General features: G+C 31.8%; 2 protein-coding genes across 2 annotated transcripts; both read left to right on the forward strand.

The window, feature by feature from the left end:
• The first annotated feature begins 4,206 nt into the window (after positions 1-4,206).
• On the forward strand, positions 4,207-28,250 carry LOC100266905 (uncharacterized). The gene is made up of 6 exons (XM_010649808.3): positions 4,207-4,853; positions 11,199-11,775; positions 13,704-13,904; positions 14,546-14,585; positions 20,388-20,922; positions 27,368-28,250. Exons 2-6 carry the CDS (start codon positions 11,247-11,249, stop codon positions 28,124-28,126), a joined length of 2,064 nt encoding a protein of 687 aa, XP_010648110.1. The 5' UTR covers positions 4,207-4,853; positions 11,199-11,246; the 3' UTR covers positions 28,127-28,250.
• On the forward strand, positions 5,242-6,761 carry LOC132253475 (uncharacterized). The gene is made up of 2 exons (XM_059735619.1): positions 5,242-5,577; positions 5,719-6,761. Exons 1-2 carry the CDS (start codon positions 5,242-5,244, stop codon positions 6,277-6,279), a joined length of 897 nt encoding a protein of 298 aa, XP_059591602.1. The 3' UTR covers positions 6,280-6,761.
• Positions 28,251-72,089: the final 43,839 nt, after the last annotated feature.

Genomic DNA, 72,089 nt, shown 5'->3' on the forward strand with positions numbered 1-72,089 from the left:
AATGAGATAAATATGGAAAGTAGTTAAAAATAAAAGGATAATATAAAATAAAATGATAAATTAAAAATGAATAATTAAAAAATCCCAGTTATAGACAATTTTTTTGACACTGCCCCATCGCCCATGCATGCATTGCCACACGTCCCGACTTATCTCCGATATTTCGCCGATTTATTGGCGAAATTGTAGATTTTCTGTCCATTTTTCTCTCAACCGATTATCGGTGACCGATTTGGCCATAGTCGATAGCTAATTTTTCAAACACCGCATAAAACCAATGTTGGGTTCATTAGGTAATGTTAAATCACATTAAAAGATGCTCCAAATTCAAGTAATTTTTTTTTTAAAATTTATAGCATCAGCATGTAGGTAAACTAAGATGTTTCCAAAATGGTAGAACGCATGGACTCCATGATTTATTCTTTCAAGAAAACATAAGGGATTGTTCCAAGTTCTACACAAATATGAGCTTCAAAAGAATCACAAACAAAGAGAAGAAAGAAAATCTAAGGTGTTTTATATAATTACTTAAAAAATAAATATAATACAAATAGAGTTTAAACAAGTTTACAATCAAAGGAAATAAAAAGAAATGATTAATTTATCTTTATTCCTAAAAAGAAAGATAATAATTTTAATATAAAAAATAAATAACTCTTAACAAATAAATAACTCTAACATCCTCTTACAAATTCATGATGCAACTACAAGAAATAACAAGAGTTTGCCAACCAAAACTTAGAATGTGGAAGTGGCGTGTAACTTGGTAAGCAAGTTGGTAATCTATAGGGAAGACAGAACAAAAAGCAAAGTAAGAGTGTCATGATAAAGGAGATGACAAGTAAGGTGACAAACAATCTCAATATGTTTGGTCCCTTTATAAAAAACAAAGTTGTGTGCAATCTGAACAATACTCTTGTTGTCACAGTAAATAGGAGTGAGACAAGGAAGAGAAACACTCATATCAGTAAGTAACTGACATAACCAAACTATCTCACAAGTGGCAGATGTCAGAACACAATATTCAACTTTTGTGGAAGATCAAAAAATGATAGTCTATTTCTTGCTCTACTAAGAAATAAGAGAATCTCTAAAAAAGAAAAAAAACATACAAAATCTAATGGTAGACTTGCAATCTTCGAGATCATTGGCCCCAATCAGTGTTAAAATGTGCATACAGCTCCAAAAAGGAAGTGGATGGAAGGGAAATACTCTAAAATAGAGTGCCCCAAATATACAATAGAATAGGAAGAACAACAACCCAATAAAATGTGGTAGGAGAAGTAACAAACTAACTAACAATATAAACAACATAAGTAATGCTCGTACGTATAATGGTGAGATAGACTAAGCTGCTAACAATAGTATGATATACTGTAGGGTCTGATAAGGGGTTATCATAAGAACAAGATTACCGAACATTAACTTGAAGGAGAGTATCAACAGTACTTTTAGTATCAATAAGGTGAGCACGATCAAGAATATCGGTTGTATACTTAGACTACTAGAGAAGATAACCTTTTGGAGAAAAAGTTACTTCTTAAAAACTATCGTAAAGAACCTAAATTCTTTATTTCAAAATTAAAAGCCAAATATGATTTATAAAGAAAGTAGAATACAACCAATGGTAGTGTATTTTATAAAGAATACATGATCATGATGATTGGGATAAAAACCAAGAGAAGTAAACACATAAGAGAACTTTGCAAATCAAGCTTGAAGTCCTTATTTGAGACGATATAAGGCTTTCTTGAGCTTGCAAACTTCTTCAGGGTTAGGAGAAAGATAAAAAGAGGGTACCATGTAGAATTCTTCTTAAAGATCATGATTCAAGAAGGTATTTTTAAAATCCATATGAGATATATGTCACTAACAAAAAGCAGAAACTGCTATAAGAGTACAAATAGTAGTCATCTTTATAATAAAGGCAAAAGTCTCCTCATAATCCATACCATACTGTTAAGAGAACCCCTTATCAACTAATCAAGTTCTATACTGCTCGATTGAACCATTAGAATTATTTTTAATTTTATACCATACTGTGTAAAGCAGAACTTAGACGTAGTGCACCTGTGTTGTTGCTATAGAGCTGGTATACTTGAGTTATTTCTGTGGGGCTAGTACTGCATCTCTAACAATTGGAATAGAGTGAAATTGATTTCCCGATCAATAAATCTCCTCTTTTCACTATCTTTTCCACAATTTGAACTTCAGCTTTATCCATTAATCTCAATGTTTTGAATTTTATTTATATATTATTTTAGAATGGTATGGAAAAGATGAGAAATAGCTAGGTTGAAAGTTAGCAAGTATTCAATAACTTAATCATTAATTCTTAATGAATTAAAGTACTTAATGCTAAATAAATTAAAACAATTTTAAGTAAAATTAGATTAATTTATTTGAATAAAATTCAATATTTAATTATTATTCTAGTGTTATTTTTTTTAAACCAATTTAAAAAATTTTCCAAACAATTAAATTGATATATTTATCCTAATTGATATTGAATAAAAAGGTTGTAACAAATAAACGATGGAAAAAAGAGACATAATCTATGAAAATAAAGGATATTTGTGCTGTAGAAAAAATAAATTATTTTAACTTTTTATATATTAAGTCATTTTTAATTTTAAATTATAATATTAAATTATTTTACTAAACACCCTCTCAATCTGAAATACCAAAAAGTTAAACTTCATTTGTTCTAATTTTCTCTTCTCTCTACATATGGCTTTTAAAATGCACACTATCATGTCTGTTGGTGCTTCAGTTTAACTTCTACTCTTTGAATGAAGTACTAAATGTTGCCCATTCCTTGTTTTCCCCCTCCTCCATTGGCAAACGCATCACCATGAATTTTGTGTCTTCCTATCTTCTCATTTAAGTATCAATAGTTGAGCAAACAATCTTCATCTTGAATTTTTATATTCATTTTAGGTCCAAGAAAACATTCAAATTATTAGATATCATCTGTCATGGCCCCACTCTCCACTCGATATTGTCTAATTTAAGGCTACAGTAGCATACACACGTCCCACCAATCAGCCCTAATTTTGCTTCTTTATTGGGCCTACGCCCTAAAAAAAAAGTCTTGATAGTATATTATGAAAGCCCTTCATATATGGCTCTCATCATTCACTCCTTGAGCGACGTGGAACATTATAGTCCACCCCCTTGGGGCCCAATGTCTTCGCTAGCATACTTTCGGTTGAAGATTAGGCCTTAATACAATTGTCATAACCCCACTCTTCATCCAATATTGTCTGATTCAAGGTTATAGTGGTACACAGATCCCACCAATCGGCCCCAATTTTATTTCTTTATTAGACCTACATCCTTAATAAAAGGCCTTAATAGTATATTGTGAAAGTCCTTTGTGTATGGCTCTTCGCCATTCACTCCTCAGGTGATGTGGGATACTACATCATTAACCAATCGTTGTTGTTTTAATATCTATTTACTTACAAATTTGAATTGTTAAGTAACATTTTATTCATTTAGATGATAAGATGGGATGTATTATCTAACAACTTAAACTTATAAGAAAATGGATTTTAAATAATGTCTATATTTATTTTTATATTATTTTTAATAATTGAGGTATTGTATCTTAAATATATGAAACAACTATTTCCTCATCTTGAATTTTTAAATTCATCTTAGGTTAGCGAAAATATTGAATTTCTTAAATATCATTTGCCAATTGTTTGTGTTTTAAAATCTATTTACTTAATAAAATGAGTTGTTCGATAAAGTCTTATTCTTTTGGAGGGTGAGATCGGATGCATTACCTAACCATTTAAATTTATAAACAAATAGATTTTAAAGAATATGTATCCATTATTTTTAATTACTAAGTTACTGTATTTTAAACATATGAAACAATAATTTTGTTATCTCAAATTTATATACACATATTAGATCAAACGTTGAATTTCTTAGATATCATCAATCAATTATTTACGTTTTAAAATCTATTTTTTTACAAATTGGAGTTGCTAGGTAACATTTTATTCATTTGGAGGATGATGAGATGTATTATTTAACAACTTAAATTTATAAGCAAATAGATTTTAAATAATATGTATATTTATTTTTATATTATTTTTAATTTCAAGGTACTAAATTTTATCTATACGAAATAGCAATTTCATTATCTCAAATTTTTATATTCGTCTTAAATTAGAGAAAATATTAATCATTCTTTTCTACTTTTCTTTGGATCTGTGAGGTTTTGGGATCTGGAGGATGAAAAAGGGAGAAGATTTTGTCAAGATATTATTATTCTTTTCTACTTTTCTTTGGAGCAATTATTATTCTTTTCTACTTTTCTTTGGAGCAGGTGAGGTTTTGGGGTCTGGAGGATGAAATCTTTTCTACTTTTCTTTGGAGCAGGTGAGGTTTTGGGGTCTGGAGGATGAAATCTTTTCTACTTTTCTTTGGAGCAGGTGAGGTTTTGGGATCTGGAGGATGAAAAAAGGAGGAGAGTTTTTCAAGATATTATTATTCTTTTCTACTTTTCTTTGGAGCAATTATTATTCTTTTCTACTTTTCTTTGGAGCAGGTGAGGTTTTGGGATCTGGAGGATGAAAAAAGGAGGAGAGTTTTTCAAGATATTATTATTCTTTTCTACTTTTCTTTGGGATATGTGAGGTTTTGGGATCTGGAGGATGAAAAAAGAGGGGATTTTTTCAAGATGGGACGGGAGAGAGACGTGTCCTTCTTTGGAGCAGAGGGCATTCTCCAGTTTGACGGGGAGAGTGGGATACACAGAAAAAGAGAGAATTTATCGTGGGCTTCGGGGTGAATTATAGGTGTAGAAAACATTGCGTGTAAGGGAGATTTCTCAGGTATGATTATCCCAGCTCTCAGATTATTTATGCATATCACTATCTTCACTCTGTTCTTGAGTTTCTGGCATTCTATTTGTTGCTTATGTGTGGGTGTTATTAGTTGGTTATGTATGGATATCCAAAGTTGTATGGTGATTGCTGAATCTGGAGATTATTCCTACCATTACCTTTGACTTTTTTCGTGTCTTTTGTTTCAGAAGTATGTTTCATTCTCTTTCCGAATTCTCTTTTGGTCTCTTCATTTACTCTTAAAGCTCATTGAGAATGCATGATTTGGAGCTTTGTTCACTACGACTATCAGAGTCTGGCCTATTTTTACTGTCATTCCTTTTTTCCTGTTTTCTTTCTTTTTCTGTATTTCCTCCTTGTTTTGTGCACTCCCCGTATGTGCCTCCCCTGTGTGTGGGTTCACATTGATTTCAAGTGTCACTCTGTTGAGGAATTGGGTCTGAGAGCAGAAACCCCTATTGGAACTTCATTTACCGATGCTCATGCTGGCAATGTAAAGTTCAATTTCTTGAATGGTTCGGATCCCTACCGTGCATACCTCCAACACCGCCTGTTTGAACTTCGCTCTCAGAATCAGTCCTCTGCACAGCAGATTCCTTCACGACTTGCAGATTCTTTTGCTCCTGAATCTACCCCATCTGCTCCACCTGCCGACAATAGTGAGACATTGATGAAGCATGAGCCCTCGTCCCAGTTTAAACCATTCCGCAAGGTTCTTGAGCCCCCCAGAGACTGAGCAATGCGCTGTTCGTCTTCCAGAAGGGATTACAGGGGAAGAGTTGGATGTTATTAATCTCACAGCTCAATTTGTGACTCGAATTGGGAAGTCTTTCTGGACAGAACTGACCGGCAGGGAGGTGAACACGCCCACGGTTCCATTTTTGAAGCTCTCCATGGATGGCTCTCCAAGTTCGTAGTCCCTGAGGTTGAATTCTGCTCACGAGGCAGAAGCTCAGCTCCGCCATGCCGAGCCGATGGGCCACCGCTGCTCATAACCTGCCATGATTGGCTATTTTTCTTACAGAAGTTGCCGGACGAGACTGTTTCCCGGGCCATGAAAAGCCTTGGGAAGGATATAAAAGCTTTGTGGATTCATCAAGGGGAGGAACGACAACAAAAGAGGAAGGGGGACGGTCTTGCGAAAGAGCTTGACAGGAGGATTCTAGCCTTCCAGAAGGCAGAGAACAGAGTCCTAGAGTTCAAGCTTTCAGAACATAAATCTGAGCCAATCGCGCAGCTAGAGATGGGTATATACCTGAGCACCCCAAAAACTGAGAAGTTATCTGAGGATGGTGAGAATGGCAGGGTTAGATATGGTTCATCATCCATGCAAGGATGGCGCGCAACCATGGAAGATGCTCATGCTGCATACCCTGATCTGGATGCTTCCACTTCGTTTTTTTGGTGTTTGTGATGGCTATGGAGGTAAGGTAGTTGCAAAGTTTTGTGCCAAGTATCTTCAACGACAGGTGCTCAAGAATGAAGCATATACAGCTGGAGACTTGGGAACTTCTGTTCAAAAATTCTTTTTCGGAATGGATAAGTTGAACGCGGGGAAAGCAAAGATGAGAAAGGAAGCTTGGAAAGGATTTCAGGGTTGCCGCCTTTGGGAGGTGGAACGAGGCCCTGCATGGTGACTTAGGTGCTGCCAGGTGTAAATAGGCAGCAAGTTGGTGCATTTCATGGAGAAGTGGGGCTTCATTACTTCACCTACAGAAGCTGGTAGCGCACTAATGACATAAGGCGGTGTAAGCAAACGGTGAATGACAAGTCAAGGGTGGCATGGGAATTTTCATAAGTGGCAGGGCACTTCAAGTTTTCTGAATAAATAAGTGGCAGTGAAATGGTGCAGTTGTGGTCTCATTAAGTGGCAGTGAAATGGTGCAGTTGTGGTCTCATGGTGGAACTTTTTTTTTTTTTTCCACGTGTCCAAGTTTGATTTCCGTAAATTTTTTGTTTTAAATGATTATTAAAATCCCGATTTCTCGAAAAATCTCATTTTTATTCCAATTTTTAAATGATTGCTAAAAATTCAATTCTTAAATAATTTTTTAAAATTTCAATTTTTAAATTTAATTTTTAAAACTTCGTTTTTTAATAAATTCTTCAAAATTCCAATTTTTATATTTAATTTTTAATTTCCAAAATTTTAATTTTCATATTTATTTATTTTATCATTATTATTTTTGTAATCATTATTATTTTATTTATTTATTTATTTTTAAATTTTCATCTTTAAATAATTTTTTAAAATTTCCATTTCCAAATTTAATTTTTAATTTCTAAAATTTCAATTTTCACATTTATTTATTTTATCATTATTATTTTTGTCATTATTATTTTATTTTATTTATTTATTTTTAAAATGTCATATTTAAATAATTCTTCAAAATTTCGATTTCCAAATTTAAATTTCCAAAATTCCAATTTTCATATTTATTTATTTAATCATTATATTTTTGTTATTATTATTATTCTATTTGTTTATTTTTAAAATTCATTTTTTAAATAATTCTTCAAAATTTTAATTTTTGAATTTAATTTTTAATTTCTAAAATTTCAAATTTTAAATTTGTTTATTATTATTATTATTTATTTATTTATAAAATTATACCTTCGAATAATTTCCAAGATTCCAATTTTCATAATTTAATTTTCAAAATTCCAATTCTCAATTAATTTTTAAAACTCCAATTTCTTTCAAATTTAAATTTTAAAACCTTAATTTTTAAATTTAATTTTCAAAACTCCCATTTTCAAATAATATTTCAAAATTCCAATTTTCAAATTAATTTTGAAATAATTTTCAAATTTTCAATTTTCAAATAAATTTCAAAACTCTAGTTTTCTTTTGAATAATTTTAATTCCACTCCAGTTTTAAATATTTTTTTAATTCTACAACTTTTCATCCTTTATTAAGGTTTTAGGTTGCGAAAAATCTTGATTTTAATAAGTCTGTTGTCATTCTCATTTTGGTATGCGCTTGTATAAATTTTCTTTGATTTTAAAATAATTTTCCGTTTTCCTTGATTTTTAATAAGTATGAAGATCATTTTCATAATTCCAAAACAATGGAATTTGTGAGATTGATTTATGCAAAATCAATTGGGCTTTAGTGAGGGTCCTATATATGAGTTTTTCTCTTCTGATTGTCGACTGTTATGCTTAAAGGACATTGTTTGATGTTTGGATTGCTTTTTGATGTGCATGTGATAATTTTGTACTTGAACTAACCTTGTTTCTATGATAACGCACTATTACTTGCTATTAAGGTACGATTTCACTCTCACTTTGCTTGTTCTTATGCATGGTTCGTTTTACTATTTGATAATTTCATTGGTATCAATTACTTTCCTTATTAATTGCCACATTTGCTTCATTTTATTTAGTAGATATTCATTTTTAGGGACTTAGAGGGGTGTTACGGTCTTTACTGTACCTTTCTAATAACCTGACTTTCAAACCTAAACTCGATTTTTCGTAGATTTGTTTTTCCTTCAGGAGTCACATTTAGGTTTTTTTTTTTTTTTTTTAATTTTAAATTTTTTTTTCCTTAAAAAATAAAACAAGAATAAGTGGTGACTCCAAGTATTTTTCTAAAAATCATAATTTTTCACCAAATAAAATAAAAAAGCGAGTTTTGTCATCAAGTGAGAACGCATCGAGCGAAATGTAGGGTCCACAAATGCGTATATTCACTTTTTATATTATTTTAATTAGTAAGGTACTATATTTTAAATATATTAAACAATGATTTCATCATCTCAAGTTTTTATATTCATGTTAGGTTAGAGAAAATGAGTTTTGGGCCAAAATAGCCCCATTATGGGAAAAAAATTAAGTTTAACCATTCTGTCAAACTTATGTTCAAAGTGACCATTTTATTACCATCTAGAAATAATATATATATATATATATATATATATATATATATATATATATATATATATAATTTAAGTTAAGGTTTTATTTAGCAATTGAGGGTTTAGTTAGAAAAATGAAGTTTTAATTGTTAATTATGACTTCATTTTTTAATTTGAAACCTCAATTACCAATTAAGACTTCAGTTAAAAAATGCAATCTCAATTTTTAATCGAAGTATCAATTGGTAATTGCAACTTCATTTTTTAATTGAAATCTTAATTGTCAATTGCAGCTATATTTTTATGGGAGAATGATGTGAGACTCATGTGATTGAAAAGATATCACATTGGATATAAGTTTTAAAAGGGGTCATTTTGACCAAAAATTCATAAAAAAAAACATTGAATTTCTTAGAAATTGTATTTTTATATTATTAAGACACCGTATTTTAAATATATGAAACATCATATAATCTTTCTTAAATATAATTCAATTTTTGAAGTTTTACATAATTTTTTTTTTTACTTTTTAATTTTTATAATAGAAAAAAAAAGTTTTTTTAAAACTACAAAGCAGCTTTTCATCTTATTGTTGTAAGTGTCATGACCTTGTTTTAATAAACTATCTCTAATTATATGCATGCTGAGATTTGGGAAGCCTATAATTATATCCTTGCTTATTAGTCTCATATGGATAGATAATGAGAATTATAGTCAAGAATTTTTAAGCTTTGTTTGATAGGACAAAAACATTTATTTTGCTTCAAAACATTAGCATGTGCATGCACCATTTCATAAATGTATTGATGGACTTCCTAAAAGCCCAGAATTGTGTTTGCAACTCGTCTAATGCCAAAAATTCCAAGACCAAATTTGGTATAAAATACTAAAGATAATTAGATATAGTAAACATGTACATTAGTTAAAAACAAAGATTATTCATTTATTAAAAAAATTAATATACTTCTTTTTACTATTCATTTTAAATAAAATATTATTAATCCATGTTTTTTTTACAAAAACTTATTATTAATTTTTAATAAAAAAATATAACTTATTTTTTTATATTAAAATATTAACATCCATATTTCATATTTGAGTCTCACTACAATGTTGAATTGCTACATATCAAAAAATGTGAATCAAATTGCACTACATATGAATAGGTCCCATTATTTTGATTGATTTATTATTTTATACATTGATCTCATTATTGTACATAGTTCTATTCTTTTATACTTGGGTCTGATTATTTGTACATTTATTCAATGGTTTAGATTTTACTATACACTTTCATTGATGTAGATTATATGTTCCATAGGTGCTAATTCAATACCCTAATTTTCCTTTAAATCTGTTAAAATATTATCATTTTTTCCAACAAAAAATAATATAATTTGTTCTTTATTATAATATTAGTGTTTACATATTATAAAAAAAAAATGATCTCTAATTCATTTATAATTGCAAAAAATATTTTTTATTTTTTCATAAGATTTGTATTAAATTTAATTTAATATTAAAACTTTTTACAAAATTAAAGTAGAAAATTAATTTTTTTTTAAAAATGAAAATTATTTTATTTCCTTGTTTAAAAATTATTTTTACAAAAACATCCCAAACACTCTTATTTAAATAATAATAATAATAATAGTAAAACCATTTCTTTTTATCTTGAATATATTTAGAGATATTGAAAAAAAATGGCCTTAATTAAATTACCATTTTTTTGTTCTTTTAATAACCCCTTATAACCGATGTTTCAAAACCAAACAAGTCATTAAATAGGAAAAGTTATTGATTTATGGTTAAAATTGATAGTTGAACTATGATGAAACTAATAACATCATAAATTTATAATTCATATATTATTAAACTATTTCATCATTTTATTTTTAATATTAGTATATATTAATCATGATAACCATATTATACAAACATATGAATATTTTTTATTAATCAAATAATTTTTTATATTATTCATATATTATTAGTTTTGCATTTTATGATTTTTTATAATTTTGTGTGGTTTATATATTAATTACAAATAATTCATGCCATAAGAAAACACTTTTACTTGATGATTTATATTTAATACATATTAAGGAATGTGCGGGGGGAAAAAAGAAGGGTTGGAACTGCCCTTTGACATTTATGAAACAAGCAATGGGATCAACCATTTAATGGTTTCATAAAAATTAAAAAAATCAAGTGTCGGGCCTCTATTAAAAAATAAAAAATAAAAAATAAAAAATAAAAAATAAAAAATAATAGTTGAAGATGACATCAAAACTTGGTTCGATGGAAAGTCTCTCATTCGAGTCTTCTCTCGGTTTAATTCGTTTTTGAAGCTTGAAGCGGTTCAATTAGCAAATGGAATCCGATAGAAGACCGGTCAACGGTTTGTTTGGCCACTCCCATCCAAGTTTTATAAGATTGCTTATAACCTTATGAATTGGGATTTTGCAGTGACTCTGGAACGCTGTAAGAACCCCATCCCTCTCCAAAGACGCTCTCATGGCCGACACCAACTCTACCGACCAACAGGAACTCCAAGATCAATTGTTCATTCACTTGATCAGCAAAGACGACAAGAAGGTGACCCAACTCTGCAGTTCTCATCGTGAAGGCCCGCTACAGAGAATTAGTGTTTACAATGACACAGTCCTCCACATGGCCTCTCGCTTCAAACGAAGTAAACTGGTGCGCGACTTACTGGAAATGTTGCCTAAAGAACGCAACCATGAACTTGCCGCTACAAAAAACAACGCCGGCAGCAATATACTCCACGAAGTAGCGGCCAGTGATACTATGAAAGATGTGGCGGAGGAGATGTTGAAGAGAGATTCAGAGTTGCTAATTGCGCCTAACGACTTAGGAGAGACGCCTATTTTTTGTGCAGCCCGCTACGGCCAAACTGAAATGTTTAAGTTTCTGGCTGGGAAAATGGGACTAACGGAACTAAATCCAGAAGAGGGTAAACACTATTTGCAGAGGGATGATAGAACAACAGTTCTTCATATTTCCATCTTGACCGAGTGTTTTGGTGAGTTCTTCTCTCAATTCATCTGCAAGTTTTTTCCTATAATATCCATTTCTATTATTAAATATAGAAATTATAGGCTATCCCAAGTGTAGGTTAAGGAAGGCTAAACCCCAACCAATCTAGGTACGTTAGGTGAGGATGTTTCATGTTCTTGCAAGATGTGAAAATAGGAGGATGATGGAAAATATGTTTGAGAAATGGAAAAATAAAAATAAGAAAAAGTCCAAAATAGAAAATTTTGAATAAATATTTATATATATATAAAAAGCTCAACATAATAGATCTTTCTTATATCATTCTCGCAATTTCTTTTTCTTCTTTCTCTCATGTATATATAAACTTTAAATATTTTTCATTCTATTTTATTTTTTTGGAAAAGTGTATTTTCATACATTTAAATAAATAAAAAACCATAAATAAAAACTCAAGTTTATAAAATATAAATTTCAAATAGCTATATAAAAATAATTAATATTTATACATTTTAATAATATAGGTATTACCTTTCATTATCTTAAGTACTATTTTTGACCCTTGAATGCATAAAATTTGAATTATTTTTAGAAGATTTTTATTTTATAATTATTTTTACACGAGTGCATAAAAACTCATTATTTTCTTTTCTTTTTTTCTAATTATTTTTTATTCTATTTTTTTTCATTATTTTCTAGGTAAATTAACTTTTCATTTCTATTTTTATTTTTTCTACTATATTTTACAATCCAAACAAAGCTTTAGATAGCGTTTTCTAATAAACCTAAGTGCTGAAAATTTAAAAGATTAGTACATGTTCTAATTAAAGCCTTGTTTGAAGTAGCTTAACTCCTCCTTAAAGGGACTTCTTAAGAAATATATTTAATTTCTTGAAAATAGATTTATTATTTTCATTTCATTTCTATTTTTAAAATTACAAAATAATAACATATAAAATACCAGAATTTTTTAGATACTTACATTGAAAAGCAATGAATGATTGATAAAAAAAGAAAAAAAAGAAAAAAAAATGGTTTTACAAATTAAGGTATCAAAATATTTAATTTATCTACCTCAAATTGCAAAAATTTTAAAGATATAAGGTTCTAGTTTTTATATAGAATTTATGACTATATTTTACTCTTAAAAAATACTAAAAATGTAGCCGGACGCATGCTTGGTTACCAAATTTAAATGAAGTTATAAATATTGATATAATTTTTTAAATAAACTTTTAAAGAAATATTAGCTTCCCAAAGCCCTTTTTGGCCAACAGTTACTATATTGTAACTTTTGCTACTTTTAAGTCTTAAATATTTTTCTCCAAACAACTTCTTAAATGTAATCAAATATACAGCAAAAGAGTTTTTATTATTCAAAACCTCTTTTTTAGGCCTAAAAATGGTACCCAAAACTATGTTGGTTAAGAAAATTCATAACCCACTTAAAATAATTTAAAAACTTCATATTTAATTGGTTAAGCTTGAAAGGCATGTGATGGGTTAGTACAAAGGGAGTTTATACTTTAAGGGGACATATCATGTCATGTCTTCTTTTCAAAGTTCAAAACATAAATGTTACTAGTAAAAAAAAAAAATATTAAGTTACGTGTTTTACATAATTTGCATATGCCCTTTAGTCTAGGTGCATGCCATGTGGATCTTAGAAATGAAGAAAGTATCAAGGAAAGAAAATAAAGAAAAATCCAAAAAACAAATTAAAAAGTTAATAATAAGTTTAAAATCAATAAGCTTTACTTAAATATCATCTTCAAATTTATTTTTCTTTGTTTTTCTTTGTTTATAAAAATTTATAAATTTTAAATAATTAATCAAATAAGATAATTTATGTATATTTTCTTTTTCAAATATTTTTTGGGATGCAAAGACAACATTAGGTTACTAATCTAACATTTTTGTTTTTTGTGTTATCTCTACAAAATTAACATGAAATAGAATTGGCCCATTTTATTGCGGAGAGCTACTCATATTTAATTGAAGAAAGAGATCCAGATTCAATGACTGCTCTTCAATATCTTGCATGCAATCCAACTGCATTTGAAAAGAAGAAAATAAAAACAAGACGAGGATTCATGGAGGAACTCATGATCTCAACAGTACCAACACAAGGACTCATGGAGATACTCATTAAATCCAGTATAGTACATTTAACTCCTTCCTCATCAATATCTATTCTTCATTTACTCAATTATTCTTGTTTTTTATTTATTTATTTATTTAGATAATAACATTTTTTAGAAATTGGGTATGGGCATTAACATAATTTAGGAATGCTAAATATAGTTTTATACATTTTCTCTCTTTCTCTCTCTTTCTCTCTCTTTGAAAAATATAGTTTGGAAACAAATTAGTTAGCTATCTTATAAAACAATGTGTGGTTAACATCCAAGCTTTCAAGTTAATCCAACTCAATTGAAAATATTTTAATGGATTTAATATTTATTCGCTCAATAAATAGAATAGAACCCATGCATGGTGTAGAATGGAACTTGAGCAAGTAAAATTCGATGTCTATAATTTCTTCCATATTACGAAATGGGGCTCTAATGGATGTATTTTTTTTTTCCTCAAATTTTCCTATCCAATAAAATAAGGATTTGGTTTGATGGATTTGTTTAAGAAAATTTGGTTCCTTTTTATATCCATTCACCACTAATTATTTACCTCAACTTCTTATAATTGTTAAGTAGTGCTTCTTTCCTTTTCTGTTACATTTGTTTTTTTTTTTTCCTAACAAATAGTGGTCTAAACATCTTACAATTGAAGTTCTTTTCCAGAGTGGCCCCCCAAGGATAACAGCAAGACAAGTGATGAGAGGTGAGTTTTGAAAAGTTTTGGTAAGCACCATACTTATTTATTTTGAAGGTTAGTGTTCTTAAAAGCTCTTGCATAAGAAATTTAAAATATAATTAGAAATTTAAATTTTAGTGCTTCATTTGGACATACTTCCTAAGTAAATAAGATTTTGTTTCAATTTAATGCATCTAGCCAAGAGGAGGAAGAATATGATCAATCTTTTGTAAAAATGCCCCACCCATGGTCTGACCAAGAAAACCTCCTTTCTTGATTCTAATCTCAGTTTTAAAAATTATATCTATTGTAACGGTCTCATCCCAATTGTGTAGATATTATTTACTTTGGGCTTAAAGGGACTCTTATAACTTTAAAATGTCTACGAGATTAAGAGGAACTCATATATATATATATATTCCCCTATCCCATGTGAGACATAAATACCCCAGTCCCTCCTCCGTCATATAAATACAATATACTCGTTGTGTCTCACGAGATTGTAGGGTCAAATAGAGAAACACTTCTCATGAAGCCAAAAGAAACCCCCATATAGGAGTCGAGGATCAACTTTGATACATTTGTAATGACTCGCTTTCAATCGTGTAGATATTAACCACTATAGACCTAAAGGGGCTTTCGCGACTTTAAAATGTGTCTACAAGGTTAAAAGAAGTCTATATATATATATATATAACACTAAAAAAATTTTCCCTTATCCAATGTAGGATATCACATTTATTATTTAGTGGCCTTCAAACCACCCACTGTTTCCATTTCCTATATATATAATATGAGACATCTAAATAAAAAGTAAAAACTTTAAAACAAAAGGTAAACATATCTTATGTCTTTAAAAATTACTTTAATAAATTTTATAATTTAAGATAGTAAATTTTTTTATTATCTCAATTTTCAATCAATTTTTAAATCCATAACATTTTCAATATAAACCTCTAAGAAATCCTATATTATATATATAGAAACTATTACTATTTTCTACATTTAAAAATAAAAAATAATAAGTGTCTCCAATAGAAAATAAGGTGTAATTTGGATAAACTTTTTGTTTCTCTTTTCTAAAATAGAAAGTAATCATAATATCTCTATAAAATATAAGAACTCTTTGAAACTTAATTAAAAAAAAATGATTTTTAAATTTTTTAAAAAATATGAGATATTAAAAAAAATATTACTTCAAATTTTAGAAAATTTAAAAGTAATTTTTAAAAATATAATTTAAGTTTATATTTTTAAGAACATAAGTTAAGTTTGTACTTTTTATATAAAAGTTATTGTATTTTATATATTTTATAGAAGTTATTATTATTTTCTACCCTTCAAAATAAAAACCAAGAAGCATATCTAAATGAGCACTAAGGTATCAATTGGATATACTTCTTATTTTTTATTTTTAAAATTAAAACATAGTAGTTATTTACAAAGATTAAAATTTCTAGAAATATAATCAAAATTTCGATATATCATACTAGCCTTAATACAAAAAAAAAAAAAGGTTGAAATCTTTGCTTGCCAAAAATTGGACAAGATTGTCAAATATATTGATAGAATATTGGTCCACCAAGAGAAAGACTAACTGTTGATATTTATGATATTTTGACATCCCATGCAAAAAAAAAAAAAAAAGAAATATTAAAATAAAACCTGATTAAATTAATTAATTTGAATTAAATAAAACCTGAAATATTAAAATTCTTTTTCAAACACAATAAATTTAAACACAAGAAGCACAAATATATATAGATAAGGTTAGATAAAGCAAACTCGGATTTTATAGTGGTTCAACACTTCCTTGCCTAGGTCTACTCTCCTCAAGCTCTTAACCGAGTAAGGGTTCCACTATACTTGAAGCTTCAACCAAGCTTCTAATCACCTTTACACTTGGATTCTGGCTTCAATGGGTTCTTATACAATCTCTTCAAATCTCTACTCACTTGAAGCTTTTAACACTCAAATAATAAGCTTAAATCTCTCATCCTAACTCAACAAGGGCTCAAATACAACTTAAAAGCTAAGAAGAATCACAAGGGTGCACTAAGGAATATGCAAATGAAGGTTTAATGCACCAAAGAAAGAATGAGAGCTTTTGCGATAAGAACAAGTAGGTAAACAAATAAATTCAGGTGTTCTCTTACTCATAAATGAAGTGGAACTCTCAGTTTATAGGTTTCTAGCGTCACGAGCCAAAATGCCAAAAAGTAGTCTTGATTGGTCGAGTTGGGGGTCGATTGGTTCACTAGCTGTTGGGCATTAAATGCATGGTAGGTGGCCATTAGGCCTTGAGTGGACCTCGATTGGGAAGAGATATCCCTCGACCGAGAAAGAAAGGCTATTGGAAGAGAGAGAAGATTTTTTGCATCTCTCGATTGGAAATCGACTAGGAAAGTGTAACTGGTTGATCGGTACCCTAGTTGATTGAGCCCATTGGCCACTACCTCAATCGGTTCATCTTTTTTGGCCCAAAACCTATCTTTTTTTTTTTTTTTTCTCTTCTAACACTTGGCAAGGTCTTTAAGTAAATTAATATGCCAATTTTTAAATGATTTGCCTAAGGTTCATTTGATAAAACTTGGGTTTTTGATGGAAATGTAACTTTAATGCATAAACTCAGTTTTTAAAAATGTATGAAAAGATATGAAAATCCCAAGTGCACCTATGCATTCATCTTACATATGTTTCTTATGATTAAAGGTCTTCCAAATGTCTTGATCTTGCCTCTATTGATTTCTTTGATGAATTTCCAAACTAATACCTGAAATTCTTTATAAATCAAATCAATTAGCCACTTAACCATGATTTACTATCATTAAAACATGATTAGGAGAACCCTTAGGGTAACAATCTCCCCCTTTTTTATGATGAAAAACCTTGGTTATCTAGGAGGAAAAAAATCTTCCCCTTAAACTAATCATGAATTAACAATCAAAATTTAAGAATTGAAAACAAAGATCAAGACATGTTAGAGAGTATTGCAACAACAAACAATACAAGTCATCAAATATATAGGCATATCATACATCATAAGTCAAATGTATTAGTCTGTACATCATATGTCCAATCAAATTAACATAACTAAAGATAAGCAATGTATGATCTAACAAAGATGATATGCATGTATGAGTCTCTTATATCTAGCCTCCTAGATCCTAAAATATCTTCCCCTTTGGCAACATAAAAAAGGAATAAGGGAGTTGTTAAATGAATCAAGGTTGAGGAGGTGGAGGTAGAAACACGGAACGCAAGTAGGCCATAATGTCCTCATGCTAACGCACCATGCAATCCTTAATGCAATTAATCCTCTACTGGAGATACTCAAACTGCGAAGTGAACACAGTCTGATTCTTGTCCATCATATCCTCCATAGAATAAATCATGTGTCACTGACCACTACAAGCTCCACCATACAAGTACCAAGAAAGCTAATTCGAGCAAATAAATCCATTCAAGGAGCATGGTTAGGAGTAGAAGGTACCTGAGGCTGTGGTATCTTAGTATAGGTGGGCTCGGTGTATAATGGTTGAGTAGATGGTTCGTCTATAAAAGCTGGCTAAGTCATCATCGACTTAGAGAAAGTGGACTCAAACTAAACACCCCTGATCTATGAAGGAATCTTTGCTTGAAGTAAGGGAATATCAAGCTCGAGCCCTCTCTGCTAGTAGCCACTCTGAGGGTCTAGTCTACCTTGAGGTTCTACTCCACTCTTCATCTGCTTAATCCTTGCCTCCTTCTCAACTCTAAGGTGTGTTTATTGTTGTCCCCATGGCAATGCTCTCTTTGCTTTTCTGATCCAAAAACCATCTGGAGTCTTCTCAAATTTCATTCGCCCCATGGATTGATCATCATATGTATCATATGTACTGGGATCCTCAAAGTTCGTCTCTCTACTAAGGTTAATGCCAACATCCTTGAATACTTGGGAAAGGAAGCGACCATAGGGAAGTACTTGAGTGATGCTCTCACAGCATGCAATCATATGCATCATATAGAACATCATATAAATATATACTTAGAAAATGGTCAATTTGTTTTACCAAAAATCAAAATTCCCTTGGCATTTGCCATAAAAAATTGGGGAATTCATAAAAAATCCTAAGTGCACCCATGCATTCGTCTTACATATGTTTTTTATGATTAAAGGTCTTCCAAATGTCTTGATCTTGAATCCATTGAGTCATTTGATGAATTTCCAAACTAACACCTGAAATTCTTTATAATTTAAACCAATTAGCTACTTAACCATGGTTTGTTATCATTAAAATGGGATTAGAAGAACCCTTGGGCTAACAAATTTTATTTGTAAATTTCATTGCCTTATCATCCAAAATATAAAAACTATCATAATAATCTTCTTAATGAATATGTTTATATTTTTTTGTGTAATAATTAAATGTCAAAAAACTAAAATTTATAAATAAATTATAAAAAAATTTAAATTAAAAAATTATACATATATCATTATTTCTTTTATATCCTTAAATATATTCAAACTAAATACTTGATAAATTTTATCATACATAATTCCTTAAAGGAAAACAAATTAAAGAAACACACATGGGTAGCTTTTCACTACAATTTGTAACTAGACAAATGTTATTAATAGGTTTTGCAAATTGCTTCTCAAACTACATGAATTCTTTCTTGAACATACAACAATTCTTGATTGACCAACATCTGAAATGCTCAAAAGACTCAATACTCAACCCAAGCCTATTGTTAGGCTCAAAAAGGCTTCAATTTTTCTTTTAGATTTCATAGAAAAAAAATTTAGGATACCGATTTATTATTTTATTGAATTTTGAATTTGAGTCATTAATGTGTATGGGTAAATCTAGACCATTGAATAAAGAAATGAAGAAACATAACTTAGTTATAGAAAGGAATGAGAGTTAAATATGTAAATCATAATAATCAAGTACAAAGTAATGATGTTTTCTAAACCATATGATGCCAATTTCTAATGGATGACAAAAAATCCCTCATAAATCTATATTTAAACTCAAATTTATTAAGTGATTATTGAAAATGGTAATTGAAAATTTTATAAGTTATATATATATATAATTTTTTGTTCAAAAACATTTGGTTCTATAAATTAAGTTATGATAGGTTACATAAGTTGTATAGGAGATTATTAAATAATTTAGGTATATAACTTTCAGCCACGCTATGTGAAATTTTTGGTAGATAAATAATTATATGATTAGGAGTGATCAAAAGGGGAATCCTTCACATGCACATATTCTAGAACCCATTTTTATTTTACTCAAAGTGAAAGAAGGAAAATTTAAAAAATAAATATTTTCATACAAAGATCACACTTTTAAAGAACAACTCTAAGGTATAAACAAATAGATATCATACCAAGGCAATGTTGAATACATTAAATATGAAAAAAATGATATTTCAATACAAATGCAATGTAGAAAAGAAATGAAACTATTTTTCCATGTGACTATTTCTCATTTTTGGCAATTACCCAATTTTTTATAACTTTAAAAGGCCTTTAGAAAATATTAAAAAAAGAGAAAAGGAAAACAAAATCTTCTTTATAGATCCATCTATGCACTACTTGTAAAAGAAATTGTAAAATATTCCTCACCCTTTATAATCGATTAAATTACAAATGTATTATTGAAAGCTATTGTGGTTGGATTAATATGTACTATTAGATTTCAATTACCCTTTTCAATATAATAATATTCCATACCTAAACATCATATAATACTAGATTATTTACTTGTGATACATTTTTGTATTTCAATATATTATGTAAAAGTAATCTAACATGTCTCATATTACTAAAAGCAGATGCTATTCACTTCAAGGACTCGTCAAGCTTTTGGTAAAGAATGATACATCATGGCATCCTAGTGTTAATTCTCAAGAAGTTGGCTTAGGTGAGACTAAGGAGTTGGATATAGAAAAGGAAGAAAAAATATCCCAAGAAAAGAAAGGCCAAAATTTCCAAGAAAATGAAGGGCAAAACTACCAAGAAAGTTCAACCAACTACAAGTACAAGAAGAGCGATGAAGCTCCATTATTTTTGGCAACAATATCAAACATTCAAGACATTGTTGAAGAAATACTGGTTTGTCATCCTCAAGCACTTGAGCATACTAATAAGGAGGGAATGAACATACTACATGTGGCAATCCTTTACCGTCATATTGAAATTTTTGATATAGTATCAAAATCTGAATTGCTTGCAAGAAGTCTATTATCAGCTATAGATAAAAAAGGGAACTCCTTACTACATATGGTTGGCCTAAAAAGAAAAAGTCAAGCTAGTGAAAAGATGCAAAGCCCTGCATCCCAACTACAAAAAGAGTTGCTGTTGTTTAAGGTGCACTTCTACTTACCCATTAATGATAACCATAAACATTGTGCTCATGCATACACTTGTGGCAAGTCATTTGATTATTAATCTTCATTACTAATAATAATAAGTTATTAAGTAATGGATGAAAAATATGTATCCAAGTTAGGAAAATGATAAGGTACTTATTAGGTACTAAATTTCAAATTTGAGTCATTAATGTATTTAATAAAATTTAGATCATTAGATTCCAAATAGAACCAAGGTACTAAGAAATAAAACCTAAATGCAGTAAATAAGTCTTAATTAAATAGTGTTAGGGTTTTAACTATACCAACCTAAGATAATTGCTTAGGGGAGGGTGAATAGGGTGATGGTTGCTTTTAACAAATTTAAATATAAAGAGCAAGTGACAATTGTATGTAATAATATAACAAGTATAATGAAATGCAATTGCATATAAAGTAAAGAAAGTAAAGGAAAAGAGAAATGTAAACTTAAGATTTTATAGTGGTTCAAGCAACCTAGCATATATCCACTCTCTTTAAGATTCAATCCCATGCTTGAGACTCCACTATCCCAAAGCTTCCAAATCAAGCCTTCAAGGTTTACACTTGGATTAATTGGCTTCAGTGGGCACTTATATTTTTCCTTGAGAAATGCCTTACTCTTGAAGATCTCCAAGAGATACCTCACACTTGGCAAAACTTATGTGATACATCACACTTAAATTTTTCCCTCAAGTGATACCCTACAATTGAGCCCAACTCACTAGGTATATAAAATAATATTCGATAAGAATAAAACTTCTAGTTTGCAATTTTTGCATAATGGAATATAAGAAAAATAAGGTTGAACGGTGCACTAAGATGAACTCTTTAAGTACACTTTAAAAACACTCCTTCAAGCTTAAATAATATTTAAGAATCATTTAGAACTCTTTCCCATTAATACAAGAATCTTGGAGCCTTTAAATAAGAGCTAGAAACCTAAACTAGTCATGCTTCTTAAGCATAGTTTAGGTTTAACAAGTTGATGAACCGATCAACAAACTACTAGCCATTGCGTTTATTGTTGGCCAATCGACTCAACTAGTTGAGGCTTAACGTCAATGGTTGAACACATGCTACTAAAAGAAACAAAGTGCAAGTGCACCTCAATTGAACATGTTCTTCCTTGCCTCAACCGATTGCATTGTAAAGTGCATAAAAGACCTAGTTTGAGGCTTGGAACCTCTAACAACTTATATTCAACTTCATAAATCTTTTAAAACAAGTTTAGAAAGAATTAGATTCATAGTTTTAATCAAGAACATGAAATCATTTAGTTTATAAGAGAATAAAATCGATTTAGATACTTAGATGAATTTATGTGCTTCAATTAAAAAAAGTAATGTAATATGAACCTAGTGCACTAACAACTTTACAAAAAGATCCTAGATAATAGGTCTTTATTCCCCTTCTCTTTGAAGTTTTCTCCTTCTTCTTGATTTTCCTTTGACTTGATATTTCTTTTATTGCTTCTTTAGGTATCTTTTTGTCTAAATATACTTAGAATAAATCATTAGTGTCAAACTTTGTTTTATTATCATCAAAACAAAAATTAACCAAACTTTAGTTTCACAATCTCCTCCTTTTTGAGATGACAAAATCAAGTTGCTCAAATACTTCCCCTTAATATATGCTCCTTGATTTTTAGAAAATGTTCAATTTTAAGAATCTTAAGGATTATATTGGTGCTAAAAAATAATATAACCAAAATATTAACAACACAAAGAGCAATTAGCAATTGGTAAGATAACAAATAGGATGCATGCATGTATATAATAATTGAAGTATGAAGCATTAGTATTCAAGATTGCTAAAACAAATATTATCATCCTAGTACTACAATAACTTATTACTAATTTTCCTCCTTTTTGTCATCAACAAAAAGTCTCAATTAAGTATAATAAGAGAATTTATTTATCAATCATAAATGATGTCACAAAAAATAAATAATAAGAATAACATCATTTTTCCTCTTCTTTTTGTTTTTCATTTGAAAATATATTTCAAATAAAAATTTTCTCAATCTTAGAGCATTTTCCAATTTAAAGCATGATTTTCTAAAAATGGTAAGGGAATGAAATATTTTTCATTTAAAGCATATCGTTATTTCCCAACATATGCAATTTAAAAGATGCAACACATAACATGCATAATTTAACATCATTAAAACATGCAAGCATGTGATCATTTTATTTCACCTAAGGTTTTCATAAATGATGACTTCTTCTTAATCCAAACCTTGGGATAGCTGTTATGTCAATTTCATTAAAATGATTTTTCTTTGTATGATCAGAATTCAATACATTTTCAATTGTTCTTTATGAAAAAAATTCAAACCAATAGGATAAGATAGAAAAAACAATTTGAAGCATTTCTAAACTTCTTATGCCAATTTGATAATCCTTTTCATGATGATTGACACTATATCCATTCCTTTAGAAGAGTTTTTGATTCTTTAGAAATGTAAAAATTCATTTAGGAATTTAATTCCGAATCTAATTACATCATGCCATGATTATAAGGATTCTATTCTAGCATATGACATATAGTTTTAGCATTTAATTGGGCATTTTTCTTTTCTTACTCATTTCACTCATGGATTGACTTTGGAATGGATACCTCATTTTCAATTTTAGTTGGAATATTATATCTATTTTGAATGACTTTCCATAAATAAAAATCAATAGACTTTAAAAACCAAGTCATTTTTGTTTTTGAATACCTATAATCATATCTGAAAAAAAATATGATATCTATTTTTGTTTTCAATTTTAGTTGGAATATGACATCTATTTTGAAACTGAAAAAACCTCCCATGAGTAGAGAATTAGGTTGATTTGTTATTCCTTACAGATTATTAAGTCTTAAGCAAAAGGCCTTACTTCGATATCAATTGTTATGATTCTAGTTATACCAACCTAAGGTAATCACCCTAGAAGAGAGAGGGAGGGGAGAGGAGGTTGAATAAGGTGATGATCACTTTTTATAAATTTAAACTTACAAAGCAAGTGACAATTGTAGCAATTGCACATAAAGTAAAGAGAGTAAGGGAAGAAAGAAATGTGAACTTAAGATTTTATAGTGATTTGAAGCAACTTAACCTATATCCATTCTCCTCAAGTTTCAATCCAAGCTTAAGGTTCCACTATATTTATGATTCCAAACCAAGCCTTTATACTTTACTCTTGGATTTACTAGCTCAAATGGGCACTAATAATTTTTCTTAAGTGATACCTCACTCTTTAATAGATGTCTCTAATAGGCACTTATAATTTCTCTTAAGCAATACCTCATTGTTTAAGAGATGTCTCACTCTTAAAGATCCCTAAGTGACATTCCACACTTGGACAACCCTATGTGATACCTCACACTTAAATTTTTCACTAAATTGATTCCTTATACAATTAAGCCTACTCACAAGATGTATAAGAAAAAATTTGATAAGAATAAAACTTCTAGTTTACAATTTTGGTACAATGGAATATACAAAAACTAGAATTGAATGGTGTACTTGTTAGGATTGAGTCCTATAAAGCATGACATAAAGTAACCAATTGAGATTCATTTATAAATTTATTTATCTATGTTTTTTGGTTTCCCATATGCATCAATTGGTTATTTGAGCATACATGCTCACATCACTTGCATTGTATATGACTTGGGTGTATTAGGAGTTGCACAAAAGATCCATGTCATGGGTTCCTTGTAGAGTGATAAGTAGTCCACAATCAGTTCATGGATTTGGGAAATCCATGTGAGTTTGTAGTGCACTATCTCTTAATTGGAGGAATGACTTGTCTTGGTTATCAAGATGGTTTTCCCATAGTGAGTGTACTAGTGTATGCAATGCACACTAGATAAGACTAATGGTGAATCATGATGTAAGACTATTAATTAATTATCATGATTCACCAAGCTACTATATTGCATAGACTCTCAACCTTGAGAAGGTATTGAGTCTTTGACCCATGGGTAAGACCCTAAGGTGGTCACATATTCTTATGGATGGAGTCATTGTTGATGGAGGCTAGTGGTGGTAATAGGTATTCTCAATAGAGGAGCCATAATATCTTATGGGTTTGAGATAGTGTGTCCTTTAGTTGATTTAAAGGGCATGTGATCTAGAAGACTTTGGTCATAGCATTTCCATTAATGGAAACTTGACATATGCTTTTTGAAGGTAGAGTATGTCAATTAATCATATAGTAAGTGAGATATGTAATTCAAGGATTGGAAGGGTAATCTTGATAGGTGATATAACATTAACTTATTAGATTATAGACACCAGTTCTTGGGAGTACTCTACATGCAATGGACAGTAGGTCACAAATCCAAGCTTTGTCTCATTGTTATTTGCATAGGATACTGAAGTGTAGTTGATTCTCTATCGTGGGATGTTGAATCAACTTCAAAAGTGAATTATTATGGAATTAATTCTCTAATGGTTCCAATGGTTCCCGCTCAAGCTCATATACCTTGATGACATTATCTATGAGAGTTGGGTTGGCTCTAGGTTCACTTTTATGCATACAAATATTTTGATAATTACCTAAGATTGCACATGAGTTAGTGAACAAGGTCTCTAAATTGAGTTAATTAATTAATTGGATAGCTGTATTGGGTTAATTAATCAATTAAGAACTTTTTTAGTCTAGATTGAGTGACCCAAGCCCCTAATGGGCTCAAGTCACTTAAGCTTATGGAGAACCTTATAAATGCCCATTTAGGGAGGGTTTCTAAAGACTTGTCTTCCATTTTCAGAGAAAGAGTCATAGCCTCTACCCTTCTTTTCTTCCCATCTGTTGAGTGCCAAGGTTTAAGGAAGAGCCATCGAGCGGAAGACCGTGGGTCTATGAGACTTCCAACAACTTCTTCAAATACTTCACTGCATGGATTTGATTTGAAAATATTCAAATTAAGTTAAATTTTTCTTTTTTGATATCTAAATCTTATTATTGTTTAAAATTGTTTGTTTTCTCTAAATATAGGATTTAGATAAAGCCTAAGAAAGATTTGCATGTACTTAAATTGATCTAGGTATAGGGAACAAAGAAATATGGGTTTTCCTATAGTACTAAGATGAAATACAAGTTTGAAAGCAAGTCACTTTGAAAACACTTTAAAAAGGCTTAAATAATATTTAAGAATGGTTTAAATAGGATTTAGAAACTCAAACTAGTTGTTAAACATAGTCTAGGTTCGACTAATCAATGGGCTACTAGTTATTAGGGTTACTAAATTGAGCATAACTGGCTTAATCGATTCCTTTCTACTTCAACCAATTATATTGTAAAGTGTATAAAAGACCCTAGCTAGTTTGAGGCCTGGAATTCCTGGAAACTTTTATTCAACTTCATAAACCTTTAAAAAAAGCTTAATTAGGAAGGATTAGATTCAAGAAAATAAAATCTATTTAGACATTTGGATGATTTTATGTATTCAATAAAAATGTAATGTGCTATGAACCTAGTACACCAATAGTTTTACAAAGAGATCCTAGGGAATAGGTCTTGACTTTTCTTTTCTATGAGGTATTTTCCTTCTTCTTAATTTTTATTTGATTTAATTCATCTTTTATTGCTTTTTTGAAAATCTTTTTGCCTAAACATACTTAGGATAAATTATTAGTTTTAATTTTTGTTTTATTATTATCAAAACCAAGATTAGTTTCACAAATAGAGATAAATAGAACCTTTTTAACAAATATAAATATAAATAAGATCATTTTTACCACCTATCAATTTTTATTTGACCATCACTTTTGTGTATGATATGAAAATTAGCTTTTCAATGTTGTAAAATGATCCTTTAAGTTATCACTATAGGTTTTTTTAGGCTTACACAAGGTTAAATTAATGCATAGAGAGAATAAACAATACACCAATGAGATTCAAACTCAAGACCAAGCTACTCTTACCATGTTAAAATCCACTAATTGATCATAAAGTTTAAGTTATTAGAAAAATACTAAAGAAAGAAAAAAGTATTAAAAAATAATTTTCTCATTTTTGTTTTAATATATAAAATATAAAATGTAAAAATAAAATATAATTAAAATTAATAAAAAAATACTTGAATATTTTGAAATTATTTAATCCTTAGATAAGAGTTAAAATAAGTAAAATGAGTTTAAAGTAATATATAAAAATGATTTTTGAGTTTAAATCTTTTTTTTTTCTTTCATTTTTTATTTTCTTCTACTTTTTCCCTTTATTTTTCTCCACTTCCCTCAAATTATTTAAGAATCGTCTAAGAATCAAACACAACCTAAAAGTTCATGAATAATTACTTTGAAGGTTTTTTTTTTCCCTAATATTTTTAATTTAGTCTAATGATAAATGGAGGGATTAGAAAGAACAAAAAAGCTTGTATGTGTTACATTAGAATAACGGTGCTACTTGTGATTGTATGTGTGGGTGCAGAAAGTGAAGTCAGCCTGTAAGATGCATTTGACCAAGCCTCTCAACAAAGATAACCAGACTGCTGAAGAATTATTTGCTGCTAGGAATGAGAGACTCCATCGAGATGCCAAGGAATGGCTAATGCGCACCACTGAGAATTGCACCATTCTTTCTATTTTCATAGCCACTGTTGCCTTTGCAGCAGCCTACACGGTACCAGGAGGTCCTAATCAAGACACCGGTATTCCAATCCTTAACTCTAAACCCTTCTTTGTGGTTTTCATATTAGCTGATGTGTTCTCCCTCACTTTGGCTTTGACATCTGTGGGTAAATTTCTCTCCATCCTTACATCCTCATTTCCACTACAAGACTTCGAAACATATCTTTTTAAGAAGCTGACACAGGGAATTATATGTATGATCCTCTCGGTCTCAATGATGGCGGTGGCGTTTGGAGCAACAATCATCCTGATCATGATGACACATAATTGGAAAAATGCTGTTTGGAGTGTGGTTGGATTTCTTCCTGTCCCCATTTTTTTTCTCTCATATTCACCTCTACGTTCAGCAGTCCTGAGATGTTGCACAGAATCTGCCAAATGTTTTGTTGCAAAATTCCTCAAAGGTGTTGCAATATTCGTCGTTGTCCTCTTTTATTGTTTATATCTAGCTTTCAAAGGACTGTTCTGGACCGTGAAAAAGGCTTTTCGTTGGATTTGTGGGAATAAATCCGATACCCAATCTCCACAGCCAACTGCAGCTCCTATTACTCAAGTTTGAAAGAAGAAACAGAATTTCGTTTCAGAACTCTTTTCAGAGCATGTTGTCCTCTCTTCTTTTTCTATTAAGTAACAGAACTTGCCTGTGTAAGGTTAATAATTAGCATATTGAGAGTGTAGTATTAGTTGCTGCATTCTGATGCATGTATGTTTTAAATTTTAATTTTAGAGACTATATATATATATATATAGAGAGAGAGAGAAGGTTTTCTCACTCCTTCCAAGCATTTCTCTCAGCAAAATGTTCATTTGTTCATTCGTATCAAAACACCCTTTTAGTATCGAAAATACCAAAAAATTAAAGTTCATTTGTTCTAATTTTCTCTTCATTCTACCTATATATGACTTTTAAAAAGTGCACGATCATTTCCAAACCCAATGTTTCTTGATACTTCCATTTAACCTTTTCTGTTTGAATCAAGTACTAAATGCTACCCATTCCTTATTTTCCTCACTCTATTGGCAAACATATCCCCATAAGTTTTGTCCCTTCCGATCTTATTAAGTTTCAATAGCTGAGCAAACAATCCTCATACCAAATTTTTATATTCATTTTAGATCAAAGAAAAAATTGAATTTCTTAGATATCATCAATCAAATGTTCATATTTTAAAATCTAATTAATTACAAATTGGAGTTGTTAGGTATTGAATTTCTTAGATATCATCAATCAACTGTTCGCATTCTAAGATCTAATTACTTACAAATTTGAGTTGTTAGGTAAGATCTTATTTATTTGGAGGATAAAATAGGATGTATTATCTAACAACTTAAATTTATAAGCAAATGGATTTTAAATAATGTCAGTATTTATTTCATACTATTTTTAATTATTAAGATATTGTATTTTAAATATGAAACAACTATTTCCTCATCTTAAATTTTTGTATTAATCTTAGGTGAGAGATAACATTAAATTTCTTAAATATCATTGACCAATTGTTTGTACTTTATGATCTATTTTCTTACAAATTTAAGTTGTTAGGCAATGGCCTATTCATTTGGTGGATGAGATGGGATGTCTTACCTAATAACTTAAATTTATAAACAAGTAGTTTTTGAATAATATTTGTATTCATCTTTATATTATTTTAAGTATTGATTATCTTCAATTTTTATTTTGGTATTAGGTCAAGCATTGAATTTCTTAGATATTACCAATCAATTATTTGCATTTTAAAATCCATTTCCTTATAAAATTGAGTTGTTAGGTAACGTCTTATTCATTTGGAGGACAAGATAGGAGGTATTACTTAATAACTTAGATTTATAAGCAAATAGATTTTAAACAAAGTGTATATTAATTTTTATATTATTTTTAATTATTAAGGTACTATATTTTAAATATATGAAACAACATTTAAGGTTTCTTAAATGTAATTCAATTACCAAATTTTTATATAATTTTTTTATTTTTCAGTTTTTATAATAGAAAAAAGGTTTTATTTAAGTTACAAAGCAGCTAATCATCTTATTGTTATAAGTTTCATGACCTTATTTTCATACACCATCTCCAATCATATGCATACTGATTTGAGAAGCCTATAATTTCATCATTGCTTACAAGTCTCATATGGATAGACGAGAGAATCATAAACAAGAAGTTCTTTAATTCTTATCAATAGACCATAAATATTTATTTTGCTTCAAAATCATTTCATAAATGCATTCATGGACAAGGAGTACAAAAATGTAACCCATTGTGCCTAAACTTCTTGAATAGAGAATTTGTATTTGCAACTCATTTAATAGAAAAAATTTCAACAATAAATTTGGTATAAAATACTCAAAATAATTAGATAGTAAACATGTTCCTTAGTTAAAAATAAATAAATAAATGAAAAAAAAAGATTATTTATATATTTTTTAAAAGTTATGTACATCTTTTAGAATTCATTTTAAATAAATTATTATTAATCGGTATTTTTTTAGAAAAATTATTATTTATTTTAACAAAAAAAATATAACTTAAATTTTTATTAGAATATTAACATTCATGTTGTATACTCTTGGTTCTCACTACACTATTGAATTGTGCAACATATCAAAATTGCAATTAATCAAATTGCATCACATGTGCATGGATCCCTTTATTTTGAACGTCTTATTGTTTTATACATTTGTTTCATGCTTTAGTACTTCAATTTCATTGTTTGTACCCATTTCTATTCTTTTATACTTAGGTTTCTTTATTTATTAATTTATTTAATGATTTAGATTTTATCATATATTTTTAGTAGTTTGGATTAAATATACCCCATAATAATAATAATAATAATAATTATTATTATTATTATTATTATTATTATTATTATTGTTTTATTATGTATCTAGAATATATACTCAGAAATATTGACAAACTAGCCTCAAGCAATCAGGTTACCAATTTTTTCTTCTTTTTAAATAGCCAATTATAACCTTATAAATTGGAAAATTGTGACGAAAAGATTATTAGTACTCATTAAAGCTGAATGGGTCAAAGCATGGACTAACACTAGTCCGGCAACATCACCAACCCAAGGTTTGAAATATCGGTAAATACCGATATATCAGACTTGAATTTTATGGATATATAAAAAATATTTTGACAAAAATATCGATTAAACATAAATAGTTCAAAATTCATTAAAACACTTAAAAACTTAAAAAAAAATTTATAAAATAAGGAATACATATTTTAAAGTTATTTTGTAAGTGTAATTGACAAGTATGATTAAAGATAATGTTTATCAATTTTTTTATTAAAAAAAATTAGCTTAAATTTCTTTAATATATTTATATTCATTTATTTTAAAATTTTAAAAATATTTTTATTAGACCATGTTTTATTATATTTAAATAAAAAATTAAATTGATTTATATAACATATTTTGTTTGAGATTTAATTTCTAAAATTTTATTACAAATCTTGTAGTGATAACTTTTTCTATTAACACTAATTTATTTAAATAATTAAAATTATTAATAATTTATCTTATTAAATTAATTTTAATTTATAAAATATTAGAATTTCATTATTTTTTTTATATTTTATAATTTTTGAGTAAAAAATATTTTTAATTTTTTAAAACAAAAACATTTAAAATGAAATAAAATTAATAGGATAAACATAAAAAAAATATTAAGATTGAAGTTTAAAAAATAGAATTAATGAGATAAATATGGAAAGTAGTTAAAAATAAAAGGATGGTATAAAATAAAATGATAAATTAAAAATGAATAATTAAAAAATTAAAAAATAGGATAATTTTTTTTTTTTAAAAAAAACTGCCGACCATTTATGGAAGATTATTTTGACACTGCCCCGTTGCCCACGTGCGCATTGCCACACGTCCCGACTTATCGATAACCGATTTTTCAAACACAGCATAAAACCGATGTTGGAAATTGCCCAAGCTAAATGGAGGGCAGCTCAGCCCCCACGTTCACCAGGCTTTGCACCATTCTGTTCCAATTTGCTGCTTTACGAGCCATCTGCTAAATTCATGATTCCACCAATATTATCTACAGGATGAATAGAGTTTGGCCACTGCATTTTATCTTGGGTTCATTAGGTAATATTAAATCACATTAAAAGATGCTCCAAATTTTAAAATAAATAAAAAGGGGATTTTGCTTGTGTCTATTTGGAGAATCAATTCAAAGAAGCAATTCAAGTAAATTTTTTTTTTTTCAAATTTATAGCATCAGCATATAGCTAAACTAAGATGTTTCCAAAATGGTAGAATGCATGTTCTTTCAAGAAAAATATAAGGGCTTGTTCCAAGTTGTGCACAAATATGAGCTTCAAAAGAATCACAAACAAAGAGAAGAAAGAAAGTCTAAGGTCTTTTATATAATTACTTAAAAAATAAATGTAATACAAATAGAGTTTAAACAAGTTTACAATCAAAGGAAATAAAAAGACATGACTAATTTACCTTTATTCCTAAAAAGAAAGATAATAATTTTATATGTCCTATACTTTATATGTGAAATTTAATTAGTCGGATATATTTTTTCTTTGATATAGTTTCTGCATGTAGATTAGAGGTTCTTTCATAGCTTCATTGAAAAACCTACTATCTTACCTCCTTCTGTTTTGCAAATAGAAGCTTTCTTTGGTGATACAATTCTTTTTTTTTTTCAATAATTGTAGATGTATCCTTGCCTAGAGTACCCTTGCTTAGCATCTCTATTCTTTAAAGTTCTTTGAGTCTACACGGATATATCATTTTTGCCTATAAGCATAGTTCAGGTATGCCTACAACTCACTTATAGATTAATTTTGTGTATTTCAATTTGTACATACTACAGGGAGTAGCTCATATGCATTTCTGAAATTTATTAGACAATTGTACAAGTGGATGAGAAAGTTAATGCATCCTGATTATTGAGTGTGAAGTTTAGACTTTGTCCATGCATGTCATGATGAATTAGATGTCAAAAAATTGCTAGGCTAGTTCATGGTACTCATGGATTAGTGGGCAACAGTTCCTTATGTACCTAGGATAGCGAACATGTTGGTCATGGGTACTAAAACCAACAAGTGGGTTATCAGTCATGACTTTTCCTTTGCATGCTTATCCACCTCCTCCTGAGCCTTATATTCTATTACAAGTAGTGGCATTCATATTACTTGTTTTGTAGGTGCAATTCATTTGCATGATCATGTCACTGTGGTTTTCTTTTAGTTGCCTTATTATTTGTTTTGTAAGATAATTACTTATTGTGCATTTAAAATTGTCAAATCATATTAATTTGATTATATTTAGTGTGAACCCTTTTTGTAGAAGATGTTGGTCTAAGTTGTGAAAAGGTTCTTATGGCTCCATCTTAAATGTTACATATTTAAGATAAGCATGATAGAATGAGAGTTATGTTGCTATATTATAATAATTTAATAAATCATTATAATGTTTTAATTTTAATCAAACATGCATGCTTGAAACCTTAGAGTTCCCATTCAAGTATCATTGGAAGAAAAAAGTTTCTCTTATTACATAATAAAGACATTTAAGTTGTCAAATGGTGAAAACGGTCTATCTAGGCCATTTTCAAGTTGACAACTTTTAAATTTGTCTGGCATGTGATAAAGATCTTTTCTCTACAAATGATGCTTGAATTGTCCAATTGGACAGTATAGGAAAACATAATATCTATAAAGTTAATTGTTTGTTCTTAAATCTATTTTTAGAAAGTTTGGTAGTCTTTTCTCGTGTTCTTTGGGTGCATATTTGGACAAGGTTACATATTGTGCCTTGTCCATTTTGTGCACTTGGAGAACTATAGGAAAATGCAGCCGAAATTTCTTTAAAATTAAATTGAGTACATTGGCAATTGATACATAGGGATTATGTATTCCTATATGGGATAGAAACCACTACCTAATTAAGGATGTTGTAAATGTTAGAATGCATAAATCACTTGCTTCTACTCATTAAAAGCTTAGCCACATTAGTTCACCTTTTTAGTTCATGGTATCATTATCTCATTGGGAGCAAATTCAATGAAAATGTTGAAAGCTTTATCATTGAGTATCATCCTTCTACTTACCTTCCTTATTTTGTGCTTCATCGAACAAGCGAAATTTTAAGTACTCTATCAAATTTTGATGGAGTAAGCCCATTTTTTCCTATTAATTGAAACATTTAGAGACTTTTGTTGTTTTCCATAGTAATATTTATGTATTGGTATTATCTCAACTATTACTCTTTCATATGTCTATGTTTGATACTATTCAACAATCAAGATGATGTTAAGAAGATACTTAGATTTAAAAGAAATGATTTTCAACCCATAATTAAAAAGATATTTCCATCCATATGTCTTGCTCATCTTGTGGCATTACAGAAATTATGTGTTTTTGTATTTTTCAAACTTTTTAAAATTTCAAACTTAGTGTACTTGAGAATAGAACACAAGATTGAGAGTTACATCTAATTTTTTATTCCTATTCATGCACAAACCAAACATAATGATGGAATTCATATCCATTTTTTATTCTAATTTTTTAATAACACAATATACTAATTATATTTGTTGTCATATTGCTTATAGCTAGATGACTTACACATTGTTGTTTTTTGGATTGGTAAAGTTTTTGTGAAAATGTTTGAAATTTGAAATTGGTGGATCATATATTTTGAGGCTATTAATAGGATAGTTATTAATAACTTTAGTGGTTGGTGGTATCTAGGAGCTTTGTTTCTCTCTTGTACATCAAATGGATTGTTCTTGGATGTCAAAGGATAGGAGATCAAAGGATTATGCGGATGGGGTAGAGAGTTTTATTGCATTCACATTAAAACATTCCGCATATAAAAACTCCATTTAATGCCCTTGCCTTCAATGTGGTAATATGATATTTCATACTTCTCCAAAAATTAGAGAGCATTTATTTTTCTATGGAATTGATCAGAGTTACCATACATGGTATTGGTATGGAGATGCTACTCCAAGTGGACCACCAACTAGTAGGGTATAATGTCATCATAAGGTTCAATTTACTGATGTGGATAGTATAGTAGAAATGGTTCAAGCTGCACATGATGATTGTAAGAATGACCCAGAATTTTATGAAACATTACTTGAAGATGCCCAAAAACCTTTATATCCTAGTTGTAGAAACTTTACAAAGTTGTTTGCATTAGTGAAATTATACAACCTGAAAGCACGATATGGATGGTCTAATAAAAGTTTTTAGAGCTTTTGGGAATTGTTGGAGATATGTTACCTCTAAACAATGAGTTGCCCTTGTCTATGTATGAAGCAAAAAAGACATTGAATGCATTGAGAATGGAATTTGAGAAAATGCATGGTTGTCCAAATGATTGCATATTGTATAGGAATGATTTAAAGGATGCATTTTCATGTCCAACTTGTGGAACTTCATGATGAAAGTTAGATAGAACAAAAACTAAAAAGAGAAATGGAGTCCCTGCAAAAGTAATGTGGTATTTTCCTCCAATTCCAAGATTTAGAAGATTGTTTCGATCCCCAAAAGTTGCAAAAGACCTCATATGGCATGCCCAAGAAAGAGAATTTGATGGCAAATTGCGTCATCCATCTAATTCCCCATCATGGAAACTAGTTGATCATAGATGGCTTGATTTTTCTTTAGAACCTAGAAACCTTAAACTTACCATTTTAGTAGATGGTATAAATCCTCACAATTCAATGAGTAGTAGACACAGTTGTTGGCCTATTATAATGGTCATTTATAACCTTCCGCCTTGGTTATGCATGAAAAGGAAGTTTATGATGATGTCTTTGTTAATATCGGTTCCACGACAACCTAGAAATGACATTAATGTTTATTTAGCACCATTATTGGATGACCTAAAAATGTTGTGGGAGGTGTGGGTTGAATCTTATGATGCATGTCAACAAGAGCTCTTTACATTAAGAGTTGTTCTATTATGGACAATCAATGATTTTCCTGCGTATGAAAACTTATCTGGTTGTATAGTTAAAAGATATTTTGCATGCCCCATATGTGGGGAAGATACATACTCTCATAGATTGAAGCATGGGAAAAAGAACTCATACATGTCATAGACGATTTCTTCCTTGTAATTATCCTTTTAGGAAACAGAAAAAGGCATTTAATAAGGAACAAGAGTTTCGATCACCTCCACAACCATTGAGTGGAGAAGAAATTCTAAGGAAAATTGATGTCATTTTTAATTCATGGGAAAAAAATATTTTCACTCGAGATAAGTTGAATGTCAAAACTAGAAATTGTTAGAAGAGAAAGTTCATATTCTTTGATCTTGAGTATTGAAAATACCTACATGTTCGTCATAACTTGGATGTAATGCACATAGAGAAAAATGATTGTGAAAGCATCATCGGTACCTCACTTAACATTCTAAGTAAGACAAATGATGGACTTAATTCTAGTTTAAACCTTATGGAGATGGGCTTAAGGTGTGAATTAGGGCCAAGGTTTGAATCAAATCAAACTTATCTCCCACCTACATGTTACACACTATCTTAAGTGGAGAAGAAGCTTTTTTTGCCAAGCTTTATCACAATTAAAGGTTCTTGAAGGTTATTGCTCTAACATGAGAAACCTTGTGTCAATGGAAGACTTGAAGCTTTATGGTCTTAAATCCCATGACTATCATGCATTAATGCAACAGTTATTGCCAGTGTCATTACGATCAGTTTTGCCAAAGCATGTAAGACATGCTATTTATAGATTGAGTTTTTTTTTTTCAATGCTCTTTGTAGCAAAGTGGTTGATGTGCCTGCATTGGATAAGTTGTAAGCTGATGTAGTGGTGACATTATGCTTACTTGAGAAGTAATTCCCACCTTCCTTCTTTAATATCATGTTTCATCTTACTATGCATTTTGTAAGAGAGGTCAAACTTTGTGGACCAGTTTACTTAAGGTGGATGTACCCCTTTGAAAGATTCATGAAATTTTTTAAAGGGTATGTACGAAATCGTAACCAACCTGAAGGTTGCATAGTCGAATGCTATATTAGGGAGGAAGCTATTGAATTTTGTACAAGGTAATTATCAAATGTAGATGCAATTGGGATTCCTGTTAGTGTAAACATTAACCAAAAAGTTAGGGCACCCATACCTAGAGGTCAAGCTGTGATTGTTGATTCTAATTTTTGATTCTATGCACATCATTATGTTTTAGAGAACACAACTATTGTCCAACCTTATGTCGAGTAAGAACTACTAACACTAAATATTTATCTGTTATACTTAAATTAACTATAGGATAATAACTTTGAACTTCTTATAAATAATTGCATAGAGAGCACATGGAATGGTTGAAATTGAAAAATCATCGTCAATTTAAAATATAAAAGTGGCTCCAGGATGAACACATGCAAACATTTACTTATTGGTTTCGAAAAAAGGTATCAGATTGGTGCTAAAATTTGAACTATTCTTTTTTCTAATGTTGAACATACATAGTAACTATTATTTATAATTACAGATTGAAGCTGCAATTGATAACAATGAACCTATATCTGAAACCCTTAACTAGATAACTCATGGTACTAGCCACTATGTCTCGAAATATCATAGATATGCCATTAATGGATGTTGATATCATAGCAAGAAGCGTGATGACTTATGAGCTACCAAAAATAGCGTAGTTAGTATTGTAGATTCAACAATACAAATTCCAAGTGCCAATGATCAAAAGCTAGTGTTTGGCGAGCTTTGTTTCTACGGGATTATTAACAAGATTTGGGACCTTGATTATACCATGTTTAGGATACCAGTTTTCAAGTGTGATTGGGTTGATAATAAGAATGGCATAAAAGTTGATGATCTTGGCTTTACATTAGTTAACTTTAACAAAATTGCTCATAAATTAGATCCTTTCATTTTGGCATCTCAAGCCAAGCAAGTATTTTATGTGTAAGACCAACTTGATCCAAGATGGTCAGTTGTTTTGTCAACTCCTCAAAAAGATTTCTTAGATAAGGAAGGAGGAGATGACCTTGTGGACAATTCTTTTGAATACCATCCCTTTATAAGGATATTGCTAGAAGTTGAAGCATTTGATGCAATGGCTAACTCAAATGCAATATTCATAAGAGGTGACTGTGAGGGGATTTGGATTGAGAACAAATCCTCTATGTAGCTGAATTGTAAACTTATAATAATGATGTACAAATAAAGGATGTCGAGAGGGTTGCAGATCCCACAAAATAGGTAATTTTTATTCTTTTTGTTTCCAAAGAACATCAAGTTGATTGCCTAAGTTGATGCCATTTTGATGTTATTATTATTATTATTATTATTAGTATTATTATTTTTTCTTCTACATTTGACATTTCTTGTCATTAAAATTCGATGTACTAAAGCAAATATCAGGTATGATTCTTGTAAAATTCTTGTTTGTAAAAAATAAAATGTAATCATTCAGTTATATGCAATTTTTAGTTTTCATATGAACAAGTTAACAATTCAGTAAGTTAAATATGAAAAAGAAATGACAATGGATTAGCAAAAATAATAAGAGAAACACATAGTAGAATATACAAGTTCATAAAATACAACAAATTAAAATTAAAATAAATCAAATGAGCAAGAAAAAGGGAGAAAAAATAGCTAAACTGAAATGTCAACTTTTTTATGTGATGAACCATTCCAAAAAAAGGTTTATGAAATTTATGATCTGAATACATACAATTCACTAAAAAAAATAAATATTTGAAACAACAAAAAGTATAAATAACTGAAGCACACAACTAAATTAAGTTAATTAAAGATTGTCTTTGTCTCACTTTTATGGCACTAGTGAATAAGAAACTGAGAATAGATTAGGTCATTTCATTGGTGGCATTTCATTATGCAATGATGAGGGATTGTTTTGTCTAAAATTTTCTTTTTACAACTCTTCTCTAACAAGGTTATATCTAATATAATGTTAACTAATCTTTGTTAGTTTTTTTTTTTTTTTTTGTTACAAAAATGGATCCAGATAAATGAGAAAAACCACAAAAAGGAAGTATAGAGGAATGACACGAAAGTTCATGATTACCAAGAACAGAAGCAAAGGGATCAAATTGCAGGTTAAGTACAATCTCGATGGCATTTTCATAGGAAAATCGATAGTTCATCTAACAAGCTATTTAGGTGTATTAGCATGCACTATGGTGCCAATAAGATATCAAACTTGGCACATTGTACCTAAATAGTTGAAGGATAAGTTATAGGACAACATTGAGGTAACACATTCTTACCTGCATCACCTTTATGCAAAACATCAATCATTCCTAACCACATGAAGTTACTAACACGTATACTATTAATGTGTAAGGTGTTTTTTCATTAAATCACAAAAGTAGGAGGAATTGTATGCTAACAATTGGAAAATGTTTTCGATCACTTAAGAACATGCTAACAGTGAAGTACATTCTTCATTTCAAAGACCAATTGGAGCTCCTTAAAAAACCGCCAATTTAATATATTTTTATTAAGGATGAAGATTGGATAATGTTTGTTAAAGATCAATCGTCTGATTGCTTTAAGGTATAATTACAAGTCTTTACATATCTTGTATTCACATTCATTAATTATATATTTTTTATTTATAGGAATATCGAGAAGTTCAAAAAGAAAGAAGAAAGAAACACATTTATAATCACCATCTAACTAGGAAATGATATGTTGGTCTTGAGGAAGAGATGGTAAGTTTGTACTAATTTATAGTTTTTTGATTTATTTTATACATAATACATAATAGTATTATATGCTTATTACATTATACATTGTCTCCTTTTAAAAGATGGTTACAAGTGGGTCAATTGAAACTACTGATCAAAGCATATTATGGTAGAAAACAAGAGAAAAAAAGGATGGCACCTTTAATGAAGTGGCCATACCAGTGATTGAGAAAATAGTAGGTGGATATTTTCAACCTTAATTTCATTTATTTATAATAGCTAATTTATGATAACAAATTTGTAATTGGACTTCATAATTAACATTTTTTTAAGGATAAGCTATTGAAAGAGTCTCAAGAGAATGGTAGGAGTGTCAGTGGGAGTAATGATATATTTGTAGAAGCCTTGGGTACTCCTGAGTATAGTGGTCAAGTTAGGGCCAAAGGGAAGCACCACACACCTCATCAATATTTTAATAGTGTTGTAGATCGTGCTATCAAGGATTTTATAGTAGCATCTAAAGAAGAACAAAGAAACTTTTAGGTAGAAGTGCTAGCAAAATTGTCTCAAGTGGGAGTAGTCACTCCCCAATCTGATGTTAGTAGTTTGAACATGAAACAAAAACAATTTCTCCTACCAGAAGTAGTGGAGAAGCCAATCCGTAGAGGTGAAGATGCAGCCCCACCAATGACAATAGAACCAAAGAACAAGGTATTTTATCTAGTTAAGCTAATTTGATGATAATGTTTGTTGTAATAGGAGATATAATTTATGTAAATTTTGTTTTTTGAATTTAATTCAATTTTGGTGGCACATATATGGTCTTCTTTTATGTAGTGCAATATAAGAAAATAAAAAAGTTGTCAAAAAAATATTTTAGCATTTTGTGCATTCACAAAATAGATAATATAATTTTGTTGTCTACATAACTAGATCATATGGGATTTTTATTTCATATATTATGAAACTTTTTAACATTCAGTAATTATTTTGATTTACTATGCATTACTAACCTCTTTTATTTTAAGAATAGCTATTCTTTATATAACCACATAATAATTTGCATGCCTCAATTCAATCTTTCCAATGTTATCTAAAATTACTTCATATCTCAAATTTTTGCTTGTACCTTATAGATGGTTTTCAATATTCACCAATGTTAATTTGAAGATATAGACTTGAAAGAATGAAATAGAGAAATGTTGGCTCATATCTAATAATATAACTTCATTTTTTAGGTTAGAAAATGTGAGTTGGCCATGGAGACCAAGGAAAATATAGTGGTCGGTGGCACAATTATACTTGAATGTGTATCTAGTAGTTGTTGATGCTCCTTATGATTCAAGTGCACCCCTTCCCATTCCTATTCTTGGACAAACTACTACTGTTGAGGCTACAATTGGTTACCAAGTTTTGTGGCTAGCTTATTTAGTCATCATTCATACTCCTATCTCGGTAAGTAAATTTAATTACCAAGCTTTATGATAACCTTAAATTTTTTTTTCCATTTTTTTTACATATTCAACTAGTTGATTTGATTTATATCATGATTCTTAATTGTATAGACATCTAAGAAAGGAAAGAAACAAAAAGAAAATGAAGTTGAAGTCAAATCTAAGGGTGAAAAAACACAAGATATCAAGAATTTTGAGGCATTGGTTGGCCTCATGCTGAGCACCTCAAGAGTACAACCTATTGACTTCCCAGATGATGTTTTTGGAGAGAGTTTCAAGAGCTTCCTAATGAAAGAAGATATGGACATGATTATATCATCAAAAGAAGGGTCATCCAATTGTATCTTATATTACATCTGGTGAGGGATTTTATATATATTTTTTAATTACTCTTCACACTTTTTTGAGGTAAAAGGTTATTTGCTAATGATCTATAATGATTGTTGATAACTTATTATGTGGGATTTAATTAGGCACCTGTATAGAAAGTTGATTGATGGAAAGCAGGTTGAATGATATGTTTTATCAATCCAGCATTGGTTTCAAAAGCTGGAATGGGAGAGGGAAGCAAAGAAAACAGGTCAAGGGTCATTGCAGATCGACTAAGGAATGCAAAACATGCTGAATATATGCTTATTCCATACAATCCAGAGTAACCTTTTATCCCAAATATTGATATGATGTATATAAGTTAGTTTGTGATGTATTAATTTGTGGATATTATATTACAAAATTAATTTCTTTTTCTTTTTTCTTTAGTTTCCACTGGGTCTTAGTGGCACTAGAGATGAAGAGAATGATCGCATATTACATTGATCCAATGGCTTGTCAACCATGTGATGATCTTAGGGAGATAGTTAACATGTAAGTGTGTACTTCTCGTATTTTAGTACAATGAATATTATCTATATAACATCATTTCTTTTTTATAGGGCAATTATAATCAACCCACCAGAAAAATAAAAAACATCAAAGAGAGAGCCAACTTAGGTGAAAGTGGTTGTAAGTACTTATTCCTTTAGATTAAAATATATTGTTTGACCACTTTATTCATTACACAAAATTAGGAAATGGATGGTTATTAATATGATGATTAGTTAGATACTAAAGAAGTAAGAACATATATCATTCTACGTTTGTTGTAATTGTTTATACTTTTGCCATAGTGTCCAAGACCACCAGGTAGTGTGGAATGTGGGTATTAAGTGATGAGATACATGAAAGAAATCATTTCTAATCCAAACCAACTAACATCAAAGGTTTGTACACAATGCAATTCATAGGTTGGTCATTTTACTATAGCATTTGATTTGTCAATTCAACTTAGTGAAGGTGTATGTTATTCCATTTTAGTTTAATGGGAGAAAAACATATAGTGAAATGGAGATTAATGAAGTTCGCTCATATTGGGTTATGCTAATGACTCAATTAATCATTACTCATGCTTGAAGGTACCTTGTATGACCTATGGTCTAATATAACTTCATATTATTCTAAAATTCTAGTGAATATTTTGTTAATGCTAATTTTATAATTTATTCTTAGTCATGATTTGTTAATGTATATCTTGGTACTCCTAGTTGGTAGTGTTTTCAATATGGATCATGCAATGGTTTCTTTATTTTGATGGATGTGTAATTGGCAAATTGAGAGGTGAAGCTTAGTAGACATAGTAGGTGTCACAACCTTTGTGTATTTCCTGCACACATCCTTATTAGTTGGATTTGTAGAAGTCCTAGTGTTGTAATGGTACAAAAATTCATGCATTTTCAAACTCTTTTTTGTAAAGTCTTTAGTCTCATTACATGTGCATGCATTAGGAATATGTCTATCCTAAAAAAAACCATTTTGAATCCTTAAGATCACTTGCTTTATAACTTTTTCAATCTAAATTTGTAGAGGCCTCCTCCTAAACTAATGGGCTTAAAGTTTAAAATATCTTGTACTTATATTTTCTTTGACATTAAAAAAATAGGAAGTTAGATTAAGACTTCTTACAAATAAGCCTATGGGAAAAATAAATAAATAACAACTCCTTCTCCTTAAATAAGCCTCTAAAGCCTCTTTGTCTAAAATAGGGTATCAATGTGAATACTAGCTCCTTAATCTAAATACAATTGTAAGGAAATAAACTAGTCATTCTGACATAATAGTTTTTTCCTCCACCAAGGCCTTTTTACTTTTAGTCTGCCGATCACTATTACAAAAATAAACCTTTTGTCCCTATCATTTAGTTTTTGCTATCTTTGGTGTTATTTTACTCTTTTAATCAATAAAGTATTGCCAATGTATTATTTTTCATGGATTCATAACATGTCAAGTTAAAAGATCAATTTAATTATAATGTTTTAGCTTAAATTAATGTATCTTCATTCCTAGTTTGTTTATCTCAATTATTCTACCTTTGGCTACCAACCTTCTTTGAAATTAATAAGCTTATTGAATTTAATGTGTTAAAACTTTTAAGAATCTAATTTGTTGCTAAATTGTTTATTGTATATTCTTTAGGTTGTACTGAAATACATAGGTCATTCTCTTAAGTACGTCACTACTACTCTTGCTTATTCAGACCTGAACATGATCAATGACATGAAGGACACCCTGCAATAGTTGAAAATTTTCATAAAAGAATATTGAGGTAAGATGTTTAGATTATTGTTAGTTTTATGAATAAATTTCATGTTTAGAAAATCATTTCATGTAAGTTTCATATTTAGGATGTATACTTAGGATAATAGATATCCTCACATGATTAGATGTTAATGTGCCCTTGCAAGCTAGCTCTTCTCTTGACATTATACTTCATACCGACTACATTAATTGGTTAAATAGATAGAACAATAAATTGTAAATTTTATGTATAATAGATATTAACAATAGGAAGAACATAGATAATTTGACATACAATTTCATAATTTTACATAGATATTTTAACTTATAATTTCAGAAATTTTCAAACTTAAAGTTTTTTTCCTTTTAACTCCTTTCTTGCTTCTTTTGCAAAACATCCAGTGTCTTGTAGGACCTATAAGAAGGATGAAAAGATGTTAATGGTTGAAGTTTCATATATAAGATATAAATCATACCAAAATAGTCACTAAGATCAAAACTTTTATTTTTTTAAGTTTTTTAAGAGTCAAAGACATTTGTTTATACATATAATTGATGACTTGTAAAGGTCAATTGGGTGAAAGGGCTAAAAGACCATTATATAATGGAGATAGTTGATGAACAATGGGTCCTTTAGTTAATTGTAGTTCATAATAATACCTAATTAGGGAAGAAAGCAACCACATGGATATACCATCTTCATTGGTGAAGGGAAACCACTTAACCTAGTTATTTAATTGGTTCAGTTCTATCCATAATGAGTTAGTCCAAGTAAATGATTAAGTGTATACATGCTTTAAATTTAAGACCTACTTGGACTTATGGCAAGCCCCAATATGTTGATAGCATATTTTGATAACCATAGGTGCAAGTCACCATCCACTTATGGTTACAGCATGAATGATAACATGAGTTTGACAAAATTAATTATTGCATTCAACCAAAGTTAGATATACTTATAACATATTTTGATAACCATGTGCAAGTCAACATTCACTCATGATTACAATAAGAATGATAATATGAGTTGGACAAAATTAATTATTGCATTCAACCTAAGTTAGACAAAATCAAATATTGGATTTGGGAAAATACTCGAAAGTGGTTTATTGTTTGCTTTCTTAAACATATAACAAGAGTTCAAGGAATATTTAGAAATTTGGTGTAACAAAATTATTGAGGTTTGTTCAGTTCTTCCAACATGTTGAAATTTATTATAGTGGAAGAAATATATCTTGGAAATTTAAAAAATTGGTATATACACATTTCATTTATAGAGTTGTATTTTTCTTTACTATTTGTCAATATTAGTTATATGTAACCTCTCAATTATTTCTGCAAGTTGAGCATCTAGAACATGAGTTGTAACCATCCTTATGCATTTTGAAGAAAGATGATGTAGAACAAGATGCAGCAAAAGACTATGAACAACTCAAAGTTGAAAAAGAAGTTGTAAATTTTTTTGTTTTTTAAACAATTTCAACTAAATTTAATGCTAAGCAAATTCATAATTGATTATGTGTAACATTTATTGGTAAATTTTAATAGAGAAAGAGTAACACCATAATTAGTACTTTTTCTCCTAGGACTTTCTTAAATTAACTTTTTATTACTGATTCATTGTTTGTGGAAAGTTATAAAACAAGGCATAATTAAGACTTTTATGGGTTATTAAAATTTCGAATGAGATAAGATGGAACTTTTATAAAGCATCATGCTTTGTTCTCGTAGGATATTAAAGGTAGAAGATGACACTTATTATGAGTGTCAACGTCACTTTAACCTATACAATGACACTTTTCATAAGCATCAAGGTTGAGGATTTCAGAATATGATACTTTTTTCAAGCATCAAGGTTGAAAATTGCTATAAGATGGCACTTATCATGAGTGTCGATGTTGCTCCTACCCATACAATGACGCTTTATTGAGTGTCAATATTGAGATGAATGAAATTGTAGACCTCTAATGACACTTGTAGAGCTCCAAGGTTTAGAATAATGATGCTTTCTCTGAGCGTCATGGTTAACTGCCAAAGAAGATGACGCTTGTGAAAAGCATCAACAATTGGAAATTCATAAGATGACAGTCTAAGATATGACGCTTCTGGAAAGTGTCATCTTATACTATCTTAATGCTTAAAAAGCGTAATCTTTTGACATTTTCGTTGTAGTGAATTAACAAATGTTTACTCATAACAATCATTCAAATAACATTCATATTAAATCTACAAATGATATAAACTTATTGAAGACCAAGCATAAAAAAAATTTAAGCATGAAAAAACAAACCACTAAGTTATCTTTTAGATATACTTTCCATTTTCTATTTTTTAAAAACCAAAAGTAGTAATAAATTCCACATAAAATGTAAGATCTCTTATACAAAAAGTACAATCTTATGTAATGCTCTTAAAATTCACTTTAAAAATTCTTAAAATTTGAACAATTTTTAAAAATTGTCTCGAAAGTTCTTGTATTTTACATAAAAGTTACTATTATTTTCTGTCTTTTAAAAAAATAATGTTTTAAGATGATATCTAAATTGAAAGAAAAAAAAAATTAGAAAATTATTCACGAGATAGACCATAAAATTCATAAATGTCTTTTTAAGGTAAAAATGTTTCTAGATGAATTAACACTTTCTCTAGAAAAACATGAATTCTAAACTATAGACTATGATTTTGTGGGGTCTGGGTCATTTTTATTGTTGGATTGCGTCAGAAGAACTTTTCATGCCAACTTATATGAAGGGAAATAAGGTGGAAGCTTCACAAATCTTCCATGTTTTCATTTCTAATTTACTAAAAGTAAAGGAGATTTTCATTAACTTTATTTTAATATGTTTTACATTTATTAACTCCATAAAAACATAATACTACCTTTAATTACATCAAAACTAGAAATGGTTAAAATTTATTGAAGGTCAACCATAAAAGAAGTTTAAGCATGAAAAAAAAAAAAAAAAAAAAGAACCACTAAGCTATTTTGAATATACTTTCTATTTTCTATTTTGTAAAAACCAAAAGGATTAACTTTGACATAAAATATAAGATCTCTTATACAAAAAGTACAAACTTATTTTATGCTCTTAAAAATTACTTTAAAAATTTTTAAATTTGAAGAAGTAAAAAAATTAAATTAAACTTTAATTTTCTTTACAACATTTCAAAAATATTTTTATCTTTTTATTGTATGTGTCAAATTTTCTTTTATTTTATATAAAAGTTATTATTATTTTCTACTTTTTTTAAAAATAAGGAAAAGGAAGTGTATCCATATCACATCTAAATTGAAAGAAAATAAGTTAGGAATTATTCACAAGATAGATTGTAAAATTTAAAAAATATGTATTTTCATAATTTATTTGGAAAAAAATGTTTTCCAGATGAATGAACACTTTGTCTCCAAAAACATAAATTCTAAACTATGGACTAAGATTTCCAATGACTAGGTCATTTTTTTTTTCTTGTTGGATTGCTTCTAAAGAACTTTTTTATGCTAACTTATAAGAAGGAAGATAAGTTGGAAGCTTCGTAAATCTTCACTGTTTATATTTCTAATTTGCCAGAAGTAAAGGAGATTTTCATTGGTTTAATTTTAATGTGTTTCACATTTATTAACTCAATAAAAACATAATACTACAATTACATCAAAACTTAACTAGTCTTATTAAATACATAAACAAGTCTTCTTAGTAAACCTCATCGACCTAAATAAGAACTCTCTATTGATGCAGATTTAAGAAACTTCTTGGAAAATCAAGGACTAGTTTATATGTTTCTCTAATCAAGAGAAAAGTATAAGGTTATGCATCATGGTAAATTGTGTAGGATGAAAAAAAAAAATACCAGTCAAGCTCTGGTAGGATAGATATAAGTGTGAAGGTATCAAGAGTGCAATGATTGGGTATGAAATGACAAGTAGGTGGGTATACAAGATCAAACCGAGTATGCTAAGAACCCAAAGTGTCATCAGCTCCATGATCCTTCAAAATTCTCTATTAAGTGACCATATCTGAACACCAAAATATCCAACAAGGTGGATATGCCCCAATATGAAATGATGACAACATGAAACTATCCAATAATCCTCATATCACTAATTAGATGCTCCACTCTAATGAATAAATTTGATCACCCTCCAAAAGATGGATATGCTTTAGTGTGGGGAATAAAATAGAATAGTTATGCTCCAATGTATGGTAATTTATCCAAATGAATAACCACTAAGAGGGTTATGCCCCAATGTACATCAACATATCAATATCAAACTTTGCTCCCAGTGTTGAAAACGAAAATATCTCAACATGATCTATGACTATTAATCCACATGCTCTGTAAGAATGAATGAAGTGGCTATAACTTAGTATAAACTATCTAAATTGGCTATTACTCCAAGATAAATTTAGCTTTGTCATCAATGAGAAGGTTATGTCTCAACTTGCATCATCGGATTAAGATCAATCTCAACTTCTGATACTAAAAATGAAAATATCTCAACATGATCTCAACAACTCCTAATCTATGTGCTCCATGAGAATGGAGTAAAGTGGTTATGTCTACCATACAAGATCTCTAAAGCAATTATGTTTGAAAGCAAACTACCATCTCAAAAATCCATTAATGGGAGGAGTATGTCCTAGTATCAAGTAAAGTGACTACATCTCTAATAAAAGTGCTCTTTGAAGCATATATGGCTTAGTATAAGTCCTCACACAATTCTTGATCCATCATAATCTAGAAGGAGTGAAATGGCTATGTCCTAATGTAGAGCCATCTCGTAACTCCTAATCCAACATAAGAATACTCTGCCCTAGCAAATCATCATCACAAAAATCTATCGCTAATAAGAGGAGTATGCTATATTGTAAGATCATCATCTCAAAATCCATCATCAATAAGAAAAGTATGCCCTAGTGTAAGATTGTCTTGTATCTCCTCATCCATCATGCTTCTAGTAATCTCCAACCAATCTGAAATGTTGCCCATATGTGAGCTATCAAACAAAATGCATGATATCATGGTGATTCGTGCCCAATTGGTGTCTCAGCTGATTTGTGTCCAGCTGGTGCTCCTTGATTGAGGGAGTAATCAACAAAATTTATAACCTATTACACCATATACTAGGGTAGCAAAGAAAAAGCTACTATAGCATAGTGGCTCTAGGATCGTTCACTGGGAAGGGTTTTCAAATTACAAATGATACCAATTCAAAGTGAATTGGTGCTGTTTCATTTCAAGGTTAGCTTAAGAAATAAAACACAAACTTTGGTTGAAAAAGGTTTAGATTTAAACTAACGACACAGCAAGTAATGGAAATTACTTATGAAGAAAAACATTCCTTGGAGATTTAGGTTCACAGGGGAGGTTCCTCATGCAAAAACATAGCTCTGGTCAGTTGGTTCATTTCCTCGCATTAGAGAATTAACATATAGTCACTTCTCTAACCGGTGTTGTACAGATGCATCCCTTAATTAGATTTTAGCTCTAATTCCCTCTCACTGATGCAACTTGCAATAGTTCGTGCCTCTCACTTAGCATTTACCATTCAAGGTGATCTTTAACCTTGAACTTCCCTTCTCAAGCTCGCAAGAGATAACTAATGGATGTCTCCTTGGAGTCCAAAAGCTTACCAAGTGTTGTCAATTCTAGAAAATCCTACCTTCAAGTCACCTCCCAGAGGCTCGCAAGGGGTAAACTAGTGCATCTCCATGGACAGAGATCACTTGCCTTACCAAGTGTTGGCCCAGGTGACTCTAAGGTGTTTTAAGTTAGATAAAAATATAGAAATCACTAAAGGATCACACTTTCTCTTCATTCATGGCTGAAACCACAAAGCTACTAATTCTTGCACTTGGAACCTTTCCCGGCAACCTTAGCTTCAAGGAACTAAAGGTTTAGTTACTCATTCTCTGGGGAAACTTCCTCAGAGAGTGCATAACTAGTAAATGAAAAATACAATCAAATTGAGAAGGTAAGGCAGAGCAAAGGCTCTATATTTTTCTTTCTTTCAAACTTTTACAAAAGGTTCGTCCTCCTTCGAACAAGCTCCCGAGAGCTATTTATATGAAAATTACAATAATAATTATTACATGGATATTTACCCTTTTTCCTAACTTAATAGCTAAGGAATCCTATAATTGGTGGCTTACAAGGAGAGTTTGGGAATTTAGACAACAAAAATCTGAAGAAAAATATCTCAAAGTGTCGGTCGCAAATATCGGGAAGCACTAAGGACCATTTCGCAGGTGAAAACGAGGTCTGCGAGATTTCGCAGACGCACAAAAAGGCTGCGAAATCACTTCGCAGCAAAAGGCTGATTTCGCAGTGCTGCGAAGTTGGCTTTCAGCTTGCAGTGTTCGGCTTCCAACGGCTGTAACTCCTTCATTTCAGCTCTGAATTGCATACTGTTTGAAGCATTGGATTGCTGACTTCCTAAGCTTTGAAACGACATATAGAATGCATAAATTGGACTTCAGGAAGTGCTCCAAAAGTTGCTGACATGACTGTCATAAAAAATACTTCATGGCAGATTTCTCTTTACTTCCTCTCCTTGCATTCCGGTTTTGCTTATGACAAAGGACTTCAAAGCTTTGGTTCTTCATGTTTCTGAGCTTTCCATTGCTTTTCCATGGATTCCAAATAACTCTCCTCAATCTCATATTGCTTTGGTGATCAAAAAGCTATCAAAACACCAAAACTTAACACAAATTGATTAGAAGTGCTTGCAAAGGTCCTTAATATGTTAATTGGGTTAAAAGACAATAAATACTACTCAAAAGTGTTTAAAAGAGTTAATTACAAGCTATGAAATAGTACTTTTTGAGTAGTAATCACATGGCCACATGATGGTCTCTAGACCCAAGACGTAATGTAGGCTAGGGTAAAAGGGTAAAAGAAATGAAAGGAAACTAGGCTAAAAAATCCCAAAGATATAATCCCCATACTGACTACTACTCAAAAAGTGCTATTTGATAGCCTATAATTAATCCTTTTAAACACTTTTGAGTAGTAGTTTAGGCCTTTTAACTCAATTGGCATGTTAAGGATCCTTTAAAGCAATTTTAATCACTTTGTGCAAGTTTTGGTGTTTTTGTTAGTAATTTGATCACCAAATCAAGTCAAGACTGAGGAGAATTATGAGGAATCTTGGGCAAAGCTTAGAAGTCATTTGCCAAGAGTGAATCTGGATTGCAAGGAGAAAAAGCAAAGAGAATCTGCCATAAAGCATATTCTTGATGACAGTCGTAGCAGCCACTTTTGGAGCACTTTCTGAAGTCCAAATGATGCATGCTATATACCATTTCAAAGCTCAGGAAGTCAACAATCCAATGCTTCAAACGGTGTGCAATTCGGAGTTGAAACGAAGAAGTTGCAGCCATTACAAGCCAGTCACTCCGAGCTGAAGGAAGCATTTTGCAAAGTGCTGCGAAATCACCCTTTTGTTGCGAAGTGACTTTGCAGCATTTTTGAATAGTAAGGTGTTTCTCCTTCTGACGATGCACAATTTATTCCGCGAGAAGGAAGCTAGGAACCTCAAGGTAGAAGCCAACTTCGCAGCCTTGTGAAGATAGCTTGGTGTTGCGAAATTATTTCGCAGCCCTCTTGAGTGTCTGCGAAATCTCGCAGACACCATTTTTCTCCTACGAAATGGTTCCTAAAGCCTCCCGATATTTGCTACCGACATTGGGAGATATTTTCCATTAGATTTTTGTTGTCTAAATCCCAAAATACTCCTTGTAAACCACCAATTACATGATTCCTTAGTTTTTAAGTTAGTAAAAAGACTAAATATCTATGTAATAATTAGTTTTATATTATGTTCATATATATACCTCTCGGGAGCCTGTTCTCAGAGAGGAGTTCCTTCTGTAAACGTTTGGGTAAGCAAGTAAAGTCTATTTTCTTTCTACTGCCTTACCTTCTCACTTTGTATTTTCATTTTATTTCTAAGTTATGAATTCTCTGAGGAGTTTTCCCCAGAGAATGAGTAACTAAACCTCTAATTCCTTGGAGCTAAGGTTGCCGGGGAAGGTTCCAAGTGCAAGAATGCAGAGCTATGTGGTTTTAGCTATTAATGAAGAGGAAGTGAAATCCTTTAGTGATTTCTATGTTTTTAGTTAACTTAAAACACCTTAGAGTCACCTGGGCCAACACTTGGTAAGGCAAGTGATTTCCAACCATGGAAATGCACTAGTTTACCCCTTGCGAGCCTTTGGGAGGTGACTTCAAGGTAGGATTTTCTAGAATAGCCAACACTTGGTAAGCTTTTGGACTCCTAGGAGACATCCATTAGTTATCTCTTGCGAGCTTTTGACTGGTAATCCAAGGTTAAAGATCACCTTGAATGGTTAAGGCTTAGTGAGAGGCTTAAACCATTGCAAAGTGCATCAGTGAGAGAATTAAAGTGAAATCTAATTGAAGGAGTCTCTGTACAACACCGGTTAGAGATTTGACTATATGTTGAATCTCTAACGCGAGGAAATGAACCATCTGACCGGAGCTATGTCTTTTGCATGAGGAACCACCCCAATGAACCTAAATCTCCAAGGAATGTTTTTCTTCCTAAATTATTCCAAACTTTTGTTATGATAGTTAGTTTAAGTCTCAACCTTTACCAATCAAAGTTTGTGTTTTACTTCTTAAGCTAACCATGAAATGAAGCAAAACCAATTCACTTGGAATTGGTATCATTGAGAGCTTGTCAATCTTTCCCAGTGGACGATCCTAGAGCCACTATACTATAGTAGCTTTTTCTTTGCTACCCTAGTATATGGTGTTATAGGTTATAAATTTTGTTGATTACTCTCTCAATCAAGGAGCACCAGCTGGACACAAATCAGCTGAGACACCAATTGGGCACGAATCAAATGGCGCCGTTGCCGGGGAATGAGTGTCAAGTTTATATTGATACCATATTTGAGCACTTGTGATTTTCATCACAAGTTGGTAAAGTTTCTTTCACTTTACTAATTTTCATTCTTTCTTTATTTATTCATAATCTAAGTTTATTTATTTTTATTTAGCCTAGTTTAATTTTGTTGTTGTAGCCCTGTTTCTCTTGTTGTCCTCTGTTTTTATTTAAGTTGCAGATAGATACTAGTTGTGTATGCCCAAGTGGATACGAGACAGTGGAGGAAGGCTTGTTAAGTGTGATACACCTCAGAGAAAAGAATTGGAAGTGATCTTGAATATCATGGAAGCTACACCTGAAGATCAGCATAGTCACCAAGGTCGTCAAGATAATCTCAATGAATTCAGATCAATGAGGGACCGCATGCATCCACCTCGTATGAGTGCACCATCATGTATAGTGCCCCCTACAGAGCAGCTAGTGATCAGACCATATCTTGTTCCACTTCTACCAACTTTCCATGGGATGGAAAGTGAGAATCCGTATGCACACATCAAGGAATTTGAAAATGTTTGTAATACATTCCAAGAGGGAGGAGCTTCAATTGATTTGATGAGGCTTAAGTTATTTCCTTTTACTTTAAAGGATAAGGCCAAAATTTGGCTTAATTCTTTAAGGCCAAGGAGTATCCGCTCTTGGACTGATTTACAAGCTGAATTCCTCAAGAAATTTTTTCCCACTCATAGAACAAATGGCTTGAAAAGGTAAATTTCAAACTTCTCAGCTAAAGAGAATGAGAAATTCTATGAGTGTTGGGAAAGATACATGGAAGCTATAAATGCTTGTCCTCACCATGGCTTTGATACTTGGCTATTGGTGAGCTATTTTTATGATGGTATGTCCTCCTCAATGAAGCAACTCCTCGAGACAATGTGTGGAGGAGATTTCATGAGCAAAAATCCCGAGGAAGCTATGGATTTCTTGAGCTATGTAGCTGATGTTTCAAGGGGATGGGATGAACCAACTAAAGGAGAAGTGGGAAAGATGAAGTCTCAGTTGAATGCTTACAATGCAAAGGTTGGGATGTATACCTTAAAAGAGGATGATGACATGAAAGCAAAGTTGGCAGCTATGACAAGAAGATTGGAGGAGCTGGAGCTAAAAAAAATACATGAAGTGCAAGCTGTTGCTGAAGCACCAGTGCAAGTGAAGCTGTGTCCCAATTGTCAATCATATGAACATTTGGTGGAGGAATGCCCTGCAATTCCAACTGAAAGGGAGATGTTTAGAGATCAAGCAAATGTTGTTGGACAATTCAGGCCCAATAACAATGCTCTTTATGGAAATACCTACAACTCAAGTTGGAGGAATCATCCAAATTTCTCATGGAAGGCCAGAGCAACTCAATACCAACAGCCGGATCCACCATCTCAGCAATCTTCAAGTATTGAACAAGCAATAGCCAATCTCAGCAAGGTAATGGGAGATTTTATTGAAAAGCAAGAAGCCACTAATGCTCGAGTCGATCAAAGAATTGATAGAGTGGAGAGTATGTTGAATAAAAGGATGGATGGAATGCAAAATGATATGAACCAAAAGTTTGATAACATCCAATATTCAATTTCAAGGCTTACAAATTTGAATACACTGCAAGAAAAGGGAAGATTTCCTTCTCAACCTCACCAAAATCCCAAAGGTGTCCATGAAGTGGAAAGCCAGGAGGGAGAATCATCACAGGTGAAAGATGTCAAAGCCTTGATCACTCTAAGGAGTGGTAAGAAAATTGAGAAGCCAACACCCAAGCCACATGTTGAGAAAGAAGAAGAGATAAAGAAAAGGAATGAAATGGAAGATAAAGACAGTGAGATCAGTGAAGAAAAGAAGGACTCTGATTCAACGATGAATGCAATTCCAGAGAAAGAGCTTCTGAAGGAAGAAATGCTGAAGAAATCAACTTCTCCACCTTTTCCTCAAGCATTACATGGGAAAAAGGGGGTTAGAAATGCAGCTGAAATCCTTGAAGTATTGAGACAAGTGAAAGTCAATATTCCACTGCTGGATATGATCAAACAAGTTCCAACGTATGCAAAATTCCTAAAGGACTTGTGTACTATCAAGAGAGGGTTGACTGTAAACAAGAAAGCCTTCTTGACTGAGCAAGTAAGTGCAATCTTACAATGTAAGTCTCCTTTGAAGTACAAAGACCCTGGGAGTCCTACCATTTTAGTCATGATTGGAGGAAAGGTAGTGGAGAAAGCCTTGCTAGATTTGGGAGCAAGTGTGAATTTGCTTCCATATTCCGTCTACAAGCAATTAGGACTTGGAGAGTTGAAGTCAACAGCAATCACTCTATCTCTGGCAGATAGATCAGTGAAAATTCCAAGAGGGGTAATTGAGGATGTATTGGTTCAAGTAGATAATTTCTACTATCCAGTAGATTTTATTGTTCTTGATACAGATCCTACTGTAAAGGAAGCTAATTTAGTTCCTATCATCCTTGGAAGGCCATTTCTTGCTACTTCAAATGCAATCATCAATTGCAGGAATGGGCTTATGCAACTCACTTTTGGTAACATGACACTGGATCTCAATATTTTCTATATGTCTAAAAAGCAAATCACTCTGGAATAAGAAGAGGGTCCAGAAGAGCTATGTATTATTGATACTTTGGTGGAGGAGCACTGTAATCAACATATGCAAGACAAGTTGAATAAAAGTCTTGTGAATTTTGAGGAAGGTTTTTCTGAATCTCCTATTGGGCTTGCTACTCTACAAAGTTGGAGAAAGATAGAAGAAATTCTACCTCTGTTCAATAAAGAAGAGGATGCAGCTGTTGAAAAAGAAATTTCAAAACTCAATCTGAAGCCTTTACCTGTGGAGCTGAAATATACATATCTTGAAGCAAATAATCAATGTCCTGTTGTGATATCTTCATCTCTGACCAGTCATCAAGAGAATTGTTTAATGGAAGTTCTCAAGAGGTGTAAGAAGGCAATAGGATGGCAAATATCTGACTTAAAAGGCATTAGTCCTTTAGTTTGTACTCATCATATATATATGGAGGAGGAAGCAAAGCCAATTCGTCAATTTCAAAGAAGGTTGAATCCTCATCTACAAGAGGTGGTGCGAGCTGAAGTGCTGAAGCTACTTCAAGCAGGAATCATTTACCCTATTTCTGATAGCCCTTGGGTGAGTCCTACTCAAGTGGCACCAAAGAAGTCAGGGATTACAGTGGTTCAAAATGAAAAAGGGGAAGAAATTACTACACGCCTCACTTCAGGTTGGAGGGTGTGTATTGATTATAGAAAGCTGAATGTTGTAACCAGGAAAGATCATTTTCCATTGCCATTTATTGACCAAGTGCTGGAGAGAGTCTCTGGACTTCCATTCTATTGTTTCTTGGATGGGTATTCAGGGTATTTTCAGATTGAAATTGATTTGGAAGATCAGGAAAAGACCACTTTTACATGTCCATTTGGAACATATGCTTACAGGAGAATGCCTTTTGGTTTATGCAATGCACCTGCTACATTCCAAAGATGTATGTTGAGTATTTTCAGTGATATGGTGGAGCGAATTATGGAGGTTTTCATGGATGACATCACCGTATATGGAGGTACATTTGAGGAATGCTTGGTTAATTTGGAAGCAGTTCTTCATAGATGCATTGAAAAAGACCTGGTGCTCAATTGGGAGAAATGCCATTTTATGGTACGTCAAGGAATTGTCCTTGGCCATATCATCTCTGAAAAAGGCATTGAAGTTGATAAAGCAAAGGTGGAGCTTATTGTCAAATTACCATCTCCAACAACTGTAAAAGGAGTAAGGCAGTTCCTTGGCCATGCAGGTTTCTATAGGCGGTTTATAAAAGGTTTTTCAAGTCTTTCAAAACCTCTTTGTGAGCTGTTAGCTAAGGATGCTAAGTTTATATGGGATGAAAGGTGTCAGCATAGCTTTGATCAACTGAAGAAATTTTTAACAATAACTCCAATAGTGAGAGCCCCTAACTGGCAATTACCTTTTGAATTGATGTGTGATGCCAGTGACTTTGCTATAGGAGCTGTGCTTGGCCAAAGAGAAGATGGGAAGCCCTATGTGATTTACTATGCAAGTAAAACACTAAATGAAGCTCAAAGGAACTACACAACTATAGAGAAAGAATTGTTAGCTGTGGTATTTGCTTTGGACAAATTTCGAGCTTATTTAGTGGGGTCTTTCATTATTGTCTTCACTAACCATTCAGCCTTGAAGTATTTATTGACAAAGCAAGATGCAAAAGCAAGATTGATTAGATGGATTCTTTTGTTACAAGAGTTCGATCTTCAAATCAAAGATAAGAAAGGAGTGGAGAATGTAGTAGCTGACCACTTGTCAAGGTTAGTTATAGCACATAACTCCCATCCCTTGCCTATCAATGATGATTTTCCTGAAGAATCACTCATGTTCCTAGTGAAAACTCCTTGGTATGCTCATATTGCTAATTATTTAGTAACTGGTGAAATTCCAAGTGAGTGGAATGCACAGGACAGGAAGCACTTCTTTTCCAAAATTCATTCTTATTATTGGGAAGAGCCCTTTCTCTTTAAGTATTGTGCAGATCAGATTATTAGGAAGTGTGTCCCTGAAGATGAGCAACAAGGGATTTTATCTCATTGTCATGAGAATGCATGTGGAGGCCACTTTGCCTCTCAGAAAACCGCCATGAAGGTATTGCAATCAGGGTTTACTTGGCCATCTCTTTTTAAGGATGCCTACATCATGTGTAGAAATTGTGATAGATGCCAAAGGCTTGGAAAGCTAACAAAAAGAAATCAAATGCCTATGAACCCCATTATGATAGTTGAGTTATTTGATGTATGGGGCATTGACTTCATGGGACCTTTCCCAATGTCTTTTGGTAATTCTTACATCTTGGTGGGGGTGGATTATGTTTCTAAATGGGTTGAGGCAATCCCCTGTAAACAAAATGATCACAGGGTGGTTCTCAAGTTTCTTAAAGAGAACATTTTCTCAAGATTTGGGATGCCCAAAGCCATAATCAGTGATGGAGGTGCTCATTTTTGCAACAAACCTTTTGAAGCTTTGTTATCCAAGTATGGAGTGAAGCATAAGGTGGCCACACCTTATCATCCTCAGACTTCCGGGCAAGTTGAGCTAGCTAACAGGGAAATATTTGCCGTGAGCCATTCACTCTTGATAAATGGAATAACATGACGACCTACAAAGTTGATCAGCCTGGGCAGCCTCAGCCAACTGCAAGGAGAGCATCCCCAAGACATATACCCGAGGGTATAACAGTTGCTGCTCCTACCATTCCTAGAGCTCCACCAGCTACACCTGCTTCATCTCAGCCATCCATATCAGTTGAGCCGAGGATGGCCATTCCTATATCTGAATATCGAGAGTTGTGCCGTACATTGGAGACTCTTACAGCTTCTTAGAGCAATCTTGCTCAGGAGATGGCAACCATCAGAGCATGCCAAGAGCAGATGTTGGCCACTCAGGCTCAACAAGCTACCATCTTAAGGCAGCTCCAAGTCCATTTCGATCTACCACAAGCTGTAGAGCCCTCCACTGATACACCAGCAGAGCCACACTCTCATCCTTCAGAGTCTCATCCTCCTGAGCCCCAAGCCCCAGCTGATGCACCTACTGAAGAGGCAGATCCTTCTGCCTAACACCACCACCCCATTCATCAGACTATATTAGATATCTAATATTTTTATGTATTTCGTTTTTTTTTAGTTGAAAAGAAATCCCAGTATTTTGGTACTATATTTGGGATTCCTTGTATTACTTGTCTTTAGCATTGTAATCAAATGAACTCAAAGTAATACAAGTTGAATATTTCTTGTTAAAAGTTAGCATTAAGTTATTCTTATTTCCTTTTCTCACATATTCTATTCTTTTTGAAACATGTGGTTTTCCCCAATCAATATTCGAATTTGATATCAGCAAGGAGGTACCACTTCCTCTCTTTAAATACAGTCACTCATATCACATTGAGGGCAATGCTCAGTTCGGTTGGGGGGAATGAGGAAGGAAGTGCTAAATCTTTTTGATAATACAATTATATTGGTTAATTAGTTGTAGTTTTTACTTTTTACTTTTGTTACTCTATTCTCCATGAATTTTGAGGAAAAATTTTCAAATTAAACCAAGAGAAATTGAACTGTTGTTTTTTCACTTGACTTAGAGTATGGATTATGCTTACTAAAGTGGTTCAATTGTTGAAACTTCTAGTGAAATTGAATTTAGTTCTTCCACTTTAAGCTATCCACACACTGTGCACATTAGATTCCGATTATAAGATGAAAAGCTATTTCCCTCTCGACTTAAGATAATTTTGGGACTTGGTATATTTGACCTCATTTGATAAAATTGAAACACCCTGCAAAAGGCCAATGAGCCTTTGAAATAAAGAAAGTTGTTTGCTTGCCTTGAAACCCGAGCAAGGTCTGAGGGGTATATGGTGAAAATCTTTTAAGCCTGGTGCCCTAAGCTTTAATTGGTTGGGAGTCACCGACCTCAATGCTCGTTATAAGGGTGAATAGGTAGAGTTAGCATATGGTAGATGCTTGGGTAGTAGAATTTCTTTCTTAAAAGTCCGGGGAAAAATCCGAGGAGTTAGTGGTTGAAAGATCCTTAAAACTTGGTGCCCTAAACCTTAATTGGTTGGGAGTCATCGATGGACCCCCATTACGTGGACAAGTTAGAAAGAGTACCCCATAAAGCTGCCTTGAAAAAAAAAGGTGTGTTCTTTTCTTATTGATTATGGTCAGATTATTGCTAAAGTGTTAAAAAGAGATAGGTTGGGGGGTGAGATTAGTAGCATATTATTCTCGGAACCTAAGGAACCAATACACATAGATTTTTGTGGAAGATTAAAGTTTGATTCTTAGAAGTGGAAATGATTTTAAAACTTCAGTTTGCATAATGCACTCCCTTGATTGACAGTGTTTAGCATAGGTGTTATGACTCTTGTTGAGATTTGGATTTGTATTTCTTTAATGATTCATGTGAGAAATAGATCATCATGCCATTTGAGAATTATTTTCCTTTAGCATGATGTTGTAAATTTTAGATTAGTTTGTTATTTATTTTCATTTTTCTCTCCTATATTGCTAAGGGACTAGCAATATGTCGGTTGGGGGGAGTGACTACTACTCAAAAAGTGCTATTTGATAGCCTATAATTAATCTTTTTAAACACTTTTGAGTAGTAGTTTAGGCCTTTTAACTCAATTGGCATGTTAAGGATCCTTTAAAGCAATTTTAATCACTTTGTGCAAGTTTTGGTGTTTTTGTTAGTAATTTGATCACCAAATCAAGTCAAGACTGAGGAGAATTATGAGGAATCTTGGGCAAAGCTTAGAAGTCATTTGCCAAGAGTGAATCCGGATTGCAAGGAGAAAAAGCAAAGAGAATCTGCCATAAAGCATATTCTTAATGACAGTCATAGCAGCCACTTTTGGAGCACTTTCTGAAGTCCAAATGATGCATGCTATATACCATTTCAAAGCTCAGGAAGTCAACAATCCAATTCTTCAAACGGTGTGCAATTCGGAGTTGAAACGAAGAAGTTGCAGCCATTACAATCCAATCACTCCGAGCTGAAGGAAGCATTTTGCAAAGTGCTGATAATCACCCTTTTGTTGCGAAGTGACTTCGCAGCATTTTTGTACAGTAAGGTGTTTCTCCTTCTGACGATGCACGATTTATGCCGCGAGAAGGAAGCTAGGAACCTCAAGGTAGAAGCCAACTTCGCAGCCTTGTGAAGATAGCTTGGTGTTGCGAAATTATTTCGCAGCCCTCTTGAGTGTTTGCGAAATCTCGCAGACACCATTTTTCTCCTGCGAAATGGTTCCTGAAGCCTCCCGATATTTTCTACCGACATTGGGAGATATTTTCCATTAGATTTTTGTTGTCTAAATCCCAAAATACTCCTTGTAAACCACCAATTACATGATTCCTTAGTTTTTAAGTTAGTAAAAAGACTAAATATCTATGTAATAATTAGTTTTATATTATGTTCATATATATACCTCTCGGGAGCCTGTTCTCAGAGAGGAGTTCCTTCTGTAAACGTTTGGGTAAGCAAGTAAAGTCTATTTTCTTTCTACTGCCTTACCTTCTCACTTTGTATTTTCATTTTATTTCTAAGTTATGAATTCTCTGAGGAGTTTTCCCCAGAGAATGAGTAACTAAACCTCTAATTCCTTGGAGCTAAGGTTGCCGGGGAAGGTTCCAAGTGCAAGAATGCAGAGCTCTGTGGTTTTAACTATTAATGAAGAGGAAGTGAAATCCTTTAGTGATTTCTATGTTTTTAGTTAACTTAAAACACCTTAGAGTCACCTGGGCCAACACTTGGTAAGGCAAGTGATTTCCAACCATGGAAATGCACTAGTTTACCCCTTGTGAGCCTTTGGGAGGTGACTTCAAGGTAGGATTTTCTAGAATAGCCAACACTTGGTAAGCTTTTGGACTCCTAGGAGACATCCATTAGTTATCTCTTGCGAGCTTTTGACGGGTAATCCAAGGTTAAAGATCACCTTGAATGGTTAAGGCTTAGTGAGAGGCTTAAACCATTGCAAAGTGCATCAGTGAGAGAATTAAAGTGAAATCTAATTGAAGGAGTCTCTGTACAACACCGGTTAGAGATTTGACTATATGTTGAATCTCTAACGCGAGGAAATGAACCATCTGACCGGAGCTATGTCTTTTGCATGAGGAACCACCCCAATGAACCTAAATCTCCAAGGAATGTTTTTCTTCCTAAATTATTCCAAACTTCTGTTATGATAGTTAGTTTAAGTCTCAACCTTTACCAATCAAAGTTTGTGTTTTACTTCTTAAGCTAACCATGAAATGAAGCAAAACCAATTCACTTGGAATTGGTATCATTGAGAGCTTGTCAATCTTTCCCAGTGGACGATCCTAGAGCCACTATACTATAGTAGCTTTTTCTTTGCTACCCTAGTATATGGTGTTATAGGCTATAAATTTTGTTGATTACTCCCTCAATCAAGGAGCACCAGCTGGACACAAATCAGCTGAGACACCAATTGGGCACGAATCACATACCCCTCATGCATGAGATGCAATGCGTAGAAAACATCATCAATCTTGGACCTAGGGATGTCTTACATAAAACAATGATGGTAGAGGAATGAACATTTCAAACATCAAGAAGAGGAATACAAATAAGATGTGAATGCTAAATCCAAATTCGACATTGAGTGGGATGAGAAAAAGAAGAAAGAGATCAAATATGAAAAAATAAAAGGAAGTAATGAAATAAAGGAAATGGAAAGGAAAGATAAAGAAACATGAGTACTGTTCAACCCACATCAAAGAATATATAGAAGTGATATCATAAATGAATGAAATAATGAATAAAGCAAAGATCCAAAGTTCCTAAGGAGGGGTCGCTCGCCTTTCTCATATTAGTCAAATGGCTCACACTCTGACCGAGAAGTATATATCACAATAGAATCAAGTAAAAAGAGGATCCCAAGGAGTTCAAATATGAAGTCTCATCAACATATGAACCCAATGAAGCAAATTCCCACATACATACACATGCTCGATAGAGACTAGTACGATAAACGTACAAACTGTTGGGATTGAGCCCCTAAAAACAAAACATGATGTAATAAAGTTAGACTTAACTATCCCTTTGCTATTCCTTTGGTGTATTAACATTTATTTGAGCATTCAACCCATGTCTCTTACATTGTACATGACTTGGATGCTTTAGGAGTTGAACAGAAGATACAAGTTATGGGTTCCTTGTAAGTAGATAAATTGTCCATAGTTAGTTCATGGATTTGGGCAATCCAGTAGAGACTATAGCACCACCTCTTAATTAGAGAGATGGTTTATCTTGGCTGTCGGGATGGGTTTCCTATGGTTAGTGCACTAGTGTATGTGATGCACACTGGACAAGACCTACGATGAATCATAACACAAGGCTATCAATTGTCATGATTCACCAAGCTACTATACTGCATGGACTTTTGACCTTGAGAGGATATTGAATCTCTGCTAAAATCAATAGGAGGCTTTGACCTATGGGTGAGACCCTAAAGTGGTCATATATCCCTATGGATTGGGTCATTGTTGATGGAGGCTGGTGGTAACAAGCTTTCTTGATAAAGGCATCATGATATCTCATTGGATTGAAATAGTGTGTTCCCTTGGGTGATCCAAAGGACATGTGATCATGAAATATGTGGCCATAGTAATTCCTTTAGTGGAATTTGGCATATACTTCTTGGAGATAGAGTATGTCATTTGATCACATGATAGTGGGATATGTAACTCAAGGATTTGAGTGGTAATCTTGATAGGTGGTAACACTACCTTGTTAGATTATGAACACCAGTTCGTGGGAAGTCTGCATGCAATGGATAGTAGGTCACAGACCTAAGCACTTGGTGTCTCATTGTAATATACATAGGGTACTAGAGTGTAGTTGACTCTTTATAGTGGGTTGTTAAGTCAATTTTAGAAGTTGGTTTTGAGGGAGCCAGTACTTCTATGGGTCTCAATGGTTCCTTCTCTGAGCTCATATTCCTTGTTGACACAACTTATGATAGTTGGATAGGTTTTTAGTTTACTTTTGTGCATAAGGGCATTTTGATAATTATGCAAGGTTGTAAAGGGATAAGTGAATGGTATCTCTAGATTGGGCTAATTGATTAATTAGACCTTGTATGGTTAATTAATCAATTAGCAACCTTTTTGGACTAGATTAAGTGACCTAAGCTCATAGTGGGCTTAAGTCACTTAAGCTTAATAGAAAGCTTATAAATACCCCTTTAGGGGATAGTTCCAAGTCTTGTTGTTCTCCCCTTCACTATAAAGAGAGAACCTTAGACTCCACCCTTGAGATCTCTACCATATCAATGCCTAGACACAAGAAAGACTCATTGGGTAGAAGATCATGGTGTTTACAAGATCCATTATGACTTTGGAGTTATCTACATTAATTGGAATTGATTCGGGAATATCCAGATCAAAGGTATGTGGCTTTATTATCTAGATCCATGTTTTCTATGTTATCCATATTGTTTTTAATACTTGTTTATCTACTATGATACATTTAAAGAGCCTAGGATAGATTTGCATGCGCTATACATGATTCATGGCATGGGAATGGAGTAATCTAGGGTTTCCAACACAAATAATGTGCTACTTTTTATTTTTTATTTTTATGCTTACTCTAATCAATAATGAACAATCTCTATGAACATGCATAACCAAATGGATAAACTCTCCTTTATACTGATGTAACATGAATCCTTAATGACAAGATAACCTCTTAAACTAAGATCTCTGAATCACTACCCATGATATGAAATAGAGAAAAGGATATGTTAATCCTTTATGTAGTAATGTGTGGAAAACTACCACTTAAGGTAAAACAAAGATAGTGTAAAGTAGGCAATGACAAGGGAAAGGAAGAGTGAATGAACATAATAAGTGGTGATATGCGATATAGGAAAAAGATGACGATGATGATGAAAAAGTAGAAATATTACTATGAAGAGAGTGAGGGATAAAATCCAAATATTTCTATCATGTCCAAAGCTTATGAGACCATGCAAACACTATAAGGTCCCTAACCAAGTGTAATAGGTAAATGAGGCGATGAAAGAAAATGTTATGATGCACGTGTGAGGCTTAAAGGGTTAGTAATAGGTAATTCTATATGTATGGGATAATCGGGTAAATATGTTTATGAAACAATGACCACCCATCTTTCAACCACAACCTTGAACATGATGTTTTCAAGCCATCACATGGACAATACTAAAGACTGACATCTGTCCAACATAATCATGTAAACACTCTAAAATAATGTGAAAGTCCACTCCAAACACACCGTGTAACTTCTTTGCCTATCTTAGCCATCAAATGGTCAACAATATCATCAAGCAATCAAATGACTCCCTCATAATAAACCACTCATTACCATACCATAAAACCAACCTATATAGCCATGTCAACTCTTTACAATCATGTGTAAGAACTCAATTTGGATACTCTATAACTACCTCTTTGCCCATCTCAACTATTAAATAGTCAACAACATCAAGGAACCAACCCACTCTCTTTTCACAAACCATCCATCATCATGATGTAAAACTCACCTCAAGTCCTATCATCTTAAACTCTACTTGATTAGATGAAAAGTAGAATGGAAAGGGTAGGCAATAATACTATACCAAGCTAGGATATATCAAGATGGAAAGGTCATGTATTGGTATTAAGGAGTGGTGATATGTAAGACTCATAATAGTAAGCAGGTCAACAAGTCCAAAAGGTCAAGGTATGGATATAGATGTGTGAGGAACCCTAGATTACTCTATTCCCATGCCCCAGGTCATCGAGGTTCATGAGAATCTATCTTAGGCTCTTTAAATCTATCATAGTGGAAAACTAGGTATTCAAAAAACAATATTGATACCACAAAAATATAGATCTAGAGAATAATGTCATATACCTTTGATCTGAATGTTCTTAGATTAATTCTAACTTCTCTAGACCTCCCGGGTGATCAAACATGCTTCTTCCCATTGTTGTCCAAGCAAGAAGTAGCATCTATTCATAAACTTCTAGTAGTGCCCTCCTCCACACTGAAGATAACTTGAACTAAACTCCTGAAATCCTAGAAATGAATACCTATAAGGTGTTTAGCAAACCTCAGCTAAAGGTTTTGAATAACCATGACAATTTGATCCTACTCATTAGGCTAATCTATAATACTAGCCACCTTTACCCTCTAACCATTGACAAATGAAGAAATAATCTCTTCCAACCTTTGTTTAGTAACCTCTAACTCTCGTTTAGAACATCAATATTAGAATTGAAAGTTATCTGTGTTAGAAATTCATGGGCTACATCCTTTTAAGTACGAAGTCTTGAAGGTTCAACTGATGCAAACCACCTATATGCTACTACACTAAGTGACATAGGGAAGAGTGTAACCAACTATGCATCATTTAGTCCATGTGGTCTCATGATGGTACTATAAAGCCTCAAATGAATCTTTAGGCAACCCACTCCATTGTAGCGCTCAATGTCTAGTATGTAGAATTTGGTGAGTAAGCTAGTCATCTGTATACCATCTCTATCATCCTTAGTTAAGCCCCTTTCCTATAATCTTATATGTCTCATCCTAGTCTTAAGTATCTTCACTCTAGCCTCCTACTCTGCTAATCTAGTATCATCAATAGTAGGAACAATGGGAGGTGACACCGGGGTAGCAGGTGGTGGAGTAATCTCATAATGGTCCAATAAGTGAAATGAAATACCATGTGAGACCCCAGGTGGAGGTACCTATGTTGTTTAGGATATAATAAGAACCATCTCAGCTATACCCATAACAACTAGCTAATGATCCTAGTGAGAACTCTACTTAATTCAAATGTTTACTAATCCTTACCATGAACTCCTGAATGGAAGCAAGTGTAGAAGCCAACTCATCCAACATCTCAACCAGTCTGTTTGAACCCTAACAAGAATCTAATCTAACCAATTTGCCTTCAACCCTTCTCCAAGGCTGTGACTCCAAACTTCATTGAATCTTACCAAACAAACTTCCTACAATGAAACTGATACAACAAGACGATGAGAGACATAAAAGAAGACACTAAAGATGACAATACAATATAAGACAAACATATGGTCTTAAGGTGACAATCCAAAATCTAAATGTATGATAGAAACTCTAGAGTCATAAAGGTATCCACTATGAGACGACTACAAATGTGATTAAATAATTTTTATTAATAATCTAAGATAAAAGAGGTTTAAAGAATAATACTATCATAAGATGGATACTTCATCTCAAGCATTACATATTTAATTTAACTTTCAACTCGAGCTTTAATAAAGGAAAATGATAAGGTGATTATGACAGATCTCTCAAAAAATAAGGGTACAAATATGAAAACTATGCCTTTCACATTTATGTAAAAAACATGATGAACTTCGAGTTGAAAATGGAATCAAGTACATTAGATGGAGGGTGAGGTATTGGGCCCATGGTTGGTATAGAATACAAAAGGATGATCATGATCAATAAGCATATCCTAAAGCACTAAATAGGATGTAACAATAAATTGAGAGATTTCCTAAACTAAGAAGGGAAAGTTGACTAATGCCCTAGGGAGAACATACACTAGACTCAAAGGATGAAAGAGAATATTACACAACGGACAAAGAGAGGTCCAACTAATACTCAAACTCACACTAATCTATTAGCATACCCAACAGGAGACTAAAAATTAGGGAATATTGATCTAAACTATGACTAAAGAGGCCCTAAAGAATCTCAGATGCATCCACATGTAGGAAAGAAATTTCTAATAGAGGGATCTAAGCTAAACTTACAAGGTCAAGGCGCCTCTAAAAGAAAAAGGTATGCTAAAAAAGGGTCCTTAATAGAAATGATCATACCCTCTAGCGGTATGCAACCTCCTGTACGCCTTTGAAGAGATAGTGTGCTTTCATGCAAGGTGGTCATCACATCCACAAACACACTACCTCACATCCTAAGGGCTTTCCTAATGGTGAAGACTCTTACACTCTCAACACTTAGTGATGATCTAAAGTGCATAGTGAATGATATGGGAGCATTCGAAAAACCTATCAATCCAAAATAGAAAAGTGAACACACTAGTCACACAAGTATCCAAAAATCTAGCTCTCAGTTATACAAGTCTTCAAAGATCGAACTTCAATCAACATCAATGTGACAACCTCCTTTATGCTCCCAAATATACATATAGGTCATCACTATACCTTATTTCGAATCACTAGCTTGGTTGGAGAACAAAAAAAGCAACAAGTCTCATATAAAATATGAGATCAAGTAAAACAAAGTCGACCGAGACTAGGGAATTAGAGATAAAGGGATAAATTTGCATCCCACATAGACAAGCAAATACAATCAAGCAACAAAAGGGTAGTCATGCAACACACAGTCATGCAAAGTAGGTGTATCATCCATATCTACACTCAAGCTAAGCAAGGATAAGACAAGGCATATAACCATATAACAAGATCAATCATCATACTAAGATAAGCACAATAAGCATAAAACAAGAAGATGCAACATGCTAAGATAGGCAAGAGAATCAACCAATATAATCAATAGGTCAAGATCTCAAATGAATATAACAATTGAGCAAGCATCATAGATAATCATCATATCAAAGTTTTTAATGTGTTATCAACACTCAATTATACAAAAGCGTAAAGGTAGGGTATCCACTAATTGAATAACCAAACACCATATTTTCCTCAACTAGAGTTCAAACTTGACCCTCTATGATCCCCAATGGAGTCGCCATTTTGTGAACCTATATTTTTCAAGTGCATCCCCACTCGATAGCAAGACTTGTTTTTTAGTGAAAAATTGACTTTCATAAAAAATTAGAGTTACCACTTATTTTTATTTATTTTTTTAAAAGGAAAATAAAATAAGAAATAAAACCTTAAAAAATGACTCTTTATTTGAAAAAATATGTCTTTAAAAATTAAGTCTAAATCCAAGGGTCAGGTTACTTATTTGGAAGCTACCATAAGGTAGCATCCCTTTAAGCCTTAAATTAAGGTCTTTACTAATCAAGTTGAGGTAATTATGATAATTGATTTGTAAATTAGTAGATACCAAGAAACAAGAATAAGGTAAAGGTAATAGTAACAAAAGCCTAGTAAAATACTACTCATACAAGACATGCATATCAAGTGAAATCAAGCATACAAGAAAAGAGAATGAACGTATCTTAATTGCAATCCAAAGTGTTTCCATAAAACAATAAGGATAGTTCAATAAGCATAATATAACAAATGTCCTATAATACATATTTCCACTCAAATCAAGAATTGAATAAGTGACCAAGGCATAGCAAGATGTAATCAAGCATAAGAATATATATAAAAAAAAACAAGGCATACATGTCAATGGAATTAAATAAATAAGGGATAAAGGAAGCGAACCTTAATAGCATATAAATTACTTTCATAAGATCAATAGTTTTAGCTTAATGAATGAAATAGTGAATGAAATATCATAGGCAATGTCTCATATCATATACAATCAAATCCAAAATAAAGAGCAAAGAAATGAAACAAGATGAAATAATACACAACAATCGGATTTAAGAATTCAACCTAGATTCATTCAAAATTTAATTCCAAATAACATGTCAAGAGAAGGATAGAAACATGAAAAATAACTTAACTAGTACATATAATTTATCTACAATATATGATAAAAGTCAAACCAACCTATAAGCACGCATAAGGAAGCTAAATTATCAATAACAAACAAGACCTTCAGCAACATGGCAAAACAAGGGCATTCAAAAAGTAAATACTAAAAAAATACCTAGAAGGACACTATATAGAATAATCAACATACGATTAGAATAGAGAGACTTGCAAAATAAATCCTAAACAAATATCTAGAAAATAAATTTCATTGTGAAAAATATTGGACAAAATTTCTTGTGTTCGAATTATAACCCCAAAAGACCAAATTATTTAATTATATCTTGATAAATACCAAATTAATTCAATATCACATTGGGAAAAAATAGAGCAAATTTCAATGACATATCAAATTGAATTTATTTGACTAACTTAGAAGCATAATAAAATCAAATAAAAACTTTTACAATACATTCAAAATGTCTATTTTACATGAATAATAACAACATAATAGAATTTCACAAATAACATATTTAAATTAAGCCAATCAACCTTTACTATAGAACGGGGTTTATGCAACAAGTGCAAGAAAAAAAAAATCTCCTACTTGAGGAATTGATTTTCAATGAACTAGGGTCCTAAATTAACTTTGAGAAGTGTAGATTAAGGAAAAAAAATATAAAATTAAATTAAATAAATCAAGAAATAATTTAATTTTTTAGAATCAGTTCAAGTGTTTAGAATAGAGTTAAAATTGAACCTATGTAAAAACTGATTTAGATCTCTCAATTTAAAAAGGATTTTAAGCCCAAATTATTTTTTTTTTGACAAGTTTAAGAAATTATGAACATCATATAATTAAAACAAATATGTTTAGAAAAAACCCTAGGTGCCTCATTTCCAATTTTTCATTTCAACTATCAATGAGTCAATTAAAGTGATAGTGGGCTTTCATAAATAATCAATTATCTTCAACAATCATCTAATCAATAGATACCAACAATCGGTATGGCCTATTGATCGTTATTCTCTATTGTCCACTAAGCCTTGTACGTAGCAACTCTGGCTAAGAAAAACTAAAGAAAGAGTCACTATGACTTTTGTAGTACTCCAGGTATCTGATTACTACTCAAAAAGTGTTATTTTATAGCTTGTAATGAACTCTTTTAAACACTTTTGAGTAGTAGTTATTACCTTTTAACTCAATTGGCATATTAAGGACCCTTGCAATCGTTTCTAATCAAATTGTGTTAAGTTTTGGTGTTTTTCATAGCTTTTTGATCACCAAAGCAATCCAAGAATGAGGTAGATCTTTGTATAGTTCATGGCAAAGCAAGTTGAAGCTCAAATTCATGAAGAAACTAAGCTTTGGAGCTTTATAACCCTTTGCCAAAGCCAAACGAGGATGCAAGGAAGAAAATCACAGAAGAAATCAACCATCCAGCAATTTTGCAAGTTGTGGAATCCAACTTGTGAAATTTTTGTAACTTGCGAAATAGGAAGAGGAAAGGAATCACTGCAGGATAGAGAGCTGATTAGTTGTAGGACAATTTCGCAACTTGCGAAATCTTCGCAAGTTGCGTTTGAACTTGCAAAATCCACCTATAATCTGAGATATTTGCGCACCGACTCTATTTGATATTTATCTTCAGATATTTGTGTGTAAATCCCTATTTTCTCCTTGTAACCCACCAATGACAAGTTTTCTTGGTTGGGAAGTTAGCAGGAGGGGTGAATAGCCTCTCTATATAATATCTATTGTAATTTTCTTTTAAGAGATCTCTCGGGGAGTTTTTCTCAGAGACGGAACTTTGTATAGTTTTTTTTTAGAAAGTAATACACAAAGCTCTGTTCTACCTTATCTTCTCATTTTGTTTTCTCTTTTATTTTTATTTCTAGCAAATCAAACTCTGAGGATGTTTTCCCAAAGGATGAGTGGCTAGGCTTTTTTGTTTCTCAGAGTGAAGGAAGCTAGGTAAGGTTCCGGATATAAAAGTGGAAGTTTCGTTGTTTTAGTTTTTGATGAAGAGAAAGTACGACCCGTTAATGGTTTTTATCTTTTTAGTTAACTTAAAATCCCTTAAGATCACCTGGGCCAACACTTGGTAAGGCAAGTGGACTCCGTCCATTGAGATCCGCTAGTTTATATCTTGCGAGCCTCTGGGAGGTGGTTTAAAGGTAGGATTATCTAGAATAGCCAACACTTGGTAAGCTTTTGGACTCTTAGGAGACATCCATTAGTTATCTTTTGCGAGCTTTTGATAGGTAATCCAAGGTTAAGGATCACCTTGAATGGCCAATACCAGGTGAGAGGTATGAACCATTGCAAGATGATTCAGTGACAGGGATTTAGTGTTTCAAACCATTAAGAAAAAACATCTGTACCACACCAGTTCGGGAGATAACTATATGTTAAATCCCCAATGCGAGGAAAAGATCCAAGTGACCGGAATCTCCCTTTTTGTATTAGGAACATGAGCCTAGTGATCTAAAACTCCAAGAAGCACTTTTCTTTGTAAGTAATTTCAGTTACTTTATTTTTTGTTTCACTTAAAACCAATATTTTCACACATACTTATGTTTTCTTTTAAAGCTAACCTTGAAAAGAAAAAGTACCAATTCAGTTTTTGAACTAATATGAGTTGTAATTTGAAAACCTATCCCTGTGGACGATCCTAGAGCCACTATGCTATGCTAGCTAATGCTACCCTAGTATATGGTGAAATAGGTTTATAAATTTTGTTGATTACTCCTGTCTGAGGACTGAAATCAAAGTACACCAATTGATTGAACACCAATCAATAGGACATACACTAGCTGGGCACAAATCAGTATCATTATCAGAGATTGGCTAATGGGATTTTTCAAACTAGGTCTAAAGGATTACTTTAATTAAATTCTTTATATTAAAAACATTTGAAAATCTATTTGAATAAAAATGAGTTTGCTAAATAAATCTAAATTAAAATGCATGATTATATTGATTTTTGATTCAAATGTTTAAGAATGGGGTTTCCACAATCCAACTTCAGGCTTAGGGTTTTAGGCGAACCAAGGGTATTTATTTGTATAAATCTAGTGATATTAAAAAAAAGGGCTAAATGAGACCAACCTAAATAACTTAGAGTTGCATCCATCTCCTTAGTGTAACATTAAATTTTATTTTGAATTATCTATTAGATGAATGAAATTGAGATCCTGGTTTAGGTCTAGGATTTGTAGGCTTTTACCAATTCGTATGGGTTTTCCTTAGGGAAGATAACAATGGTTAAACCTTAGATAACTAAAGGTCAAGAATTACCAAGAATCCCTAGTATCATGGAATGGACAATTGTACTTTCCCTAATTCAAACCAATCTTGGAGGGCATCTCCATTCTCATTAATTATGCCTTTGACCAATCATTCATTCCATTATTAAATTCAATTTCCCATTGTTTCCTTGCAAGCCTTAACCTTAGGTTTTCATGTTTCACCTTAAGATGGTTTTTTAGCCTTTTATAGGCATGTTCTCACATACATAAGCCATAAAAGAATAAGAAAGAATTATTCTTGATTTCAAAGAAATTAAAAACAATAATTTATTCAATAAAAAAGGAAGAAGAAAACAAACTAAGAAAAACCTTCAAGGTCTTATCTCTCCTAAGAATCGTCAAGTCATCTCTAATCCCCTAAAAAAAATCAAGAATTAA

This window comes from Vitis vinifera, chromosome 3, assembly GCF_030704535.1.
Source record: "Vitis vinifera cultivar Pinot Noir 40024 chromosome 3, ASM3070453v1".
NCBI lineage: Eukaryota > Viridiplantae > Streptophyta > Magnoliopsida > Vitales > Vitaceae > Vitis > Vitis vinifera.

Excerpts from the sequence above, each read along its gene's own strand:
- LOC132253475 (XM_059735619.1), top strand. The coding sequence starts at position 5,242 with ATGTGCCTCCCCTGTGTGTGGGTTCACATTGATTTCAAGTGTCACTCT. Across the intron at positions 5,578-5,718 it reads AGTTTAAACCATTCCGCAAG|GGAGGTGAACACGCCCACGG; the intron begins GTTCTTGAGCCC and ends ACTGACCGGCAG.
- LOC100266905 (XM_010649808.3), top strand. The coding sequence starts at position 11,247 with ATGGCCGACACCAACTCTACCGACCAACAGGAACTCCAAGATCAATTG. Across the intron at positions 11,776-13,703 it reads CATCTTGACCGAGTGTTTTG|AATTGGCCCATTTTATTGCG; the intron begins GTGAGTTCTTCT and ends AACATGAAATAG. Across the intron at positions 14,586-20,387 it reads AGCAAGACAAGTGATGAGAG|ATGCTATTCACTTCAAGGAC; the intron begins GTGAGTTTTGAA and ends TACTAAAAGCAG.